Here is a 72089-nt window from a genome sequence, read left to right as displayed (position 1 = left end):
CATTGACCCATTATTGATTATGTCTTTCAAAACGTTATGCAGTAAACCTCTTAGACTCTGTACAGAATGTGACCTTTATGAAAGCTAATCATGCTCTAGAAAAGCTGTTTTAAATGAGAAATAATATAATTTTAGGTACCAGCGTAAGCAGAAAACCACCGAGTTGTCCAATATAGATGACTGCTCAAAATTTGAAATCATGACAAGAATGTAACTGCTGATAGCCGGATTATGTAGGTTATACTGCTTAGATATTTCCTAAGGATCACTAAAACCTCCATCAGATCTTAGCTGGGACAGTGGGCAAATGCGTTTCTGACAAGGTGGAATCTTTATGAGCTGCACTTTCCTGTTCATATGCTAGGATCCACGGGGCAAGTATCTCTTCGACAGTGGAAATGTACACAATGAGATTTCTTGAGACGGATCATTGGTCATCATATAAAATGTCTTGATGTAATTGGTAAATGGAAAGGGTAAGGATAGGCTACCATCTAGTGGATACACAGTAAAATTATTACATTTGTATTTAACCTTTTTTGTGACTTGAATGGCTAAATCAAAGAAAATCAATTCAACTCTTATACGCTGAAGTGCCACCTGAAAGCACTCTGATCATGTATGCATTCAGACTGATTTAAAAAAATATTGATGTGCTTTCTTCTGATACCTCAAAGCAGCAATGCTAGTCCCAAAACTAAAGGAGAAGAGGCAGATAATACCATACTTGACACGGTCTTTATTCCTCATTGACTTCTAGTATCAGGATACAAGCATACAACCATACATTAGTATCTATAAGACAATTTTTAGTGCAAAACACAGGTAACATAAGACATCTAACTCAAATATCATGGTGTGTATCCAAATGCGCAACTCTAAATACCCACTGTAGTAGTTACAACTCAACAATTGCTAAGGAAGGACAATTTTGGTTATATCTATATCTATTTCATCTATCTCTATCTCTGTATCTACCTATATCTATATATATATATACATATTGTACATATATATATATACACAAGTCCAATTTTGGTTATATCTCTGCTCTACCCAACTGGCATCAGCACAGTGATTTCTAACCTGAACTGCCATGCTTGCCTCTGGAGGAATGAGGCCTCAGAAGCATCTTGATATACCTGTGTACCTCTATGTACACTGTGTTATTTGTGTGATGTAAGAATAACAAGTGTAAATCATGCAAATTATGACTCCCGAGTCTAATCTAAGTGCGTGGAATGGTCACTGCAACTGGACAGACAGAAAGTAAATGGAGCTGATGGATACATTTGCATGACCTTGTTGCTTTGAGAGCTGTGGCTCAGCTATAAAGGACACGGTATTAAATGCAAAATGTATGATCAAGAGCTGGGAGCCGGATTCCTCAGATGAAGATTCTTGTTAGAGAAAGTACTTGCAGAAGAGAATGAGAGATAAACACACAAATAGAGCAGCCTGCTCTATCAGGCTTGTGGATTATGCCAATGATGCTCTGTTTTCATCAGATGATGTATCTCACTGTGACTGTGGCTTTGAAATTGTTCGTCATTGTTTAATGACAATGTGACATGGCATAGATCTACTTTATTAACTGAACCACAGGTATGCCTGAAAATCAGTTTCTTAAACAATGGAAAATTAGAATTTGCCTGTGTGCCAAACCTGTTTGTGCAGTCCTGCCCTGACCTTCTATACCTGCACAGAGAATGACGGGGTGTGCTGTGGGCTGAGTGAATGGTATGTGCCTCTCTCTAGAGATGTGCCATGAGCTGCAGGGAATGCTGGAAAGGATGCTGTGGTGGCTGGAGCCTTTCCCTCTCTCAGCACTGAGCTGATATTGGGGTAGGGGGGGACAGAAACTGCTGTTTGTATGGACCTGTAGTAGATTGCTGCCTCTCTGGGTCAAAGAAGAGGTTGGCCAAGGACACGACAAGCAAGATTATGAGATATATTCCAGCTAGCTTTAAGCTTGCTGTCTCCAGTGTTAGTAGAAATACAGCTATGGGAGCACACAGGTCAGTATGAGTATTTGTCAGCTATATTTTCACCCAGCTTTTTGGGCAAGCTATGCCACTTCTGCTGTTTTAATGTAACTGAAACGAGCCCAGGCAGCCAGCTCTATGCTACAAATTCTTTCCTAGACTGATGGTAAGTATAATAATGTGAAAAATACAAGGTTCATATCTACCTCATTGTCGTGGTTTAAACTCAGTCAGGCAACTTGTTCACTCACTCCCAGTGAGTGGTGCTACTGCTGAACCCAGGACACTCATTAAATGTCCTAACAGCTGCTTTCTTTAACTCATTATCCATGTAACTTTGGACCAGCCTGGCTCATGGTTTCTCAACCTACTGCAGCTGTTTTGATAACTCAATCTGTGTGCCTAAGCAGACATACAAAGCAACAGAATGAGAGGAGGTTGAAAAGGAAGCTTGCCCACAGTCAAATTCAGGTGGACAGCTAATTCTGCCAGGCTGGAGAAGTAGTTTCTCCCTAGAGGCAGCAGCTTCCTTTCTGGTCCATCAGTTTCCAGCTGGAAGCTGGAACTGGGAGGGAAGTCTTCTAGCTGCATGTTTCCTTCTTTCTCTTGGTGAGCAGGAAACAGAACAAAAAGCATTAGAAAAACAGGTAAAATTCAAATCAAGAGTCTTTCAAGTTAAACATCAGATGTAGCAAATGCCAGGTTTACTGTTAAAACCCATGGGACTTGATGACAGGGTATTCAGAATACAGAAAAAGAGAATGACAAAATAAGAGTTGTGGCAACTCCACCTCTGACAAGTTACACTCAACTTTTACAGATTTTTGTATTTCTGCTCCACAGAAAACAAAGAAATGATCTGGATTTTTCTAAAAGTCTTTGTCCAACTGATCTTATTCCACCAACATCATCCCCAAATAATGTTCCTAATTTTGATAAAGTCTTCCCAGGTTGTATATTTTCAGCTGGGTCTGCCTGAACTGATCTTCTGTAGAAGTCTGTTTTCAATGAGTCACCTGCTGCCAGTTACCTGTCACAGCACCAGCACTGTAGAACAGGCATTCCTGAACCAATACCTGTTTTATAGAGGAACAGGACATGATTACCTCTGGTGGTTTAGCTATCTCATTATCTGAAGAGTAAAAATTGTGCCAGTGTTACCAAAAGAGTTCCCAAATTGTAAGAGAGTCTCATTCCATCACCCAATTTTTGCAGAAAGAAGTATAAATTAAGAGCATAATAATATTCGTACATACGTGGGTTGTTTTTTTTTCTGAGTTGCCAATAATATCTGAGTGCTCGTCATGCTTTTCCAGAAAAATAAACTGTTGGTACCAGTGACCACAACCCCCTTGAATTCAATATAGAAAGGTGTAAACATGGAATAAGGTCTCAGAATTCAGCAAATCAAGGATAAAATATAACCAGAGGATACATTTTTGGTGAGTTGGGATGTTTTGCGATCAAGATGTGAACAGAGAAATTTACTAGCGTTCAAGGGAGCTGGAGATTCCCCAGGACATCAGAGTTAAGGCACAACAGCTCATACATCTTGGGGAACAGGAGGAAAGGACAAGGTGCTGAAGAGGCAAAAGGGAGGGGAAAGTATGAAGTGCTGAAGAGGCAAAAGGGAGAGGAGAGCAAGTGTCCTTATGCTGAAACATTGATAGTCAGCTTCTCAGGTTGGGGAGGTTTTCTTTTGACCCTTTTACTTAGCTTGGTTTCTGTCTGTGTTTATGAAGACTTACTTCTCCTGAATGGACATTTCTATCTGCTGCTATGTTTGAATTTTCACCCCACAGCTGCAGCAGCTGACAGCCATGTGCTTATCTCTTATTTTGGAGAATGGAAACATTTTTAAAAGCCTTTCCCCATCCAGTCTGTGTGACCTTGCAGTGAGCAGAGCTCGGCAAACATTCAGAACAACATCCAAAAGTGAACCTGAGACCTGCCTTTGGGTTTTGTTATGAACCTGAAACTGAATTTTACCACAAGTTTTACGAGCCTAGGCTGAGTTGGAGGGACCGGGGCTGGTTAAAGGTTTTACAGGGAGCCATTTGATACTCAGAGGCTTGATGTGATTTTGGCTTGAAACAAAGCAATCCTTGGCTGACTTCGGTCGTTTGAATCCCATATCCAAGGTGAAATCCAAGGGCTGTGTAAACTTAGGGCAAATTGAAGCTGATGGGTGAGCGCGCTCATGTACGCGCAAGTTGTGTCTTAACACACATTGCCGAATTCTACACAGGATTGTGGCTCTGTTGAGAAGCGTCAGGACGTGTCTCCCGAAGTACCACACCAGAAGTGAGCAGGCTGGCGCAAGATGAGTTGTAGATAATTAAAGCTCAGACCCTGCCCTTCTATAAACAAACACCTCACTCTCCCTATCTTTGTGGAGTAATAGTGACATCCTGTGGCCAGTCCTGACTAGTCCCCAGCATGGACAGGCTGTTTATTTCTACTGGTACTAGCCATGAGGACCTGCTGGGAGGGAGGATGAAGGCAGAGCCAGAGAGGGAAAAAAAAAAATCCATCTTTTCTTAATCTAGATGTTAAATTTCAAAGGAGAAGAAAGCGTTACAGCACACTTGCTCTTTAGTCATAATCCAAACAGTACAGCCCTTAGCTAATTTAAATGTAAAGTGATTTTAAACATGCTTTCTGAAGCCGAGCTTAGAAATGAATACCCATGGGAGCAGCTGGTCATAGCAACTGGAAGGGGGAATAGGGAAACTGAACTTGGAGCCTAGCACAAGGAGAGGCCATCTGTGAGGTGGGAGGCAGGGATGTTTGAGACCATCCTCCAGAGCCTTCTGAGATGATCCAAATAAACCAAGTATAAAGAAAGGTACAAGCAGGAGGTAGTACTGAAATGGAAGAGCAGTTGCATTTCCCAAGCACGCTGTATTTTGATGTTAACAGGCATGGCCGCAGCACTGTGGCAGGTTCAGTGAGGGGCAGCTCTTTTTTTCCTTGCCGTTGACATGTTCTTGCTCAAGTACAGAGGAAATATACTGCCAGGTGAGCCAAGTAAAAGGCTTGCCCAGAAAAGAGAAAATTTAAGAGGAAAAAAAATAGGTGTAGGGCAGCCAATAAATTGTCAATGAAGAGAGAAAACAGGCAAAGAGAGCATCTGGCTAGAGCCCAGCAGAAGAAACTCAGTGCCTGGGAGACCAGCTTTCTGTGCTACATTATTTCAAAAGCCAAGGAGCCACTGGAGTTCAAGGAGAGAGGGAGCTGGACAGCCAAGGTGACTTTCCTTACTGGTACTCTGAATTTTATTGCCTAAATTATGGTAAATCCTGTGATGTGGCAGAGGTGCTGCTCCTGTCCTGTGTGGTCCAAGGCTAGCCAGGCTCAGAGAAGCAGATTGACACAAGAAGGACAGCGTGCTGTGGGATTATGGCTCAGCTGAGTGGCAGAACCAAAATATATGTTGGGATGGACTGTCAGAGAGATGAAATGGTTTCCCATTGTACAAAGGAAAGAAGGAATAGGGAAGAGGTGAAGTTTTCATGTTTTTTGGGGACCACAGCTTCCTTGTCCAAATTGTTCAGAGATATTTCCTGACCTGCGCAGGTTTGTTATAAGGGATAGAGCTCATGTTGCATCTGGTCTTTCACTCTTGCAAATTTTTGGTTTGCATTTTGAGCCTACAAAGTAGTGGTGGATATAAAGTCATCCCTTGTGTCATGGTTTAAACCCAGTGAGGTAACTCGTTCACTCACTTCCCCTCCCTTCTTTCCCTCCCCCTACTCCTGGAGGGACAGAGAGGAGAATCGAAAAGAATGCAACTCCCACGGGCTGAGATAAGAACAGTTTAGTAACTAAGGTATAACACAGATCACTACTGCTACCACCAATTATAATAATGATAAAGGAAATAACAAGGGAAGAGAATACAACACCTCACCACCAGCCGACCGATAACTCGGCCCCCAAGCGCGACCAAGCACTGACCCATACCTCCTCCAACCCTGCAGTTCCCCAGCCCTTCCGGCTAACTCCCAGTTACCTCCTGGGCATGACGTGCTGTGGTATGGAATACCTCTTTGGTCAGTTTGGGTCAGGTGTCCTGTCTCTGCTTTCTCCTGGCTTCCCCTCCTCCCTGGCAGAGCATGAGGCTCACAAAGTCCTTGGCCAAACCAAAACATCAGTGTTATCAGTGCTGTTCCCAGGCCGAAAGTCAAAACACTGCACTGCACCAGCTACCAAGAAGGAGAAAAAATGACTGCTACTGCTGAACCCAGGACACCTTGACAGTATCCTGAGGTTCAAGTACATGTTCCCTACTGGGGTAAGAGACCTGTTTCATTGAACAGCTGGAAAAGAAACAAATGATTAAGTGAATGTGCAGCAGTTTAAACAACTCTCATGACATGGACTGCATTTCAAGTGATGGAACTAGTCTTCCACCTTCTTTTCAGATAGCTGTGGAAAGCCACGAGTGTCCTGTTGTGACATCAGGGATCTAACAGAGAAGGGCCACTCCCCAAAACAGAAAATAAGAAAAATTTACACAAAGGCACATTACTTACAAACCAGTCAATGTCCTTGGTGTCTGGCACAGCAAACTGTGGCCTCATACACAGGTCTGTAATTCAGTGTGTCTGAGAAACAGCAGAAAGACCAGAGCAACTGTGGGAAGAGACAGTAAGGTAAACCAAGACAGATGCAAGAACACTAGTAATGTGGTCCAGAAACAAAACAGCTACCTGGAGAGAGAGACTGGGGACTGAATGCTGACTAAAAGAAGCCAGGAGCTGTAAAAAGTGAAACAGGCTCCTGTTGTCTGGTTCTCTGCACATGTTCTGGGAAGCAAAGTTTCATGCATTACTGTGAAATAAAAGGAACTATACCCAAATAGTAGATCGTCACAGTTTTCTCACCCTAATGGGGGAAATACACGGGGCTCTGGTTTTGAGGTAGCTACTTGTGCACCAGCAGCTTTGGTCCGATAGATCAGCAAAACCTCTGTAGTGAGTTTGCCATTGCTGCTGGTGCACTGCCCTCCAAATACCTGCATCTCATCACTGTAGAGCACAATTCCTGAATTAGGTTGTGGTGCCAAATATCACACTCTCCCACTTGCTATGCTCTGATTGAGTTTGTAGGCCTTACTAACACAGAGGTAATGCTATTAGCTTTCAAGAGTGGGATTCTTCTATCTGATCATTAACTTTCTCCACTGCTGCTTGCTCCCTTTGCTGTAACTCTTTCCTGCTGCATACACAAGCTGCTGCTTCGGCTGGAATAGTAAGAGATAGGAGTCTCTTAGCCAGTCGCTGGAGCTCCCTCCACCTTCCCAAAGCCTGAGGTTTACCAAAGCAGCTTTTAGGATCTCCCATGCTAGAATAAAGTAACATGCTAAGGCTTAGCCTTCCTATGACTAAGATTTTGCTTTTGTTTGATAGGGGATCTAGTACCTCCCAGATTTGCTTACAAGGGACAAATGTATGCAGCTGGACCATGACTGCTTGTAAATCTGACCTGTGATAAAAATTGTTGCTAAACAGATCCCATGACAGCAAAATTCTATGGATGTCTTCAAAATATATAAGCATAGCTGATCACTAACATATCAAAGATGTATAGGAGGGGACAAGAGTTAAGGAGAAGTCCTAGAGGATCAGCTCTTCTATCCTCTGACATCCTCACATTGGTGAAATTGCTGAAAGATCCTTGGGGTTTAATTTCCATTTTTCTCCCTCCCTTTTCGCCTTCATTTCCAGATTTCAAGATCCTTTATTCTGTTGTGAAAAAGAATGGGATGGTTACTGCCTCTGTAAGCATATAGGCAAAGGAGAAATTCTCATCTTTCATAAGTTTGGAGGTTTTCTGTAAAGAGGCTGCATTTCACCTGTTTGCCTTGTTCTGCAGCTCATTTTCTCTGAGGCTCTGAGTTCTCAGCACACAGCTGCCTCCCTGCCAGTAACTTCTCCTTCCGGAGCAATACCAGGTAAGTGCATCTGTGACCTATTTGTCCATATATGCTATGGCCCACCCTGCACATGTTCTGTGCTAATCTGTGTGCCTCAGGCTGTAATGATGCACCTATGATGGGCCATCCATGCTAAAATCCTTGGAAGTCCATAACTGATACGTCTGCTGGGGAAGAAGCCTTTTCCTCAAACTGTCTCTTCCCTTTTACACCACTCAGTGCTCCTAAACTGTTCTGTGTCCCTTGTAGACAAAGGGACTATGTGGTCTAGGACCCTTCACTGTTTTGGAGGAATGGGAAGGGGCAGGGGCAGTGTGAGTGCTAGGGCAAGTGGGCATGGACAGTCAGGCTGGCAGTGCCCATTAAATTTAATAACCAATTATTTCAAGTAGTTACAAGTTTTAGCCAGTACTTTATTCAAGTAACTAATTACTAGCATGCCCCCCAATCAGCTTTAGCAATACGAGGTGCTAGGATTGCCACCCATGGAAACTCATGGAGCTAGACAAGCAGGAGCTTGTTCCCAGGCACAGTACATTTCTGGACTCCATGAAAGGCACAGGAAGAACAGCAAGAGCTAGCCTGGTGCATGTCTTCATTAGGGGTTTCATGAAGAACAGACACAGTGTAAGTAACACACATCTGACATCGTTCTCTGCCTCAGACGATTCATTGCTTCCTGTACGATAACTGGAGCACTAGAAAAGTACGTTTTAGAGCAAGATGTGACATCTAGCAATTCTGTTAAGGTTAGAAAAATTCTAGCTGAGCTGCAGCAAAAAAAAAAAAAAAACAGGTTGTTAAATGCCAGCTGAGGCAGAAGGTTTTGTCTCGTTGGAGCTCTACTTATTCCATGCTTGAAAGCTCTTGCAGCAGCACGAACCTGAGTAAACCTATGTATGCAAAAGACAGACTTAGTAGATGTTAAGCTGGCATTCATTTATTGGAATTAATTTTGGCTACTTTTCCTATTTCTGTCCAGGAAGCCTTGTTGGTGGCAGGTGGGAGCTAAGATAGCTGCGTTTTTGATACCTGCATCACTTACCTATAGTCTAATATGAACAATTAAGAGAGACACTTATTCACTAGCACTAAAAAAGATGGGCATTTCTGGAGAAATTTGGGCTCCTTTTTACTGTTATTATTTTTACACCCTGAAATAATGCTGTGTTTGATTCCTATTTCACAGAGGAAAATGAAACCCTGGGACGAATATATTGGTCCCTGGAAGGCAATTCCTGTAAACAAATTAATACAACTCAGGTCTGCCTCTTCTACATTTTGTTCCTTTTCTTGTGCAGCCTATTGATTGATTTACCTCAGGGAAGAGATTCCTCTGACTCAGATACTAAGCAAGTTCTTAAGGAAAATATCAGCTTTAAAAAGGGAGCAGAAGAAAGAGCAGCAGTTGCAAAAATTGCTAATCTTTCATTTGCAGGAGCCACTGAACATCTGGATAGTATGAAGCTCCTTTAACCCCCTGAGTGCAGAAAGAATTAGCACCAAAGGGCAGCCCATGCTAATTCAGTGCCATTAAACTTGTATAAGCTAGAAGAATGTGATGTTATACTTCCATAGGGCCATATGGATACCACTTCGCACTTTGTATCCATCAGAGGGACTAGCAAAACTAGTTCAGTACTATACAGTACGGCTTTCAGAAAGATAAAATAGCCCCTGTGCAATATTATACAATATTACACACGTCTGTCATATCACATCTTGGAATCAACCTACCCTTTTAATTGTAAGTGGAGAGCTTGTCTGCTGACACAGAACTGAGTTTCCATGTTCAGAAGAGCAGAAGACTAAATACTGAAATAAAAACAGGCTTCGTTATTTTTTTTTTCATGATTGAGAACTCATTTGTAAAGGAAACTTTTTTTTTTTTTGAAGGAACCTGGCATTTTATTCATCCTGCTGACTACAGACTTTGTTTTCAGACGAGTCTTTATCTTATGTCTCCAGCTTTAAAATATGACTTCCTGCTAATCGTGCTGCTCCCTTCATTCACCTTTGTCCATAACAGAGGGGAAAGCACAGCACTTCCCTCGGAGCCCCCTTCATAGCTTTCATGTTACCTTCAGTTAAGCCCTATTTTAGTTCTCTCTCAATATCATCTTTCTGAACAGTGAAAAGCTTTCAAAGTCAACATTATCTGTACTCAACAGTAATATATTTTACATTTTATAGTGACTTTCATATGTAGATGTAAAACTGCTTTAACAAAGACAGAGAAATTATTTTTAGGCCATTGACACAAAGGGTAGACATGCACAGAAGTTAAGGCTCAGATTTCCAAACTTAGCTGTCCCAGGGAGGGCCTGACAGCCAAGACACACAACCCCCAGTAGCTCCTTTGCTATGAGTTAGTATCAAGTCATCCACTGCCATCATTCCACCCTTATATAGGTGTAACTTAAATATGAATAATTCCTAGTATCTTACCTTTTAAATCACCTGTAAGATCAGTCAGCATACATCACACTTCCTCCAATGTATGCTTTAATGAGTTAGGAAAATTAAAAAGGATTATAAAACAGAACTGTGCTTTAAACACAACGAACCAGAAGGGGAACACTCTGCTTACTAAAAACCCTACTTCAGACTAGATGTAATTATGCAAAACCCCAGTAATCCTTATCTTCCCATATTGCTATAGGAAGCCTCCTCACAGAAACACTGACTGCATGGGAAGGAGTCTCTGGATAACTCTTCAGAGATTCACAGATTGCCAAACCCCAGCTTTTGGAGTTCCCTGGGGCTGGGGGTTTAGGTAAGGACTCCACACTTGGATCGAGCCTCAGGATGTACTTGTTTTCTCTCCTACAGTGGTGAGTCAGATCAGATCCGATTCGCAGGCTCAGCCTCCTGCTGGGCAGTAAAAACACCGCACTCCTTTTGGGTATAGTTTTCAGCTCCAAAATAAACACTGAGAGCAGCCAAACTGTGGTCAAAAAACATCTAGAATGAGCACACTGGGTTGCAAGGGGATGTCAGGAGGCTGTCGCTTCAGACAGTGCACCCTGCCGAAATTTCTCACATGACCTTCAGCATACAGACAGGTCTCTGCTCCCGTCAAACCCAGGAGAAATGTTTGTACATTCCAGTTAATTGCGAAGCTTGGCAGCAATGACTGCAAAGCACAAAACCATCACAGGGCTGTAGAGTGGCCTGAAAACTGCACAGGCGTAGTAGGGCTGAATTCAACACATCCAGGCCCAGTTCAGAAGAAACACCCCACATTATACCAACCACCCACCCTGAATTATACCCCCAAAAATCCCAGAGTGTGATACTATTTTTTATTAGGGATAATAAGCCTAAAGAACACAGCCCTGTTTATTCCTCTGTGCATTGTCAGACTTGCCACACAACCCTGCCCTCCAAGGCTGTTTAAAATAACACACCTTATTGTTGTAGCATGAAAGGCAATTCACAGATCCCAGGGGAAAGATGTGTGACTCCTTTGGTGGAGGGGCTCTTGAAAATCATCCATCACTTTGAAGCTTCTAGTCTATGCTTCCCACCCTGGAAGGCTCCAAAAGCAGGCTATGTTGTGTTCATGATTGTATGAAGGTGATTGCATTGCAAAGGCCAAATGTCTTGTTTTGAGCTGTGTTTCTCTGAGGTGAGTATTGAGCTGAGATACTCAGTCCCACAAGAGTTCATTCCCAGCATTGCTTACAGACTTCACTGGAAGCACAGTCTTTGGTCCTGGTACACAGAGCAGACACCTTTTTGTGTCCACAGACCACAGAGAACTTTGTAATTTCTTTAACAGTGAAGGAGAGTTGACATGTAAACCACAAAGGGCTGCTTTTTTTTGAGTGAATGCTCCATGGACTTAATCAGACTCTGGGTTTGTCCATAACAAGTTCAATAGCTTCTATTTGCTCTCAGCTTCATTAAATGCAAAAGTTTCAGCTTTTGCCAGCAGTTAGCTGTATCTAGATCTATAAAGGCTGTTCTGTCTCTCTAAGATGAGACATAAAACTGAGGTCTCGACCATCTGTGGTCATTAAGGATCCCATGGCATGCTTCGAAAGGTGAAGGTGGTAGCTTTCATCTCAACCAAATTCTAGTAACTAACGAGTAACTAATTCTTTCCACCTTGAAATTCACCCTGAGCTTTTAATATGAGACACAGTGTTTTTCTTCAGTGTTCATAATACAGTGGTGGACTGCTAGCTGGTTGCCACATCTATCCCAGAAATTATAACATTATAGCAGTGGATTAAATGAAGTGTTCAAGTACGCGTTTGTCCTGTTGGTCACAACGTGACGGAGGCTGAGCCTGTCTCTTCACAATAGCATACACACACACCCCTCACACACAAAAGCACATATCCCACTCAGACTTCCAAGGTTTTAACTTTTACTTGCTTATGAAATTATAAATCCAGTATCTTACAGATCCTGAGCCTTTGCTGGTCAGCCGAGAAGCAAACCCCACTGGAAAAGAGATAACGTTGGCTGCAAAGGGAGAGCCATTCCTCCCATGTCTGGAAGCTAAAAACAGTGTGCAAAAGCAGAATAAATTATCTACCATTACCTCAGTGAAGTGTTTTTAATTTACTGCCCTGCTGGATGCAGAACATATACATGACAAAAATAAGAAGGACTGTATTTATCTTGAATGTGCTTTGTGTCCCATAATGCAATACACTGAACATTTAACATCCTGACATAATGTTTTGCTTGACTTTTTCTGTAATTCTGCTAAATAGGGAATACATTTAACCCCAAGGTACCTGCTATTCCAAATGAGTGAACCCGTCTGTCTGGATTGCGTGTCACTGCTGAGGTTCTATTTTGAACAGAGCTGAAAGATGGTATTGTCTGTTTATTTCAGTACATGCTGCAAGTGTTCAGGCCCTCTCTATGAGTTCTTAATCTATAGGGAACTTTGGGCTCTACGTATCATTTATCTGAGCATGGAGCAAATACCTGAAATAGAAGGGAAGCCCATGGAAAAATGCCATGGAAATATCAATAGATTGAAAAGGACTTGGAGAATCTACCCATTTAAATATGATAGTTATTTGCAGTTACATTTCTTTCACAGTCTGAGTCTAGAATAGAATATGGACTACTTGTAGCAGAGCATGGACAATGCCCAGAGTACAGACCTCTCAATAAAAACCTACTGAAGCTGAGAGGTAGCTGCCTACTTTTCCATCTGCTTTTGTGGAGAGTGGAACCATAGGTCTAACCACTGGAAACAATTTTTCTATAAACTTCAGTTATTCGTAATACAATAATTCTTCATATGGGCAATAAACTTTTGTTCCCCACTCCTCCAAGTTGCAAGATTGAAGTGAAACTTGGCAATATTCTGTTTGTTGAAATGAAAGCCCCCTAGGTCAGATTCTGATCTCCCATTGGCCTTACACCTGTGAACTGACTTTGATGGAGTCATTTTTGACTTACTCCAGCATAAGCAATAACAGAATCAGACCCTGCATATGCTTTTTATCTAAAGCTGCGTTCCAGATGTGTTTATGTAGGCTGTTTTCAATAAAACGTGTGCATTTTAAAATGTAAATGGATTTTTCTTTAATTATAACCATATGGACTGTTATTAAATTTTCATTTTTAACAGTGCAGATATAGCTAGCTCAGCCATACTGAAGCATCACAACGGGTTCGCTTGACCAGTGCAGCATTCATACAGCACCCAGGCAAATACAAGACTCTCAAAAAAGCTACGAAATGCAGGAGAAAATGTGAGATGGCATCCTCAGGCTTCAAAGTATAGGAGTCCGTCCCTTGGAAAACACCACCTTCTTGATTTCCCTCATACAACAATGCCTTATTCCGTTATTTGCCTTGCCCTTTTTCAAGAAGAGGCAAAATTAAGTGCAAAGCTGCTTCAGAATATTCCTGTAAACTGGGTGACTGCTACAACTGGGTCCTGTTTTTCTGTCTTTGCTATGGATTAGCAGCAGTGCTCAGCACTTCTTCATAGACTGAGCCTGTGACTGGATACCTTGAACAGAATAAGGCCTCAGAATCAGAGTTACATGTCTGGATTGTTCTCTTATGAGAATCTGTGCATATCTGCAGGGCAGGTCTGAAACAACCATATTCCTCTGCCTGCTTTCCACCTCTATGCTGCGATACCACACGCTGAGGATCTGGGAAGGAAAGGTCAGCCTGCTGCTGCCCCCAGCCCAGCAAATGGCTTTGTGCACAATATCAGCAGTGGTGCCTGAGGGGACGAAGACCTCCCTGACTCTGCTGCTTGATGGTGCTTGCTCCTGGGGGTCCCTGTACCCCACACAGCCTTTTGTGCATCTCTGCACCAAGGGGGCTGGTTCCCAGCCCAGACTGCAGGACTGACTTCTTTTAACAACAGGAAAGTAGGGGCAAGTAAAAAAGTTTTGATTGATGGATTTTCCATTTAAAAAAGAAGACAGGTTTGTTAATGAATAAATGTTTAATAGAGAGATGTCAGCTTTGATAGAGTTTTTCATGTGATCTATCTGGAAATGAGGCATTTCAGCAAGGTAAAAGAAAATTCACTCCAATAACTTCTTTAAATTTCACATCCATGAGAGGTGTGCCTGGTATAATCAACACTACTCTTACATTTTTTCTTAGCACATTTTGATGTTACAAAATGGAAGGTTTTCCACTAATGTTCCACAAGAATTTTTTAAGGTGTTAATTAACATACATTATTTATGTGTGTGTTCCATCTGTCCATTGGGAGCAACTATATCCAAATGCAGAGATATCCTCTAAATGTGAATTTAATCAGCCGAACCCTTAAACAATTTGAAGATCAGTCATGATTCCGTTCTGTAAGGATGCTTTCTTCCTTGGACAACTGGAGAACACAGACCATGTTTCTCTCTTATCATTACGTCTATTATTATCATTATTATTTCGTTACCTCTTAATTTCCATTGGATTATGTTTGACCTGTGTCTTTTTCATAATACATCTGCCAAGCAGTGGAGAAGTTCAGTCATCTCGACTTGGACAAGTTAAGAATGCTTTTTTCCTGGACTCACCTACTGAGGGCTCCTGGATCATATTCAGTTGTGTCCCAGTAATGTGTATCAAAGGAAGGATGCTCACACAGAACAACAGTGCTGGCCAGAGTGCTCATGTGCTCTCTTGAGAAGGGAAGTGTTTGTTAAATGGAGAAAATATCTATTCCTGGCAACGGAGAATGGCCTCCTCCACCATGGGGCTCAGGCTTTCTCCGGAGCTTCCCAGGGCTGCAGTCATGAATGCTTGGTTTGGCTGCACTGTGGTGTGTTATGAAGATGTGAAAAGTGAGCTAGATGGCTGAGCTGCCCCATCTGCAATTTTTTTTCATTTTAAAATTTAATAAAACCCCATGTGGTTACAATTGAAAAAAAAAATCTATTAATGTTCCCAAAATGATTCATATCTAAACCAAAATGTATATTAACCTCCCATCCCCCATCTCTAGTGAACAATGAGATATATTTTCCATTGAATCAGTGAAACCCATTAAATAATATATTACATCATCAACCCAGACCATGTACTTTTACTTATTTTTCTAATGACTAACAAATGAAGTTTACATATCAGTGTCTTTATATACATCAGGAAAGAAAGGGTGGGGCATGTGAGTGAGGGATCTAAGTGGAGATTCTTTCATATTCTTATATATTTAAAATAGAGGTAGGTGTTTCTGTCTGGAGACCATATGTTAGGTTATTTTTTTAACAACCTGTATGTATGTAATAAATAATATATATACGTGGTATGGAGTGCGGGCTTCTCTGGAGTTCTGGTGGGGTGATCTAGGTATGAAGAGATGTCCAGATGAAAAATCCTTTTCCTTCTGGCACATTTCATTATTTTAATCTTAACTGGACAACACCAGTGCCACAAAGTCCTGGACATGCTTTTTGGGGAGCAGTGGCAGAGTGGAATTACCATCAGAGGTGGTAATGGATGGTGGTACGGGGTGAAAGGCTCATGGGCAACTTACTGGCATCACTGCTCTGCATGCAGAGATGCTGAAGCTTTGTGCAGCAGACAGGATCATTCCTTCAGCTCCAGAAATGTGAGGGCTGAGTGCAGGAGGCGTTCTCTGCATCTGCTGCACTACCAGGGTTTAACACACACAGCAAGACAGTTTTAACTTTGTCCAGTCCAGACAGTGATCGGTTTGCTACAGAAACAATATCCTTAGAACAAAATGGCAGTCCCGGCTGCAGAAAATATGAGGCAGCCACCTTTGAAGTCATCCTCAAGCCCTCCCTGTAAAAGTCTGTCTGTATAGGCACAGCATGTCATCAGGTTCATCCTCCACCCCCTGGGGAGTTGTGTGTCATCACCTCTGCAGTGCGCCTAAACCCCAGCGAGCGCTCCGGAGTCTGAGTGTGCCATGCTGCAATGTGTGGTGCTGCTGCCAAAACATGAGACCAGCTGGTTTATTCATTCTACACAGTGCAAAAATGTTATTAAACTGCACCATACAGATAAGTACTAGAAAAATTGCCAGGTTATTTTTTTTTTTCCACATAAAATTAGCCAATTTGCTGGTGTATGTAATTGTAAAGAATGCGAAGCATCCCATTCAAGTGATTAACCTCTTAGTTAATAAAAGCAACAATTGCATGTGTATAAATAATATAATAAAATGAACATTCATACCAAAGTAATGTAGCTCATACTATCCTGTTTCTCTCCTTAATTAGTAAATAATTCATCAAATTCTGCAATGAATTGTGCTCCCACCCACATTTCTTCATCCAATTATCATGAAATAGGAAAGCAGGGGTCTTCCTTCTTTGAAAAGGATATGATAATGAAACTGTTCAATAGCTCTTCTTAGCCCTCTGCTAGTCTAAATTAGTACTTCCTTGGGCATATTGTTTCTTTTGTTCATTTCTTCCCTGATTCAGTACTTCTTTTTTAATTGAAGAGATCTGTGCTAAATGTCATTTTACACTGGCATGCTTTGAAAGAAATATGTGCATCATAGCTTCTTTTCAGCAGACACAAATGAAATTAAATCTATAGTACAGATGAATGGCAGTGCCCGATTGCCAAAGTGATCTTTCGTGCTTTGGATTGTATCACACAGACAAAACTAAAAGAATGTTATAAAATACAAGATTCAAAACAAGATGCATAAGCAAGCACTCATAAGATCTCAAATCCAGAATTCAGACTGACCTTGAATCAACATCATGTTTAAATAAGATTCTTCATTAGTTGATCAAATTCTGCTTCTTCCATGGGATTCTTGGACTCAGTGCCTGAAACAATGAGCAACTATGCAGTGTTGTCTTTTAGCTATACGGTGTGTGGCCGCATTTTATATACCTCACAACATTCAAACCCTGCTCAGAAGACAGAATTCCTCATCTCCTTGTGGACTCATTTATGATATCTCTCACTGGATGGCCTCACACAGTAAGGAACTTATTTTCATAACACTGACATAAAATAAGGAAAGATTGCTGTCTGTGTTTTATGAATGGTGAACAAAGGCACACAGAAACAAAGATCCAAAGAATTCAAGAATTTCCAGTCTTTGTGTGTATGAATACATATGCCCATTCTATATACGGCGTGTGCATATGTGAATATGTACACAAATATTCCACAAAGCACTGCATCTGTTGGAAGGACTGCTGTTATTGGTGTCCTCAACAGCTCTGAGTGCTCTGGTATTCCCAAGAGGACAAAAAACCAAACGTGCCATAAGAACAACCGTAGCGGAGGCAGCCTGCCAGTGCCTTGGTGGGAGTTCACTGTGAACACAAGAAACAGATCCTAGGAGCTTGCATCGAGCCTTTATCCAGACACAACCCATCCTTGCCAGAAATTTGCAGACTTTGAGAAAGTCCTGGTTGATCTTCCATGCCTAGTGGGGACCAGACCTTGAGACACAAAACTGTTAAAATCTAACACTTCAAAAGTTTGGTGCTTCACCGTGTTTTGAAGGGTTTGCATGGTAAACCACCTCCCATTGAACAGGTCACATCCTGCCAAATAACAGGTCCCTGTTTTGGAGCATAAGGCCTTCAAAACTCTCAAAGATCAAACTACCAGAATTTTAAATTTGGGAAGAACAATAGCCTCGCTGGTTTGCTAATGTAGTTTAGGAAATAGCTGAAAATATTTGGCAAAGATTTTTAAACCCAGCCAGCTTGGGTAAACACCTGGCACTGAGAACTTCAGCAGAAATGTCTGGGTATGACAACTTAATAAGCAGGCACTTACTTTTTTTAATAGAACTGTATAACACGTGAGGCCACCAGCTTTGCTTATTATAAGGTCATTATGGAAAGTATATTTAGGGAGCTATATTACTATTTGCTTTATTTTTCCACGTGGGGAAGTAAATTTCACTATAGAAATAAAACAATGAAAAAGTGTTAGCTAGTGTGTGTTGTGGCTGCTTTTTTTACTTTTGTGTGCTAGCACTCTAACACTTAGTGCACTGAAAACCAGAATTTTTTTCCCAGAATCTATTTCAATTTACCTAGTAGTGATAAACTCACTAGTGGATATTGATACTCAAATCTGTTCCTGAAGATTCTGAATTCACCATGTTGCAGGATTTGAACTCAAGAGCGCCCACAGGATTAGAAGAGACTGATTGTCCCTTCTCTCTCTGTGGAGTGTCAGCTTTATTTTCCCTTGGTTTAAAAAGAAACCTCTTGGTGTTATGATAGCAAAGCAAATCTGAAAAATATGACCCCCAAGTGTCAATGGTGTCCACCTGAAAAAATATCTATGCACTGTGAACTTCTACGCTCAGGCTGATGAGTTCAAAGGCTGCTAAATCAGATGCTGGTCGTGCTTTTTTTTAATGAAGCTTTTATTACTCCTTAAAGCGAAGGTCTCCTCTTACAAATATCCATGCTATCTACTTTGATAGACTCTTCTTTTGGGTAATATTTTTACCATAGCACAGAGGTGCTGAAGTGAGGAAATAAAAAGAGTCAGATGTCCATGGCTGATGACAGGAGTCCAGAAGCTAGCACTCTGAGAAGGATACTCAAGCGTGCTTTGAGAAAATCAGAGGTGTGGTCAATAGTAAGGATGCCTGTGAGAAAAACCTGGTGTAGTTTTCCTCTGTAACTATGGTGGTGTGGAGCTCTGGTTTGAAGGCATCAGCTTCAATGCATTATTTCTGTGAAGACTGTATTTTTTCTAGTATGAAGACCAGGTCTCAAATTCTTCAGCAATTCTGGTGTCACAAGATGTGGTAGGTGGTACGGGATTCTATCGTGTTTTGTTTTGTTTTCCTGTAGGCTTCATGCAAAGATCATTTTTACAGGGTAGATTTAAATTAGATACAAGAAAGAAGCTCTTTACAGTGAGGGTGGTGAGGCACTGGAAGAGGCTGCCCAGAGAAGCTGTGGCTGTCCCATCCCTGGCAGTGTTCAAGGCCAGGTTGGACGGGACTATGAGCAACTTGGTCTAGTGGGAGGTGTCCTTGCACATGGCAGGGGGGTTGTCACTAGTTGATCTTTAAGGTCCCTTCCAACCCAAACCACTCTATGATTCTATGATCACTTTCATCACAAATCGGTGCTCAGTCTCCTGGGACAAAGGCAACATCAGTTTTCATGGTTCTGTGTATTACTTGTAAGCAGAATCAGGTTTGGAGTGAAGATGTAGCCCTCTGAACCACCAACTCTGACAAAATTAGTTATCCCTGTTTCCCCACATAAAGTGAAATGGCACTATTAAAATGAAAGCACAGATAAAACTGCAGCTTTTAAAAATGACATAGTGGAAGACTTGCTGCATTGCCTTACTACAAGAGGACAGAATATTAAAGATTATTTGTTAATGAACATATGACTCCTCCCCCAAATTATTGGATCTAAAAGCTTGATAAATCAAAGTATTGCTCACCAGACAATGAAAATCTTTATTCAAAGGAATTTAAAGATGTGGTAATTAGTAAAAAAAGAGAGTCCATACAGTGTTGTAAACACTATAGGAGAAACCTATTAAAACCAGTGAACAGATATTAATTGAAAATGTTGTGGAGGAGCTACAGAGTTCACACAAAGTGCATCTCACTTGAAATTAAAGCCTGTATATATGCAAATTCAGTAGCTACCAGATTATCTTAAGCTCTGTTTTGATGCCTAGCTGGGAATAACTGAAAAATGTCCTTACATGTTGGCTGAATATCTACCAGCAAAGCTGTTAGATGCATGGCTATGAAGTGTAAAATAACAGATGAGGAGCTGCCAGGCTTCAGCAGCAGCATAAAGAAGCTCCACTAAACACCAAGAAAATGCCGTCTGAGACAGGTTTCCTTCCCTCCATCTTTCCTGGGGAAGAGGATGTGTCAAGATGCTGAGACCTTGTGCCAGAATTTAGCTCCTTTCTAGCTTTAGGTTCACACACTCCCAGATTTCTTTCCTGTGGGAGCTGGAGCATGATGTGTCCCATGGGCACAGCTGGGGCAAGCACCTGGCTGTGGGAGTTTAGGAGCACTCCTGGGGTCTCCTCAGATTAGATGTTAGCAGCTACAAAAGAAATCATACACTTAACCATGCTTGTTTCACAAATGGCATCTCTAGGGAGCTGAAGGTAACCCCTCAGGCATCTTCCCCCATATGCAAAGCATCTGCCTTCCTTGTTTCTGTTCTGAATGACAGCTTCGAAACAGAGTCTGCAATTAAGGAGTAGGAATAAACAAATAGTCAATCCCAATCTTTAACCCATCTCTGGCCCACCCTGTGGCCCTGTGCCATCCTTGCCTCCCCTTGCTTCTGCTTTCTTGCCCCTAAACGGCAGGTACTAGCCCTTACTTGTCCTTAAAGGGACTTCCATGGGCTTGTGTAACAGCAGGCAGCTCCAAGAGGGATGAGTACCAGAGGGATGAGCACTAGCAGTACACAGGGAGACATCTGGGTGCCTTTCTGAAGCATAAATTCACCAAGTTTATTTTCTAATAGTCCCCTGTTGCTCTGCAGAAACTTGCTAACGTGTCTCAGCTCAAAGGTCTGCATTCACTCAAATTGCCCAAATCACTAGTGTGGTGCCTCTGGGGTCTCCATGAACCCAGGGCAGAAAGACAAACCCTTCACATCTCAGTGGTCTTGAAAGGGCTCCTGGAGGAGCCACTCTCCTTATTTCTTGGCTGTAGGAAGACCAAGATGCATGCACACCTAGTTTTGTGGCCTCATATGAGCTAGGCTTAATTCCAATTCCCTCCTTCTCCTCCTCATTCAGCCCAGCCCTCCAGCGGTGTCCGTGCTTTCTCAACTCAGGTATGACCAAACATTAGTTTCCCTATGTTTTTACAGCAGCAATAGTAGTCTTAATTCACTGTTTTTTTTATTTACCTCCCACTCTTCCTACGAAGGCAGAGGCTTCTGCTCCCTGATGTGTCCCCCAATATGTGCCTCTGCAGCACAAAGTTTGTTGGTGCCTGGAGCCACTCACACCTCCTGTTGTGTCAATGGCCATGCTGTGACTGTCATGTCCACATGCACAAATACGTTCCTGGAAGCCCTTTGGAAGCTCCTTTCTTGTCAGACTAAAGCAAGTGGGTGAAGAGGGAGGGTGATGTCACAGCTTTTCTACTCCAGTGACTTCAGTGTTAAATTGTATTTCCTCTGTTTTCCCCACTGCTGAGATATGCATACCAGGTCTCTAGACAAATCAAATGGTTGAATGGCAGTTAAAATCCTAGCTTAACTGCTGGTGCAGTGTCAGATTTCCCCATTTTTACTGGCTGGATGTGTCTCATGAGCCAGGAGAATCAGAGAGGCTGTGTCTCGGCTGTGCTCCTCACAGATCTTGGCCTGGATTGGGGCCAGTATCATCTCTGGTGTAAATTATAGCAAGTCCAAAACAAACTGCAGCCACTCAAACACCAGGTTCTTGTGGAGTCATGACCAGCCAAAGTCCTGGTAGTCCACTCATGTACCATCCCACTTCCTAAGCCTCAGGAAAGGTCTGCCTAGGCTGTTATATGCGATTTATTCCATCCAGGGATATACCCAGTAGAGGGGTAAGTAGGGAGGCATTCCGTTTTGATGATGCCATATGGTAAGAAAGTTCTTCCATGGCAGGAGTGTTTCTAATTCAGGACCTATCTGATCTATGCTGTCCAGCTTGTGGTGCCTTTTTTTTTACTGTGCATGGCTCCAGTGCAAGCTCTGTATGGTTTGGAGGAAGCTCATGTCTGAGCTAGAGAGCAGGTTGCAGAAGCACTGCTTTGCAGCTCCAGGTTGCTCCCCTGTTATCAGCCTTAAACTGGACCTTGACCTTCACAGGGAGCTTGTAACAGTATTTTCTAAATCCACAAATACTGTTATATGAAATCTCTTTCTTCCTCCAAAGATTCTCTTTTGTGAACATGTCCCTGTCAGCCTGCTTCGAACATCAGTCCTTTGCTTCCCATCAGACGTGCTGCAAGTGTGAGTGTATGACTGAGCATTCATGCATTTCTTTCAAATTTCCAAAGTCCAGAATAGGGACTACTCAAGCAGCTGAATCCAGGGAGTGTTGACAGCACAACTTAGTTACCCTGGAACTAATTCAAACTTCTGGATATGTACTGCACGGGGTTACCTCAGATCCAGAGCTGGTTTGGTGATCACCATCCTCCTTACTCTATTTATCCATCAGAAAATAGAAATAGGTGTTGCAGTTCAGTACAGTCATAAACACGTCATTACCAATGGAAAATTGTGTTGGAAGTTTCTTTTATACCCAGCCAAATTTAGACAAATGGAAAGGTCAGCTATGCGGGCACTGGTTTTACATATGTGCATTAATTACAACACAGTTGCCTTTTGCTATTCATTTCATCTGCTAAATATGTATGAATTTGAATGAGAAGAAAGAGGAACCATAGAAAGACAAACAGAAAAGGGAAGCCAGGGCAAACTATGAGTGGGACTGGTCCTCCCTTTCTGGACCACACACTGGAAAAGATTCAAAACTAGCCAGGTATAGGGAATGGGAAAAATAAAGGGAAACATATCCATGTCAGTTACAGCTTTCTTTTAAAAGCTTTCAAAGGAGAGTGGGTCTAGAATTGCTTCATGGGCTCAGCTCCTTGGAGAGCCCCTATGCTGGTTTTTTTCTATAAGGTCTATGGGTTTAGGCACTCTGGTATGTTAGCTTGTTCATAACTGTAGAGCGGTGCTCTTGGGCCAAACTCACATTTTAGTTAGTCCAACAAATTTGTCATTAAGAACCATGACTTACACACACACATGCACAAACACCCTTACTGGGGTATCTGGCCTCCGTTAACACTGGAAACTGGGAGGAAAAGAATCCTAAACAATGCCATCATGAAATTCAGTACATGAATCTGGATTCATGTTTGGATTGAACACTTTTGGATACGACAGTGTCTGCAAATCAAACATTAAGTAAGTTGTGATTAAAAAACTGAAAACAACTTTAATTAATGTAACCTGCACACTACTCTGCTCACAGCTATATGCTAACTGTGTACTCATCTGACAACACAGTGCCCAGATACCAGAGGCGATAGGACTTCCACTGTGAGATATGTACCACGAAAGTTGTCAAAACCTGTCCATTCCTTTCCAGAACAAGAAAGATGAATGTTACAAAAGAACCACAGAAAAGAACAGGACTTCTTTGGGGAACACAAGGTAATGAGCATGTGCATTACAACCAGACTCTCTGAAACTGAGTTACTGCAGTCTCCCAGCTATGCCAACCTACTTCTTCAGCTTCACGTGTGGATACAACAATACAGAGACCCTCACCTCTTCTGAACTTCCCCTTCCTGGTTTTTTAGTGTGAATTATCCAACCGTATGGCTTTACTGACTTCTTAGGTAGTCCTTTCATAGGAAGGCTCTATTATTTGCAATATATTGGCTACTGTTATTGACTTCTAGGGAACATAAAAAAGCAATGTGCTAGAGGCTCTTTGGCAGTTAGATAGTTCAACAAATCTTCTTCCTGAAACTGTTCTTGTCTCTTTCCAGGTATCCTGCAAGAATCTCAGATAATACATCAAGTCCACAGCGAATACAAATTGGGCTGTGCATTTGTAGCATTCTAGTTCAGATCAAATTAGCACAGATTTTCTCTAATCCATTTATCTATGTGTTCACATGGGGAGAAGGTGTGTGAGATGGGAGGGGAGGCATTTACCCCAAGTAAGGTGACATATCATACTAATGCTTTCTCTGTGCTCTACATGGGTGTAGTAGCTTAATTCCTTGCAGAGCCCCACAAGAATTGTGCTGATAAAATACTAACAGGAGGTGCTTAGTGAGCTACAATTTAGGGTTTCCTGATGTTTGATTCCTGCTGTCCCAAGAATAATACTCACCATGCATATGTAAGGAATAGCATGATGCCTCTACCCTGTTCTGTGTCTGCTACAATTATCTACATGCTCTACATCTTGCTAGTCTTGTTTTAGTTAGTTTATTTAGTATGCTTGTAAGGGATGGGCTGAATCCTAATCACCTACTTCCTTCTGTGTTATCACAAGCAGGTGGGTGGGGTGTTTCAAGAAAGGTAGTTAGGAGTTTCTTGGAGTAGCTGATTATTAATTTGATACAAAGGTAAGTAACTATACAAGAAGATACTGACCAGCTGCAAAAGCATGACTTAATAACAAGGAAAGATTTGGACCTTTGCCTCCCTTACCTGCTGCTAACACACCAGTGAGTCAGAAGCAGGTTAGTAGCTCTGTGATGCCAGCTCATCTTTATATGCTGTTCACATACCATTGCAACATGTCACATTTGATATGGCATAATGCAATGTGACTAATTTAATCAGATGTGAAGTGCACTACAACAACACATCAAGTCTAAAAATGAAAAAAAAAAAAAGAAAAAAAGAAAAGAAAAAGAAGTTGGGGAAAAATAAATCTTTTGCCAATCCATGGTTGGATTATTTTTCTCAGCTGGAGGGCTTCATTTTCTGAGCTTGGTCTTTTTTATTCTGACCTTCCAGCCAAGGGCATGTGTCAGGAGGCTTGTATTTCCCAAAGGCAGTGACACAGTCTATTAGGTCATATGAGCTGGATCATCAAGCCTTCGCCCACCTCAACTTCTGGGCCACCATTCCTTGCCCACCCCCACCTCCCCCAGCAGTAACTTACGATACAATGCCCTTGCCTTTGACAGATCACGAGGGAAAGAAGCATTTTATTGCTGAACACGTACATAGCAGAGCCCAGAAACTAAGAGAGATTACTGTGGTCTGGTGCTAGTCATTTAGTAAGTCTGCATTCAATTAGCTGCTTCTGAAATATGACAAGGAGAAAACACAAGATTTACCAACGCAGTTGTGTTTCTAACCCAGGGCTTAGCATTGTTTTGTTTTAAGGTGATGATTAGAATCATAATTACCAAAACAGCCCATGTCCACAAAAAATTCATCAAGCTTTCAGTGCTTGTAGAACTTGTACCCACATGCATCCACTTTGGACTATCTCTTAGTCTGTGGGTCTGCAGACAGACAAGCTGCCATTCACAGACATTAGCAATCCTGTTTTTTCAAACACAAAGTGACATTTGCTTAGGAAAATCATACAAGTCTTTCTTTGGTTTAGTCCTTTCTTTCAGAGCTGCCTTTTCTGAAGGGAAAAGCACCTAGGACACAGAATGCAGTGCAAAAAAACATTTGCCTCCTCTCCACTGTAGGCCTGGGGTTTTTTTTTTTGATTATGAGTCATGGTCCTCAAGGAATTGTGAAAGAGTCTCAGTAGAATTTTACAAAGTGCTAGAAGAAGCTTAACACTTAAGCTAGTGAAAATCTACAAGCTAGTTGGACCTGAGGGGGGCTGTACAAGGGTCAGATAATCTAGAAGAAAGACTGTATTTTCACCAGATCTGGAATATAGGGCTATTTGGAAGAGAAGAAAAAGCAGCTACTCCAGTTACTGCGGCAGACGCTTGCACAGAGTGAGACTGAAAGAAAACCTTAGAAAACAATATCATAAAATATATTACAAAGAAGCAAAACTATTTATCCTGCCACCCTCTTACTACAGTGCTGAACATATCTCAGCAAAGACAAAGATTTACCCTTCCTTCTCCTTTGCCTCTTTGAGGACCAAAGAGGCTTTGCTATGATGCACTACACTAAGACTCAAACACCATACACAGCTTTTGTGGATTCTCTTCTCAACTTCATTAGGCCTGGAAAGGCTTTGCTGATTACAAACAGGAAGATGCTGTGTTAGCTCCTCCTCCAGTGGTTCATTTACTTCTTATACTGCTAGTCTTTTCTACCTCCCCATGTTAGTGGAGTTATCTTTGTATTCTTACTTAGGAATAAGGAAAGGATACTCTTTTATGAGGGAGTAGAGCTAAGCTGTAAGGTAAATTCTTGTCATGCCTAGGAAGAATCGTTGGTGTTAATTTACCCTTGCGTGGCTTCCCTTTTGCTCCATAGGATACGAGGCAAACCTGACTTTTATAGTTCTTAGAACCTGTGTTCTATTGTTTTCTAAGACCAATAGCTTCCTGACTTTTCCTCTGTTCATTAACTTTTACTCTTAGGTTTTAGGTGGATCCTCATAAAATGGTTCACTGGGACAAACTAAGAGCTTTCCATTCCCGTGGGGAAGAGGATACTGCAGCAGCCAGCCAAAACCAGCAGCGTGGTAGACCGCAGCTAACTAGATACCAGAGAAGAAGGTGTAAACAGGCAACTTCAGAGCTGCCAAGAGGAGGCCAAACCAGGGTCTTGCAAGGTGATCAACAAGAACGGGGCAGTAGTATTGGGTCAGGAGGAAAGTGGGTTTAACTTCATTTTGGTTGCAGATGGGGACTACTGAAACTGAACTTCTTATGTATTTTGTTCACATGTGCATATGCAATATCCTTGAAATAAGGGCTCAAAAGTAAAAGACCTGCAGGTGACACTTCTACAGCTGCTTTGTTACCTTGTTTTCAGAGCTGCTGTTCTCTGACTCCTATAGAATGTTATCTTGTATCTTTACATTTCTTGTTGTGGATCTTTCTTCAGGGCCTAAAGATTCCTATTTGTGAAGCAAACAGAAAAATATGATCTTAGACTACTTGTTTTAGAATTCCTTCTTTTTTTTTTTTTTTTGTAAAGTATGTCTGGCTTCAAAACTTGAGTCAAGGCACTCTTTACATAACATCACTGCTTGGAGTTAAAGCTGTCTGCCTGCACTCTTAGTTGAGTTACTTCCCAGCCTCTCACTGTGCAGATTAGCTCTACAGCTCACTAAGACCAAATGGAGTGCAGGACGTATTGGGTTTGCACCTACCCCCTGTGAAGTGGAGTTATAGAAGCAGCAGCACAGTGGTTTCCTAGTGGTCTGATATTTCTTGTCCTGAAGAGACTAAAGGCTTCTCTGTAGCAGAACTGCAAGTCAAAGTTGCTTCAAATGCCTTTGTTATAACTGGTAGGCAGTTTGCTTCTAGAGCTTGCAGCCAGTTTGTATATGCAAGAAGTCCTCCTGAAGTGCAGATGTATCATATAGGCATGGAGCTCTCACAAGGTAATAATCATTTTGGCTGACTTATGAAGGACTCCCAACTACCTTTCTATGCCTGGAGCAGGCTTCACTGTGTAACACAAATGCCTTTCAAACGGCACAGCTGGGAATTTTGTAAGGAGTAGGTAAAGATTGTCTAGGAATATTTCAAGGTCAGAAATAGCGAAAGGGAGTATCTCTGAGAGAAAGGCCATAAAGAAACAGAAAACAAGAATTGCTGTATTGGGCAGAGGGGTTGGAAAGCATCAGGAATAAATTAAATAATTTGAGCTATTGAATTTAAAGCAAAATCATAGAATGGTTAGGGTTGGAAAGGAACTTATGATCATCTAGTTCCAACCCCCTGCCATGGAACTTTCACAGCTTCCTTGGGCAGCCTGTGCCAGTGCCTCACCACTCTTGCAGTGAAGAATTTCTTCCCTATATCTAGCTTATATCTGCCCTGTTTAAGTTTGAACCCATTACCACTTGTCCTATCATTACAGTCCCTGATGAAGAGTCCTCTAGTATGCTTGAGCGAGTTGTAGCTAGGTTTTACCTTCCTCCAAGATTTTGTTGGGTTTTTTTTGTGTTTTTTTTTTTTTTAATGGCTCTAGTCTTCTGGTTTAAGGCTTGGTTGAAGTTAGCAAGCAAAGTGGATTGCAGGACTGTTGTGATGGTTTGGATAGAATTGGGGAACATTGAAATCCTAAGAGCGTTATGACCATGGTCCATACGTTTAGTTCTAGGTCTAGCTTATCGGAGATTTCTCTGCCCTTACTAGAAAGACAGGAAAGGTTGGTTTCATGAAGGTAGAAACCACTGGAATGGACTGCAATATGCCATTTAGTTTCTCAAGATTTGACTCTCTGACTTTGGACAAATGACATTAGACTTGTGGTAACCAATCTACCTACTCAAAGGTAAGGGGGGTGGGAATGGTATGAGGGACCTATAAAGTAGTTAGTGATTAAGTGTTGTAGAAAACAGTGGGACAAAAGTTTTTTCTTGGCTTTGGATCTTTAATTGGTTTGTTCTGCTTGATTTGTTTTTGTTTTCATCTGCAGTTTACAGATTTAGGAGTCGTGCCCCATTTACCAGTGTGCGCTGCAATGGTAAAGGCTCTTTGGGGCTCCCTAGGACTCCTGAACTGACAGAAGATGGAGACATTATGGGAATGCTGGCTAGGTCTGCCAGCTACTGGCAGCAGCAAGAACCTGCTCGATGCTGGATCAGAGACTGTACTGCGCTGACCTGCTCAGCAGCAGGTCATCCTTCTAGAAAACATCTGTTGCAACACCACCTTCTAGGTGAGGAAGATGGCTTGATCTACTGGATGAGAAACGAATTAATCTCAATGGATGAAGGCAATGATGGCACCATCAGGGACACTGGGACATCCAGCTCCCAGGGAAGCGTTACAAATGATGATGTTCCCAGGAGTTTTGCAGAGGAGTATTCATTGGTTCCCTTAAATACACTAAAGAAATATTCTGCTCAGGGTTTTGATCAGCAAGTAGAAAACTATTTTGCAAAACTCTGAGCTTCAGGATAGATGTTAGGAATTTAGGAAGCAAATCTGTTGAAGGTGCAAATGCCAGTCTTCATGTGCACAGTTTATAACAATGCAGGCTTAAGCATACAGTAAAGCCACAAAGGTTCATGCAAGGTAAGGCCCAGTATTTGCTCTTGGATTGACAGAGAGCTAGAAAGATAAAACTGAAATGCAAGCAGCTTCTTCATACGTGTTGCGGTCTTCTTTGGGAGTTTAAAAACCTGTAATAATCATAAGGCACTAAAAATGGAAAAATATCTGAGTCTAAGCTAATGTAATGACTAACCCTTTTGCAATTGTAAGGGATATACCAAGAAATATGGTTGTGTTTTGTCTTTTTCTCAGCAGTGCTGTCTCTTCTTAATAACTTTTTGTAGGATATTTGAAATTCAAAGACCTCATATGCCGGTATTTCCTTTCACTAAGTGCTTTAATTTACTCTATAGAGGTCTAGAAGGTTTAGTACTTTTTGTGTTGCCTTTTTTTTTTCCCTTGGTCTACATCTAAAAATTCTACTCCACTGCATATATTTGATTATCATACATAGCTGTTTATATGTGAATAATGTGGCACAGCTAGAGCATATCCTGCTTCAAAAAAAAATAAACCACCCAGGATACCTACACCCTCTAGCTGTGGATAACTTGTAATATGAATTAATAAATTATTTTTTCTTTGTTCTGAGTACCTTGTAAATTTTTCTAGTCACTTTCTGTTTTTTTTCAGCTTAGAAATGTGCTGAGAGATTTCAACTTAAAAATTATTACTTTATTTAGTCAATGAGTAGGCTTCAGATATACAGCTTAGTCATATCAGTAAAACTAGAGTGCATGGTTGCTGGAAAACAAATATACTTCAGAACCTGATTGATCTTGTTATTTGGAAATACATCTGTTGATAAGGTTTCGCTGTGTCTCAAAGGTGACTCTATTTACAATGGACAGGCTTGAAATATTTGATATAATTAAAACATATTATTTTGAAGCAAGATTTCAGCAGTGGATTTTCTTTCTGTACCTTAGTAGGTAGAGAACCATTTAAGTAATCTCTCTATTGTTGCTCCTTTGGTTTGTGTAGCTTCAGCTATAACCCTTTCAATGTCACATATTTGCAGTGTATTGCTTTTTGCATCATTAAGCTTCTGCAAGCAAAAAGTGAGTCCTCTGTTTTAGATAATAGGAGCAGGATGAAATGGATGGTGGCTGTCTCTGTTCTCTCCATGATACATGCAACAGCACAGCTCACATGTATATGGAAAAAGACCTTGTAATGAAGATACTGCAAATGCTTGCACCCTAGTCCAACATACCAAGAAATTATATGCTTAACCTGTGAAGAAGTCTTGATGACTTGCTTAACCTTCCTAGGAGCTTAAAACTAATTTTTTGCTTAATTATAATTTTTATAAATTGTGTGCTTAATTTTTTGCTGAGTCAGCCTTCTCCTTGCACAACAGAGTCCCTCCATATGAGGTTAACTTTACATGCTGTGTGATGTTACACTGGAGTGGATCAGGCAACTTCTGCTTTAATTTAAGCAAGTGTCCAAGTTGAGTATGGGCTGATGCTTTAGACAGGTCTTATGAAGTCTGCAAATTAAAGGTTTTTGTTTTCTTGTTTTCCAAACATTTGTCAAAATACTTGGAGACAAATGTTAATTCTATTTGCTCATGGGACTAGTGAATTCCTCTTCCCCACACCCCAAACCACAAATTAAGTCTCATTCCTTTGAGTGATGGTTGCCTGGCTTTCCAGAGCATTCACATAAAACTGGGACTACCTTGTGTAGCAGCAGTGGCTTAATCCTTCCTACTATTTGTGGTGTTTGATAATTAGCAATTTCCAGCAGTGCTTGGAGCTTCTGCCCACAAGTGCCTTAGGGTTTATGAGTCTAGACCAAAACAAAGGAAGCTTTTTCTCAGCTGACACTGTCTTCTTTTTGCTCTGTATTACATCAGAACAGTACAATAAGCATACATTGCTCAACTTACCTGACAAGTTTGCTATGTGAAGGTGCCACAGGGTATGATGCAGAACTAAAACTGTTATCTAGTAGTTATGGCTGGAATACTGTGACATGTCTATGAACACCTCTAAAATTATGCCCTTGATTATATACATTTTGGAAAGCGATGTTTGTGAAAGTCAGGCTGGCAGTGCTTCATGCGGTCTTGAAGCATCTTTTTCTTTCTAAAACACCCCCCTACAAATGTCACCAGTAGGTAGTAAGATACCAAGTGTTGTAGAGGTGTCATCTTTTTGACAGCATAGATTCAGTATTGTGTGTTTTCAGCTAGACAATTATATAGTTTTTCCTTGTGAACCTGAGATCCTGTGAGCATTTTTGTGCATGCTTGTCTTCTTTTTCACAAATGATCCCACCACTGGGATTTTTATCACATGTTGAGTTAAACACAGGTATAAAGGTCTGAAAGATCAAGACCTGTGAGACAAAAATCTCAGAGTAAATTCCTAGGAAAGAAAAGCCTGCGAGTCATTAACTTGAAGTATCTTCTTAGAAAAACAAATCAAGCAAAGCTGAGGAACAATTAGGGAAAACAAATTAGCCATCTCTAGAAAAAAGTGGTTCAGATGAGATATATTTTTTCTTTGAGAATTTGATTCCTGTCCTCCTTTCCAGTTCAATTCACAGTTATGTGCCTTTTTACATGTATGAGCAAAGTCAAGGACTCCAGGCCTGAAGTCTAGGGCTGGAATAGCAGCTCCCATGAGTCTAGGGTTTCTCACATCGCTGAGCTCTAAACTATCAGTTTCTTCTAGTATAAGGGTTGCATTCTTCTGAACTCATTATTTGTTCACAGCAATGAAATTACAAGTTTGCTTTACCTATTGATTATGACAAGAAACAAAATAGCACAAAGCAGGCTAGACCTTGCTACAATGAATGCATTGGGGTCCTATGTATATGCTCTGGTTACTGGTACGTGGTAGCTTTTACATCCCTGCATCTTTACTACTGGAGAAGCCCTTTCTTGGTCCAACCAAGAGGTTTTAAGTATCTGGACACCAGAGAGGGGTGTTGACTCTCTGCAAAGATTTTATTTATTTATTTATTTTTCCCTCCATTTGGGTTTAGAGGGCTTCCTTCTCTTGGTCTGACTGAGGGTCTTTGAGAGCAGCTGTTGCCATGGTATTCTTTTACCCCTTGCTTACATTTGCAGGCGTATCTATATATTTCGTTCAAGAGCTGGCAGGAATTAAGAAGGCTTGAGAGAGGAAAGAAAAGTCAGTGAGACCAGACTAAGACCTCCTGAGTGCAGGAGCTGTCTTTGTTCTGTCTTTCCACCATAATTAATGTGGTGATGCCCTGATCCATGATTAGGGCTCTAATATGAATGATCATTAGTTATTTCATTACGGCAGCCTCCTTTCCCTTCCCTGTGTCCGGCTGCCATGTGGAAAGACACTTCATAATATTAAAAACTAGTGCTGTTTTTTTGGGCCCAGCTCTAAGGTCAGTAGACAGTTTGGTCTGAGAAAAGATTCAAAGCAAACTTTGGTAAAGGATCAAGAGTTGTGTTTTGTGGTTTTTTTTTATTTAAACCAGTCTGTCCATACCTACTGAGAAAGATCCAAAGTACCTGTGACAAAGTGTTAGCTGAAGTGCTACAAATAGCATTTTATTCTTTTCTCCCCACCTCCTCTCCCAAATAACTCTATTGTTCTTACAAATCCACAGCATTCTAGCTGTGACTTGACAAGAGCCCTGACAGTCACAAAAGCCGAATCACAGGAGCAGTGCTCTTGTTCCCTGAATTATTCTACACAGCTAAATTTAATACCTTCCCCCAGCTTCCCCACCTTTCACTCTGGCAGATATTTAAACTGCAAATTAGAGATGTGCTGAATTAGCCTTCAAACCTCGCAAATGCTGTCAAAAAGCTGACTCCATAATGATGTGACTTTGATATCAAACAGATTATTGCTTATGTACAGCGGCACTTACAAACATGTGCGTACTTGTAACTCCTGGCCTCTGTACTGTGAGGCAGCCAGCAGGTCATTAATGTACAGTACAAACAGGACAGAGCCCCGTGGACCTCGCAACCGGCGCACCCGGAGAGGAAGAGTCAGAGTTTCCAACAACCACTTTCAGTTGGCAGAATTGTGATTGGAACCATGTGACAGTTTGAGGCAATGTACCACAGGCAGCCAATTTATTACATATGGCAATATGATTAATGGTATCAAATGTTTTTATAAAAAAAACCGTCCAAGAATATTACAGCAGCCAATTGCACGGGGTCCAAGGCAGTACGAATCTGTTCCATGAATTTAGAGGCAGGCAGATGAGATTAAATGAGAGGGCCAGAGCCATGATAATGATTACAAAGTAATTTTTCAAAAAATCAAAGTGTTTAGAATGTGTTCATGAGCAACAGTCCCTTTTCTCTCTTATGGCCATAATGGATACAGTCTGGAAGAAGTCTCTGAAACTAAATTGCTTTCTGCTCTTAGCCTCTCTTTCTGTAATCCAAAGACTCATAATGGTATCCAACAAAACTTACCAGATAAACAGCAGCAAGTTAAGAAGCAGAATGTTTGCTTATGATAGTGACTTTTCTTCTAATCAGATGTTATGGTTTAGCAAACAGTGGTTGGTTGTAGTGTCTGCCAAAACAAAAGAGAATAGTGCTAAAAGTACTACTATTGAGGAAGAAATTTCAGGAAATGCAAGTATTGACAGGAGGTCTGCACATCACATGTCTCTTACTGTCCATCCTGTTGAGTCAGGGAGGTCTGGCATAGTTATGGCCTGTGTCGGGTTCCCAAACAGTAGCTGGGCATAGTTTAGGACTTGGCATGGTAGAGGCAGTTCTTCAGTGTTAGTTTGCAGAAGTCCACGTTGCTCTGGAGGGTGAGAGTAGACACAGGCTGGCTTGTGCTCCATGGTGTGCCTCCACGCCACAGAGCAGTAGTTTTGGTTACCAGTGGTGACATACTCAAGATTGATAGCAATACATTACACAAAGACAGTAATTTCATTTTTTTAATATCTCATGGTTTGTGCAAAGCATAAATACCAATATTGCACTTAAATGAAATAGAAGGCAGAAGCATGAATTATTGCCCATCTGAAAAATGCTCATCTAAAAAGTCTCACTCATGCTTCTCTGGCCAGCTCTTTACACACCTGGGGTTTTGTGTTAGTAGGGCTATCCCCTTCTAATCCTCTTTTATGTGATGAATGCAACTGGGCATCCTATGCGCAACTGGTACCTTACCTGGATTATGGAGCAAGTGAGACATGGAGCTGCAGCTAGAGACTGAGAGTTGCTGCCCCCTCAGCAACAGCTCATACCTGCTAGAGCAGTGCTGGAAGACACCTACAGGCACATGTTTTGTGATTTCACATAGCCGGGCCTGTGCTAGCCCTGTAGTCATTCAATCTGCACGCAGATTGCCTGACCATCCCTTGCAGTATTTAGTCAGTGCTCACTTCACTTTCACACGGTTGCATAACTATGTGTGTTGAGACTTGTGTGTTGGGATGCTGGGTGGTTGATGGGATTGCTATTAAAGACTGCACATGTGTTCAGACTCAGTGTCCCATGGAAGAAAAACCCTACGCCCCAATGCCTTCTGCTTAATAACTACAGCAATTGCAAACTGCTGCTTTCCCCAGGGTAGCTTTGAAGGTGCAGAGGTGCTAGTCCTGAGTGAGTGCAACTGCAATTATTTGGCATCCAAGTTTGATTTCTTTTGTCTACTCTTTTTCCTCTTTTCTCGCTCTGCTGCTATCATTGATGGTAGCACAACCCTTTTGTTAATACCCAAGACTCCTTTGCCAGCGTGCTGTAATACACTGCATGAACACCAAGGTATTTATACCTTTCCTGCCTCAATATAGAGCATACAGCAGGAGGTCTGATATGGCCTACTGCTTCACTTCGTATGGCTTGTGGCCACATGGTCTCTCTTTTATGTGTGTGTGTCTGTGTGTTTATTATTGTTGGATAATGCTAAAGCTTGTAGTAATGTGGCCTGCCAAGGGGATTTTGAAAGGCTTGTTCAGTCTTCAGTCAAGGAAAGTATTTCCTGTACTTTGTGCTGAAGAAATTGTTGCCTTTCCTAGCTTTGGGCATCTGATGTAGATGATATGATTTGCCCTTCAGAGATGCCCATCTCTCTATACTGACTGTGAAGGGAGCTGACAGCCCTGACTGCAGTAGCTCAGAGCAGCACCCACCCTAAAGCCCAGAAGTGGGTGATATGAATTCCCCCTCCCCACAGACGCACCCATCTGCACCTCGTGTCCCTCTGAGCTGCTGCTTGCGAGTGGCAGCCTGGCCGTACGTGCGTTAGCATTTTAACAAGATGAGGAAACCTTTGAACAAATTGCCAGAAAACTTTTAGCAGGGCCAGTGCACGCGAGCGCTGCCTGCACCAAGTGACCCTCTTACCGTCAGAGAGGGAGAGACAAAGTGCTGCACAAAGAACAACCAAATGAAAGAGCTGGCTTGCAACTCTGATCCTTACGGACTTTTCTTGAGCTCCAGCAACAAAAAGTGTAACTCTTGTGATGAATGCAGTCCTACTGCTGTATTCCTACCTTCCAACAATAATTTCAATTGAACCCTACAGCATGCGGAGTCCCTTTGCTTTTTAGGTCATAAAAGTAATATGTGGAGTAGGGACTTAAAAAATGGACTTTTAAAAGACTCCAATGCCTCAATCTCTCCAAGAACTCGACTGATAAATCTCCTGTGTAAAATGATCACATTTTATAGAGAAGAATCTTTGTTAGACATTCATTAGCAATAACATGTGAGCCAATTTAGGGAATGAAACCTTTCTTCTATATAAAACCCACTGTGGTCACTAAAACTAATGACTTTTTTGGCCTACCACCTTTTAATTCAGTAGCGAAGCACATGAATTTCCTGTATTGCTTAGTTCTCCAACAATTTGTTTATCTTTGAAGAGCAGGTCCCTGACTGTGTGAACTCAGGCACATCCAAAAGGTTAAGTAATAATACAAAAGTAGATCAGGGCCACAAATGTGTTATTTAAAATCATGACAAAGTTCTGACTGTATTGGGGAGGTCTGGAAGAAGAACAGTTAATGGGCTTACTTCTATTTCAGCTCATCTCCACATGAGAAGCAGCCTGGGCAGGAGAGAATTGAAAATACAACGTGAATTTAAGTGCTCTGAGGCCGATCTGAACCCATCAAAGTTGATGCAAAAGAATTCACAGACTTCAGTAGTTTCTGGAGCACTTGATATATGTTCTCTTAATTGCAAAAAAAAAAAAAAAAGAAAACAGAGGAAAATTAGTTTGTCAGCTGCCATGCACTGAAAGCAGGAACACTTCAGGTTCAGATAGGAATTCTTTGTGTGTGTTTTTCTTTTGATATGATTTTTTTGAACAATGAGATGTACAGATGGTAGAATTAACAAAGAACAGAACAGCTGAAAAACATGGAAAGATTTTTTTGCTGTTTTTAAAACATAGCTGGCAATGGGGAGATTTACTCTCTAGGTTCGAATCAGATATGTTGTAAAGAGGATAAAGATGTAATTGGACTAATAATTGTAAAATAACTTCGGTCCTGCATTTGTCAAAGCTCTATCTATTATTCTGAGGGAATGTTAGCTGTAATGTGCCTTTCTTGGAGGGCTGACAAGAGCATTTCAAGTCTCTTTTTCAGCCTGAGTGCCAGGCTCTCCTTACCATTAAAAGGAAGAAAGGAAAACTGCCTATGAGTATCTTGTTCAGTTGTGTAGCCAAGGCATGCACTGGTGCCTAGCAAGTACTCTAAGATCCTAGAACTTGGAAAGAGACAATGGGTTTCTTAGATGATGTCTCACAGATTTATTTTTCCTAGAGGAATACAGAATTTGAAGCCTGTTTTGTTTTTACATAGTCTCCATAAGATCGTAAGCATCTCTATAAAGCACAATTCCTTAATGCCTAATTTTCTTCTATTATATTCCAGGCAAATTAAGAACAAAACCCTGTAGGAATGAATGGAAAAGTGTCAAAGTGACTGAGAGTAAATTTCATGGGACTTTAGCTGAAATTTTAATTCCCCAGTTGCTTTTAAAACACAAATTAAGTTCCTGAGTCGCCCAGGAACTAATGAAAATGTTCCTTTGAAATGTGACGAGGAGCTCAGACGGAGCAGAGTGACACACAGTCCTTGGGGCAGGATTGCCCAGAGACAGTGACAGTAAAGCACATTTCATGTTAGCTGTAACATTTTTAATGTAACTTATTAAAAAATAAAATTCATGCATTGTGCAAAGAAGTGATAGACCTGGCTGGATGAAGAGGTTTTAAGGGTAAAGAGGGCACATAGCGCATGTAGGGCTTGGGAGTGGTGAGATGTCAGAAGTGCTGGAGTGCACTTTGATCCCTTAGAAAGGTCCAGTCCAGCCTCTTCAGAGTGGTGGCATGTTGTAAGGAAAGCGCTGGATGTCAGTGCTAATAGTTGTAGGATGCTCTCCAAGTTGCCCTGGTATGAGTATCCTCTTTTGTTGATTTCTCCAGGAATAGAGAGTTTCGTGATCTCTTGATGCCAGTGTACTGTCAATTTGTGGACCTCCCAGTAAAAGCCATCTGCTGAGCGGCATGTTCCTGCGGCCTCCCTTGCACTGGCAGGAGATAGGTGAAGGAACCAACTGGGTGCAAGTTTATCCAGCACAAGTCGGCCAGGGATAAAAAATGATTTTCAGCCAGATCGGTTTATCAATCTGGCTCATGTAATGGCAGCGTGGGGGTAGGGCTGGTGTGAAGAAAGGGGCTGACCTTTCCTAGGGTACCTGCCCCTCCACCAGCTTAAATCTGTTGCAAAACTGCAGTTTAGCTAAAACCCAGCAGATGATTTTGGAACACTTTTTTCTCTGTTATAGCAGAAAGACTTTTAATTTACCCACATATTACGACTTCATCATTAATAAGAAGGAAAGTAAGTAATGAGACAATGTGTACAAAATGAATGATTTTGTACGATAGCAAGTTGTCTGGTGAATTCTTTCATGAATGCTCTCTGTGTGATATTTCTATACTATAATAGATTCTGGCTGTTCCCTCTAATAATTCTGAGCTTCAGGGTAAGATTTTATTTCTCTTTTGAAAGTAATATGATCAGTGGTGCTAGCACAAAATTCTCTGTGTGTTTTTGTGCATCCTTAACACTTCTTGGGATGAAAGTGAAACTTATATTATTTAGAGCTGTTCAAAGAGCTAAGTTCCTTCTGTAATGGTGGTTCCTGCTAGAATTTCTTATGAAAAAACATTAACCAAGCTAACGGTACTACAAAGCATAGTAGGTATTCTATGTTTGCAGAAGGAATGGGTCCAAAAAGCTTTAGAAAATGTTGGTTTCTTTGCACAAAAGGCGAATTTTAAAAGTCACCCAAGGACAATGTAGATATTTGTCTATCCAGGAATTTTATTTATACGCTATCTGTGTGAACAAAGCTCCTGGAGATGAGGGTAAAGGCTTTTTGGCAAAGCATGAGGTAGCTTAGGACAATAATGATGCAGACACCAGCACGTGCTTTGATTGAATTTCTTTGCTTGTTAGTTTAGATTCACTGCTCTGTCAAGAGGATCACAGAGCTTCCCTGCCTTCCCTTGCTTTCCTCCACTTGCCAGGGGGAGAGGACCACTCCTGCTGCATCCATTGAACTTTCAAGCTCCTGCCCCTTTTCTTATTTCCTGTGAAGCTTCCCATTTTATTTTTTTTCCATGGGAAAGTTTATCATGTCCTCTCCCTGCAGAGCCAGAGCTGTGTCTGTGGTGCAGTTGGAGAATTTGCTCAGGCAGTTCTTCCCAAGGCACAGGGAGGAATGAGTTTCTCGTCTGCTGGCGCAAATGTGTAGCTACTAAGTGGTTCTCAATATTATAGGGTCTGAGTTTTCCCCTCAAATTGTGCAGTTTCTCATGCAAGAAGAATAACTCCAAAACCAGAATGTGGTCTTCCTTGCCAGACATATCCTTCCACTGCCTGTCCACAGTTGTTTCAATCTCTCTAGTGGCAACTATCCTATTTGCTTCAAGATTGAGAAGAGCTTTCCTGCTGCCTCCTGGGCAGCAAGGGCCTTTCCTTATGCTCGAATAGGCAGATCTCCTTCCCCTCCTCTCCTCACTACTGTGCTAGGCTATTCGTGTATGTCCCCAGGGCCTTCTTGGGACTCTGCTGGGGAAAACTAAGATCAGTCTGGAATCACTGTTGTGTTTTAGCATGTGGTTGCTGTCCTAAGAATTGGATTTCTTAAAAAATATTCACAAACCAGAGTAACGTCTGTGCCTGGGTTTTGTTTTGTTTTTTCTATCAAGGCCCTAAGTCATTATTAACTGTCTCACGTCTGTGAGTTCATTAATATGTAGTAACATCACCTTATGATTTTTATTCATTGACACAAACTTGGTTTTATCTGTTTGTAGCAATTAATTTTTTTTCAGACATACCTTTTTATGTCTGAAAAAGAAAAGGAGCATCAAGCCCTGCTATTGCAAGGACTCATTCATTAATAAACAAAACACTCTTTGTTATAAATCATGCCAGGCGTTTTAAGGAAAAGATGATTACCTGCTTCGACAGCAATAAAACTACCAGTAGAAATTCTCCCATCACCTACACACGCACATGATCCCCTAAACCAAACATATGTAAATACTTAACAGATGGACAAGTGAACCTTGGGATGAATGTATTAGAAAAACAGAACAATCACTGTTTTTCACCAGAAATTATATTAACATCTAAGGACCAGGTTAGAAATATTTTGATCAGCTAGAAGTATAAGCTCAGTTCATTTCAAGATCAATTTATGTCTACATCTCTGTTACACAGATAATATATGATTTGTGTTGCTTGCTGTGAGATTTTTAGATGGATTTGCTGTTGGATGAATTTTTTGCTTTGTCTTAAACCAGTAGCAGCCTGGTTATCATTTTTTTCTCACTCTCCGCACACTGAGGTCCTACAGTAGTTTGAGAGCTGAGGTTGCCCTGATGCCCTTGAGGAGTACTTTTTGCTACTCAGCTGTGCAAAATGCCATGTGTTTCTTCCCATCACTGCTCTGCAGAGATGACTAATAGACTGATAGACTCCTATCAGTTCACTGTGAAGCCTGTTGTAAGTGTCTTTTTGATGGCCTGAAAGAGTCCACAGAACATTGTTAAAAGCTGAAGAGACCTACAATGAAAGCTAAATTAATGGCCAAAACAGACCTCTAATCTAGCCAAGTACTTCAGATGAGGGACTTTGTTTTCGGAGGCTGCCTTAGCAAATTTTGTATTGTACTCTGGGATGGATTGCATTTCAGAAAAATGAGATATGAGTGATAGCTACTATTTCACCCCTCTGGTTTAGCTTGTCCTTGGATCTCTGTCTTTGTGTCCTTCTCATCTGAAGAAAGGCACTGAGATCCTCTTCATTAGTGTATTGTGCAGCAGTATAAATTATATGAAGGAACAGCAACTGAAAAATGAAACCTCCGCCTAAGGTGCAAGTTGTGAGCCAGGGTTTTTGCACTAGTGAGACTTCATTGAACTTCCATCAGGATGAAAAGTGCTCTCCTCATCCTATTTCCAGTCTCTCAGTGGATTGATTAGCTTTCCAGCTTGGTGGTTTTACCATTGCAGTCAAGGGATAACAGCAGGCACCATGGTTTGTTGGAGATTTTGGTGGAGGGATTATTTCATCTCAGTGTATTTTCCCATTTCACTTGGACAAAGAAGCTTCTAAGGCTTCTAAATTTTAATTCTGCCCATCAGGACAAACCTATTCAAATTCCCAAAAGTCAGTCTGTGACAGTAAGGTTTCCTGCCTTATATTTAAAGAATGAGGTGATCAGATAAGTTTTATCTTCTCTACAGTTCAGATGTTTCCCTTCAAGCAACTAAGGTTTTTAAGGTTTGGAGAGTTTCTGTGCCAAATCCACCTGTAAGCTAGGAAGTTATTTGGGATTTTTTTGGCAGTAGTCTCCTCTTTAACTAACTGATAAACAACCTGAACTGGGTACCAGTTACTATCTGAAAATTATTTTTATGTTTATGGGAGCTTTTTTGTTTTCTGTGACTTAGTTTTCACTTGTGACATAATTTTATGATAACGAAATACGGGTTATTATGATGAGTTTCCTTTCCACTAGATCGAGATAGATGGGGTTTGGATAAGTTCTCCCAGTTTTACATCAGTTTGTGATTCTGTGACTGAAATAATAATTTTCTAACATTAATGAAGTTCCATAAATTTGATTCAGAGGCCATTAAGGTCAAGGGTAAGACCACCTGTGCCAACTTCAGAGTCTTCTGGGAAGTCTCCTGTGCTTTAATTGACTGCAGCAGTATGAGAGTCACAAGGTGAGATTATGACTGGCGCTCTACAGTGCTGGGAAGCTCTTTGCTCTTTTTCCAGAAGATCAGGTTTCTCCACATTGATGCCCTGGCACGAACCTTTGGAGGTCACCTTGCTGCTATATTATGATTACATTTCCAGATCATTCCCTTTCCAAAAGGCTTTTGTTCCCCAGGAATTACCACCTGAATAAAATGGTATTAAAAGACAAGAAAAGCCACCAGCAATGAAAATTATTCTCTGCAAATTTAGTAACTGCTAAAGCATCTTCTTTCCTCTCAATTCTATTTCATTGACATTGGCAATAAAAAATAACTACTTAGAGACAATGTCCTTGGAGTCTGGCAGTAAGTCTAAATGGCAACATCTAAAAAGACCCAGAGAAGAACATTTAAGATACATCTATTATTGCTTTGGCTTTTCAAAATATGTCAAAAAGAGAGTCCCTTTGCTCAGCATTTGTGTATGCTCAGTGAGGATGGGAGGAGATAGAAAATACTGGGATAATCTTTATCCTGTTTTCATTAGTTGCTAGACAGAGTGATGACTATATAGAAGGCAGCACACACTGAGTTTGTGCTTAGAACAAAAGAACTGAAACCAAACAAAGCTTTATTTTGTGACAATCACAGCACTTTTGGTAAAGACCTCACTGTGTCTCTCCCAGGGATAATGCTCTATCTCCTCTTGAAAGCTGAAGAGAGGTATTGAGGGGTCAGGGTATCACTTCCCACCACATTTCGTTTTCTGTGACCAAAAATTGGTTTTGTACTTTTCTTTCCTTCATGTTTCCTAGCACTTTTCTTTATGAACAGAAACACTGCATAATAAATAGTCTATCTGTTGAGATGACCCATTGTGGCAGATCCCTTAAGAAAGCTGCAGCTGGGTTGACATTTTTGTTTCATCACTGCTCTAAAGAATTGTGTTGTTTGTGGATTTTGAGAATGACTCACAGAATGACCAACTATATGTTCATTTCATAAATACCATAGATTAACAGTAACTGCATGGTTGGCTCATGATCCTCTGCCAGTTCATGTTTGCGTAGACTTCAACGATAAACAAATACTCCAGCAAAATCTGGGCATTAGGATGGTTCAGCCAGGCTTACCAGCTGAGTGTCTTTTTGCTTATGTGAAAACATTTATATATACATATATATATATATACATATATAGATTTTGGCATGTGATATGTGACACCAACACTGGGGAGGAGCACATGAGGACTGCAGATTCCTAGGGACAGTTAGAGCTGCTGTACCGTGAGAAGAGAGACCCAGATGGGCTGACTGGGTCCTCCCTGGACTGCTGCTCTCACCTGCATGACTCTGTGGGCACAGGGGTTTCCCTGAGCAGCTCTGGCTGCAGGTCTGGAGCTGAGACAGCTGGGGAAAGAAGCCAACCTGCTGAAAGCCAGACATATTTCCTCCCACCCACCACACATGTGGGTGTTTTGTATAACTACAAAGCTGTTTCTGATTACCTATCTAAATGATGATGGACTAACTTGTCCTGTGTCCCCCCCTCCATCTATACAACTCTCTTATTCCATCTTTTGTGCTAGAAATACAGAATACCAAATGCGGTGTAGCACTCTGTGTATCTGACTTTCAGCACTGCTTGGAAAACCCTAAGGCCAGGACTGAAAGAAGAGCTGAAATCCAAACAGTGTGTGACTGAACACAAAACAAATCATGGCTTTGCAAGAATATGTTGTGACAGCTCTGCCTTCTCCCATAACTGCTAGTCAATTTTTCCCACTTACATTTAAAAAACATAGTATACATATTGAAACAATAATTAGGTATGATGGAATATGCATAGAGATGCTAAAAAACTGCTGAGATGTAAGATCTCCTAAAAACCTTCTGCAGCTGCTGGGTGATATTCTCTCTTTCTTCCCCTCAACTCCCCTTTCTTTTTTGCTTGTGTTTGCTTCAAGATAACAAGCAACAAAGGCCATTTCAAATCACAATGAAGAAAAAAAGTGTGTAACTTGAACAGAAAGAATGGAACACACATCATAACTGGGCAGTGTCTGCATGTATTCAGGAGAAACCTCAGACTTGCTAAGGAGCCTTGGCAATAAAGTTAGGAATCATCCCTCCTCACGCCATGAAAACATCTAATAAAACAGCATGCTCCTGCGACATACCCCCCTCTCTTCCTCTGCTGCACTCCCCCATCCCTGCTTGTGCAGACCACCCCGGGGTGGTGAAGACCAGAGTTCAGTCAGGTTGTTCACATCTTCCTAAAAGAATGGTGCTCAGAGGACTCAGTTGTGATAGTGACAGGGTGAGGCACTCCTCTGAATCTGTCTCTCTGCTAAATCAGGGTCCTCAAGCAACCAGCTGCTGGTGTTAGGAGAGTTGGTTGAGCCCTTGCTTTGCCCTGGCTTGTGTTGCCTTTCCATGCTCCATCAGGGAATAAGGATGCTCAGGGTGGCCCGTGAGCATATGAGTGCAGCTCTCAGGTCCAGCTGAGGGCATGTTGGTTAAGCAACTCCCATTTTCAGCTGGGTTTTGTCAGGAAGGCTTCAAGTGTTTCACATAATGGAAGTGCAAATGAGGCGTTTCCCATTTCTCCTTGCTCACAGCGCTCTGATGGCAGAGATCCTTCCCTCCTGGGGATCCCTTCAAGGCCTTTAGGGTCAGGTGTCTGTGGTAGGCACCCTGAGCCACTGGACATGGTTGCTTCTCCATGGGAGTTCCAGTGTTATTAAGATTCCTGAGTAGGCAGCTAAAGAAAAGGCAGATGAGGGAAGAGCACAATGAAGAGATAGTGGGTGGCTCCAACTTTCCTTGTTTTTCCCCTTTGAAATAATTCTTTCTGTTTAATTTTGAGCAGTTTTTAGGGTACTCATTAATCTGGAAAACAAGAACAACTTCCAGACCATTAGTGCCATGGCAAATTGGAACACTAGCCAGGCTGGGCTTACAGTGCCAGGGTCATAAGAATTACCAGTCAGCACATGCTATTAAGTGCCAGAGTGATTTGAGAGAGCAGCTTGTCCAAGATGTGAATGCCAAAGTAATTGGAAATACTTCCTCACAAGTCAATGTATAAATCAGCAAACTGTTTTAATTTAACAAAGTATGTGTGATTATCTTTCACCAGGCGAAGGAGCGGTGTAGGCACTGAGCAGGGAACTGCTGATAGTTTTAGTGTCTCTGAGTACTATATTTCCTCATTCTCATGGCATTATGGGTAAAATTTCATTACAAGAGATCACAAAAGCAAGGTTGCCAATCCCTGAAAGCTGCATACTGTGTGCTCTGATATGCTTTGAGGAGTGGGGAATACTTGCAGATTCCAGAGACCTGTCAGTATGGGAAGTGGAAACATAATTTAGCGCTTATGTCCTACAGATGATTTTGGCTTGAAGAGTATTATTCAGCACTCTCCTCTAGAGCTCTAAAAAGCCCATGTTAGCTTCCTTAAGTATCTTATTGTCTAGCCACTGTTCTGGCCTGTCACCTGGCTCTGGAGTGTCACCCTATCTGAAAAATCAATTCATGTAACTGTGCACTAATGGCAGATGGGATTCGGGGTAGACTTCCAGCTCAGAAAACATGACATCCCCCCTCCCCATGCACACTCAGAAAGTCTCTACTTTGTTAAGGGACGCTATAGACTCCACAGCTTCTAGGCTCCATGGTCCAGAAACCCCAGTTGGATCAACGGTGATGAGCAGTCAGAGTATTGTCCTTCGTAATAAAATGGTGGGAAAGGTGACTGAGAAAGGTTAATCTTCTTAATGTTTCTAAAACTCCTGTGAGTTTTCTAGTTCTATAACAAATAGCCATGAGAGTTACAAAACTCAAAAAGGACTGGTTGGTTGTTTTTTTTTTTTTTGTTTTGTTTTTTTTCTATAAGGCTTGCTCAAAGAAAGCAATACGACTGTGCTAAGATTTGTCATCTTTGGATTTCAGACTCAGTTTTTTCAGGTTGAAAGAATATAGGGAAGGTTGACTACAAGTAATCTAAATTTCTGACACACCTGGGCTTCGGTCATCATGGTCTTTGAGAGGCCTTGCAAAAGAGAGCCTAAATACATCGCAGAGGTTTAAGAAGTCTTAATGCTACAGGAAGAAGTCCAAGACACTTAGAGTGAGAAATGTGGAAGCACAGACATATCACAGATGTGATGGAAATGGGAACAGTAATCGATGGGGATGTGACTGGGATGAATGGATCATGTAATACACTTTGAGCAGTAGTGATGATGATAACTTCTTAACTTCTTTCTTGCACAGCAGATTGAAATTTATTAGAAGTGTTCGTAACATGATCATGTAACTCACTGATTCCTAAGGTGTATAAATCCCATCACTCAGACATGACAGGCAGCTTTCTCACATTAAAGAAAGCCACACCAATCAACAGCTGAGTAATCTTGTGTGTCCTGTGCAAGAGAAACTTCAGCTCTTCCAGTCATCTGCAGCAGTACAATGCTAGACAGAGTTGCTGGGCAACTTTGGGCGACGATGAATTCATTGTTTGCAAAAGAGGTCACACAGTATTTCAGGGGGTATTATCAAGTCATTTATACTGAACTACAGTTATCTTACTCAAATGTGGATGCTATAGTTTGCAGGATGTTATGCTTGCTAGTGTGTTGAAGCCCTAATTTGCCAAGCCCATTTATGTTTGATAGTCCTTCCATTTATTACCATGGGACTCTGCATGCCAAAACCTTCTTTCCACCACCTCAATATAAGAAATAGAGATTTCCCAAAATCTAAACTTCCCACTTCAAAAATAACAGTGGAGAACATCTCCAGCAGTGTCTTTCAGGGAAAAAAATCTCAGGTGTCTGCACAGGAAATGCAACATATGCACCCCAAAGAAGAAATAATATCCCCACACCAGTATATATGTCCACACATGATGTGCAAAACCAATGTCTAATTCCTCTCAGAAATATATTTGAGAAGTTCACCACTTTGTGGTTCTTTCATGGTTGTAAACCTTCCTGACGGGCTGAACACGCATAGTCCATAACCCACAGAGTTGAGACCTAATTCAAGAGGAGGTGGAGGTAAGTACTAAGTATATTTAAAGCTAGCGATTTATGATTAAATCCTCTTCCAGTATTTTTTGCAGTACACAAAACAGGTTTTCCATGAGTCTTTTATGAGGCTTAGATATGCCAGTATATTTCTTTTAGTATTCATGAGAATTTTCTAGGACTACGCGGTCAGTTACTAGCAGGTGATTGAATGAAGATGGAAGAAAGAAGTCAGAAAACAAAACTGTCAGGTTTTCTGTTTTCTGTTTCATGCAACTAGTTTTCTTGAGGCTTTTGGGGAAATAAAATTAGTTGCATTTAGTATTTTTTAGGATAAAGCAGACAGATCTTGCTCAGGTTGAAGTATTATAGAGGCTTGCAAATGTTAACAAACCTTGGTTGTATTTTTACGTCTCCTGAGACACTTTTCATCTTATAGTGAGATACTTACCAACTGTTGACACAAGTGAAAACAGCGCAAAGTATTTTGTCTGCTGCAAAAAAAAAAAAAAAAGGAAAAAAAATCAATAGACTATATTTTATTTTAGTCTGCAGTACTGAAAATAAAATATGTATTTCAAGGAATAAACTCCACACATGTATTGAAGGGCAGAATATGGCCCTTAGTTTGAAGAGAATTTCAGACCTAACTAAGACGAATCCCTGCAGCAAAGAACAGAATACCAAGCAGGGTCTGCAGAAAAAAGGTGGAGATACTTTTCCTTACCCTTCTATGCATAGAAAAGGCTTCTCACAACTTTGTTGGAATTTCAACTCCTATACACAAAGGACCAGAATTTCTGCAGTCCTCAACTGTGTCTTTATTCAGGACTGATTACAAAACACCTACCAAAGACTCCTGAAAGTGCAGGTTAAGTCATGTCTGAAGGATGTGGCTCCCTATAAGCAAACCCACCTTTTTAAGAGCATAATGGAGTCAGAGAGAACATTCGTTTCAGAAGCGAGCGTTTCTAATTGTCTGATTTATTTTTTGACCGAGAGAAACAGACTTCACTTTCACAAAAACCTTTAATTTCATATAGGAAACCACCTTTAAGACTCATCATTTGGCAACATGCTCTACCATTCCCCTGGCTCTTTTCCCGCATCCATTGCTAGTGGCTCGGTGTGCTCTTTATCCCTTGGGCCAGCTCATTAGCTGGATGCATGGCTGCTCGTGTCTATCATCAGAGCCTGCTAACAAATCCTGTAGGACGACTCCAGGCCCAGTAAGAGATATATTTGTTTTGTGGTTTGTGTTTTGCAGAAAACACTATGTACTTCTTAAAGCCTAAAATACAGCTCTTTTTTTTTCAAAAAAAAAAAAGAGAAAAAAAGTGGCAATTTTCATACAGTGCTAAATAAAATAAATTACAGGCCCCAAATGATCTAATAATTCCTAAGGCAGAGTTCAGATGTGGTAATTAATTATCCCAACATGGAATTCATAATGATCAACTATTAATATGTGCATGGGGGACTGGATGTCTCAGGATTTGGTACAGAGACTTTCACCTCTAGGATGCTGATTTGAATCTGACCCAGATCTCCAGTGACTTCTGAAAGGTGCGAGTATGTGCTGTTTGTTCTGCAGTGTATATAAAATGAAATGATCTAAGCAGCTTCCTAGCAGTCCTTACCACTAGTGCTGAAGCACAAATAACCTTCCATTTGGCTGTGTTAGCTGGGAGGTCAGGGGCTCCACATGTAATAATAGAACAGTCTGTCCCCAGGAGTGACTTCCATCAGGGTATGCCTCTGTGGGAAGCATCCCCCACATACCCTATGGAGAAGATAAAGTGTGGAAGCTTGAGCCATGACTGCTTTTGGCTATCCATGCCCTTAGCTGCAGTAGGTGCTGTGGAGATCATGCAAAGCCCTACATGCTCCCTACCTGCAAGGGGCAGCTTCTCTCTTCCCTCCCTGCCTATATAACTCAGATGGGACCAGCTATCAGTCTTTGGGGCTGCCAGTCTGGGGCTTATATCAAGGTGTAAATCCAAAGAGGAACAGAATAAGCACATCTCCTAGAAAAAGGAAAGCAGAAGAGGAGCTGAGGTTTGGGTTTGTAGTGTTTGCTGGAACCACATCTTTTGGGGTTAAATCCTTACCAAACTTTGGCCAAGTCTGGCTGAATCAAATTTGCCTAGACCCAAACATTATCAGGTTTTCATTACTCACAGCAGTTAAAAAATCTGAAATATTAGATAGCTGTAGCATAAGAGAGAGAGCAAATCTCAGGAGCAGATAATACTAGGGCATGACATGGGAGAGTGTGTGCTTGGGAAAGTGGTCAAGGTAAGGTCTTTTTCCACCTCTATCTTATTTGATTTTATGAATTATATTCTGTGGCACCTGTTTCTGTTTTGGCAAGGAGTAAGATCCTCATAGCTGCCAAAGAATGTAATATTTTCTTCCATTTCTTCCATTTCCTTGAGTGCTTGTATATAGGTTAAGGTACTGAGTAACTGAGAATAGGAACTGTGCAGGAAAACACTGCTGCAATCTGAAGAACATGTAAAACTCTGCACCCTTCTGAAACCAACATATCAAAGAACAGCTGTGTTAAAAGCAAACAGTTGAAAAGTATTTAAAACAATTTAAGCAGAAAGTTTAATCCAAGTTCCATGCTTGGAAGAAGCAACCTAATTTCTGAGAAATAGGTGCTCTGGGCCAGTTCAGTAATGGATATTGGTCTTTTCCAGATTTTATCAGGGTTTGTAACAGCCATTAAGTCCATCTGAGCACTGTAGTGAGAATTTAGCTCCTCTTTGTGAATCTTACTAAATGTTTCTATAACAAAAATGTACATCATCTCTTTCTGTATAGAGGTTTTAGCCACAGTTAGGCACTTTGTGTGTTAGTGGGGTATTCCTTCTTAATGGTATTTCCAAGTTCGATGCAAGCATTCTTAGAGAAGAAAATAAAACTGAGTGGTAGGTCATAGCTTACAGAAAAAATTACAGCAAATAGCCAAAATGGGCAAAACTGCAACTATTTCCAGTTACTTCTTAAAAAAGTCTGGATCACAAAATCCCTATGGTAAAAATTTTGTAGGAAAAATGGAAAGTGTGTTAAGAACAGAAAATATTTAATTTTAGTTTACCTTTTAATTGTAAATAAAATTAGCTGGGCAGTAACTACTGCTAATTATGTCTTTCTGTCCAGTCATAAGAGACAAAAACCTTTTTTGAAATCCACATGATCTTTCATTTCTACTAATACAAATGCTTTGTGCACTAATACAGGCTTCTGGACTCCTGTTGAAGGTAATTTGGATTCATCTTCACTACATTGCACCACTAGGCACAGGTTACTTGTCAGATTTTAGAGTTCTTTTGCCTTTTTCCAACTATTTTTTGAGCAGATGGCAGTAAGATTTGTCCCTGTACAGCCCTTTTCATTGATAAGGAACTCAGATGTGATACACTTTTCTAAATGCAGCCATGTCTTTGATGGAACAGGGCAGACTTTTAGCTCAAGACACCGTCTGGCATTATACCACTGAAAGCGAAGGGGGGGGATATGAATGTGGAAAAGTAGTTTTGGAAAGAATGTGAATAATCAGAATGCAATTTACTCAGTTGGAAATAGAAGCAAGGCCAATACGTTGTCCTTGTGGAAAAGCTAACTGGATCCTTACAGTCTGTGTGGTTTCAGGAGGGTCTTGTATGAGAGTGGAAATGTCTTTTTAGGACATTTTAAAAAAGCAGTCGTGCACATGGCAGATATGTCTAAGGGAACCCCAACAGTGGGCTAGACAAGACATCACAACAGAATAGTTTTTACCCTCTTCTAATTCCTGTGACTTGGGAACATTGGCTTTTTATTTCTCTGAAAGATCTCACCCACAACAGTGTGGTACCTCTAGTGGTTTTATATCGATCATGAAGATTTCCACTTCTGGAAGCAGTTGCTTTGCTTGGCAGGCTGCTGCAGGGATCAGACAAGACTTGGCTTACTTCTTAATCCCTAATAAGGTTGTGCACCTACAGACAATAAGAATTGAGTCCGGTACCACTATGTCAGATTACATCTCAAGATTTCTTGGGCTTTGCTTGGTACTCTCTTGTATATTTCTTTTCCCGTTGTGTAAAGAAAGCACATTACTTCCTCCACATCTTTCTCTTGTGTTGCTATAATGAATTCCTTGGTATTCCCTCAGGGGGCTGACTCACACTCTTGCATTTGAAGTGAAGCAAACTGGAATTTGTATCATTGTGAAGGTCAGTCACAGTGCATATGAACAGGAAAGAGGGGTCAGAATGGTAATGCAGATCAGAGATACACTGGCAGTACAAATGCAAATGCTGACCATCAGAATATTTCAAGGCTGTCAGCATGCCGCAGCATTTGTTGGGCTAGGCAATGTGCTGCTAGCTGATGCCCATTTAAAAGGTTCCAGTCAGCCAGCAGGAAGCTTGCCCATGCAGCAGAAAACTCCTCACATCTGTCAGAGAAGGCAGGAGATAGCTATTAAAAAACAAAACCAAACCAACTTTGCTTCCTATCTCTCAGAAAATTCCTTCTTACCTCTCAAGATTCCTAATCCACAGTGGCCCTAGTGCTGGGGAAGCAAGAGAAGTGTTGAAGTCACTTTTGTCATGCATGCCCCAGTCTGGGTTGGGTAGGTTCACACACAGAAAGTTTCTCCCTCTTCCTCTTTTTCAGCTCAAGGTCTGAGCAATCTGGTGAACCTGGCCCTGTTGCTGAGGTTCGTTCTGGATCTGAGCAAAAGGTGTGGAGGGATGACTTGGTGGCAGGTTCCAGTTCCAACAATTAATTTGCGAGCCATGGAAAATGGCTTAGTGCCTAATTGAATAGCCTGGCCTCTCACTTTGGGTAGCTCTGAAAGATCAGATCTTTAAAATAATCATTTAAACACCATCTCTCTTTCCTCTCTGCTTGAATTCTCAGTGTTGTTAAGCAAGTGGTCTTTGAAACAGGAGTTGTAGAAAACAATGCTCTTTTTACACTGCAAAACAGTATTCTCTGCTGTGGCATTTCAGCAGCTAAAATTAAAAACTGGAAGGAAAAAGAGAAAGTCAGATAATGATCAAAGTCAACATGGAGCAGCTTTTCAGAATTAGTTGGCCAATACAAAGTACTTGAAGATAAAATGGTGAAAAGAAATGAAAGGAAACCCAACAAAATGTAGCCAACAAACAAACAAAAAAGATCAGCAGCAACAGACAGAAGAAGGGGAAAAAAAACCCAAAGCAACAAAACAACAACTGACATTCACTAACTTCAGGCGGATTTTGCCTTCGTTTTCCTTTGCCCCAGTGTCCCAGCTGGTGCACCATTGCACCTCACTAGGTAATTCCTTCCCCATTGACATCCATTTAGATAGATTTTGGTTGATGTTACTTCGTTCATTCATGAACACTTTCTTTTTTTCAATTTCTTTCAATTTTTCCTCATTTTTTGGTAAAGAGATATTTTAACACACCATATACTTCAACCTGGTTATTTTTCTTGAACCCTTCCTTTATCACTCACAAGTGAAAAACTTATATGCTGGCACAAAGCTGTTCTGCTTTTACTTGGCTCACTGAACTCACCAAAGAAAACAGTATCTTCAAATCTTCATGGCAAGCAGGCATAAAGACTGATTCTGCAGCCCTAACTACTCCCACAGGGTGGGGGTATGTACAGCATGGGTGCCTGAGCCTCTGAGGAGCAGGGACAGCTTCTGCAGCCTCTGATTGCACCCAAAGTCAGCTATTGCTATACGATTTAGAGTGATTCTCCGTGTGCTGTCCTGCACAGGACCAATGTGAGTTAGTGCAGTGAAGCCAGGAGTGTTGTCTTCTGCTTGGGTTTGTTTATTTTTTTTTTACACTGTCCAAATAATGACTTTTTCTTCAAAACACTATTTTAACCAGGGACAAAACCACAATTACATGGGTCCTAACTTCTTTCAGAGCGTAAAAGATTCAATGTGTCCAGAGGTTGCCTATCCTCTCTTGTCTTTCCTTGATGACTGTGCTACTTCACTTGTGCAGACATCTTCTAAAACTGAAGGAAAATCATTCCACTCATGAAAAAAAGCAGAAGTATAAACAGACCACTTCATGTTTTATAAAACTATGGGAAGAAAAGAGTAACATAGGTAAATACCAAGCTACTTATTTTATGATTTTTAAATGTCATTCTTTTGTCCAATATTGACTTTTTTTATATGGAAGTTGAATTATAGATCTTACAGCACTAGGGAGCCTATGGCGTCCTTGCTTTGACACAGCTGGTCAAGCCAAGAATTGAAGTCCCAGTAATTAGTTACGAGTTTCTCTGCACTGGGGATCCAGGCCAGGATGAGAAAACAGTGTGAGGTTACTCCTCCCTCCAGGTAAAGCCAAAGCTACTGGGAGAGAGCCAGACTGTCCTCTGAAGGAGTCCACATCTTGTTGCTGCAAATTGATATTTCTTCAGGCAGTGAATCTGTGGACAGAAATGCAGTGTGCAGCCTTTCGCTACTCTGACTTTTGTCTTCAACAACTTGTTTCACAGCACTTGTATGCATAATGGAAATCACAGAGTGTGAGAAGAACTGAAAGTAGAGACTGAATCTAAACTTCAGACGTTGTTTGTTGAGTAAGAACCACCCCGGGCTGATGCTGAAGAACAATGATGGAGGAAATTAGAGATAAAAGCAGGTGACAAAAGAGAATTCACTGCAAAAATTCGGACAAAGGAAATGAAAAGGGGAAGGAAATGAAAAGGGGAAGCGAAGGGAAGGGAAGGGAAAAAGGAAGACTAGCTGGCTGGCTGGCTGTTTTGGAAACCAATTTTATGCCAGACATGTGGATCCACAGCAGTGTAATGACCTGATTGCTCTGAGAATCTGGAATTTTCCTATCCGTACCCAGGGTGGCAATTCCTGGGACACGAACGTCTCTTGTCTTCTTCTTTAAATGCCTTTAATTGAAGTTTTAATATTATCCTGCACATAGAAGCAGGAAATCAACATTTCACAAATAATTAAAACGGACAATGTAGTCTCTCTGAATGCTGGACAAAAACTCAGAAGATTCAGGATTTCAGAGCTGTCGCTGTCGTAGACAAATCCTTCTCTCTTTCTGTGTCACCAGGGGGTCATTAGGAGCTCTCACAACGCAAATAAATCATGGAAAAACAATACATTATGCTACCCACGGAAGGGAAGGTTCTGAAATCCAGATCTTCTGCTTCTTGGTCTGGTATTCTTAACTCAGGACTATGCTGGCTGTCTTATTTTAATTAACCTTTAACAATGAATGAATCAATTTCTGACAGGCTTGAAGAGGCACCCAGACTTTAGCTTGTTTTTCAGGTATAATCTGCGATATTAATGTCTTGTGGACATAAAACACCATGCAGGAATTCTTGCAAAGAATTCATTGTTTCTACTGTTTTTTAACCATCAAATAATGTCTGATTCATTCTCAATCTTGATCAGGTTTTAATTTTTTTTTTTTAAATATGGAAATAATTTATTTCTATTAAAAAAAACAAACAAACTAAACAAACAAAACCGAAAAAAAAGCCCCAAACCAGAAAAAGGCAAAATAATTATTTCACAGACCTCCTTTTTGTTTTCACATGCAATGAAATACTGTCTCCCTTTCTCATAACATCCACATAAAGCATCAGAAAGCTGATAGAAAAGATTAGTACTATTTCTAAGATGTTATTCCTATTAATGATATTTTCCATGAAAATGTTAAAAAATGAAATTATCGGCATTTTTTGAAAAGGTTTGGTAACTGTGTACATGGATTTATTTTTGTGAGACTGTTTTCAAAATGAAACCATTTTCCTATGACTTTTTTTAGTTTCTTTTTTGTCTTTTTAAATAAATAATTTAATTTTCATATTCTTTCATTTTGCCCTCTTTTTTGTTTTCTGTGTTACTACAGAGAAGAAAGGGAAAGGGAAAATAGAGCAAAGCAAAACAAAACCAAACCATAAAAAACTGTTAGATGATCATTTTCTTATTTTTGAAAAAAACAAACATACATATCATGGAAAATTTCAGCAAACTAATAAAGCATTTCAAGGAAACTGACAATTTTGTGACTGGTCACTTTTCAAAACGACTGTTATGCTCTTTTATGAGATTCAAAGACATATCATGATGAACGGAAAATATTTTAAGCATGATTTTTGACTAGACTGTCCTTTTAATTAACTAGAGCTAGCAGTTTAATTGGAAGTTAAATATTCTTTGCAGATTTAAGATTTCCAAAGGCACTGACCTAATAATTCCAACTGGTGTCAATGGAAGAAGTGAATGTACTGCAAATCTGTGCTGTATGGTTTTCATAAAAAAGGAATTAGCCATACACTGCTTATGAATTTTGTGTGTATTTTATTTTCATCTCCAAATTCAATATGTTTTTCTTTGTTAATAAGTTAATACTTTAGGAGAAGAATTTTATTATTATTATTATTATTATTATTATTATAGATTCTTACTTACAAGCTGTGCATCTACAGGGTAAGTTCTTGTGCAGACCTTCCTGTACCTAGAGTAAGACAAATATGGCATGTAAAATGTTACCCTTGAAAACTGCAACTTCTCATTATGACAGAGGCCCAGCAGGTGACAGAGGGAAAGCCACTGGCCCATGAACTAGGAGCCCAGAGCATCATCAACCTTCACTGCTACCCTCGAGGAAATAAAAAGAAAAGGATGAAGAGTGAATCTACAGGACCCACATTGTTGGACGACAGATTTTTTGTCCCTTCTCTTTGCTGCTTTGCCAGTTGCCTGTTGAAGGGCAAGTGTTGGAGGCTGGAAATGAATGCATCTTAAGAGCACAGGAAGGGACACTATCTATGTCTCTGCTATTTATTTCTAAGAGGGATATTCAGCTGTGTGGTTTTTGTTTTGGTTTGTTTTTTTCCAGACCTTTAACTTTGCTTAAGTTATCCCTGGGAGAAAAATGGAATGATAAAAAGAGCAAAGCCTGCAGCCACTCTGATGTGTGTTTTCACACATAAACCAGACTGCTAAGGTGTGCACGCTTCAGTTGCTGTATCAGTATGAGGACAGGTTCGTTACAATATCAAAATCAGAGAGGAGACATTAAATGTCTCTTTGATTGTATGGAACAGATACTGTGTGAGGTGTATACAGGTCTAGGTTGCCTGCTTAGATGACATACTCTATTCAAATAAAGCCTGCTTTTTGGAAAACTAGTAGGATTCCATGGCTGCATCATGTATTTGAGACTGGAGATAGAGATACCATGTGGTTTAGATTTGTTTGAAAGGACTTAATTGCTTTTTCTGCTTATCGTCTTAACTGGATGACACACAGCCACATCCACTGAAGCACTTCAGCATCCTGCAGCACCCTTAGGATTTTATCAAAATCATGTCTTACCTTCCAGAAAGCTTCTCCTGAACAGCATGATATTCCCAACTTGTCACTGTCTGGAGCATTGTTTATTTTCTCTTTTGTATGGCTGTGCAACTCATTGGTCTTGTGGCAGCGTGTTGCAATGTCTAAACAGATCTGAGAACGCTGAAAGGAACAAAAGTAGATGATCCAATGCCTGCCATATTATGTTTGTACCTCTCAGTGGATCTGCATATGTACCACATGGTTGATGTGTCACACACACAACAGATTTATTCTGTATAAGGTCAGACCCCAGCATACACTATTATGCGTTAAGGCTAGTGTACAGGAAGTGATGAAGGCCAGGTGAAGTCTCACCATGGCTCTTGCCAAGCACTATTTGGGTGATTTCACTGGAGTGATGTATGCCAGTGGTGTCAAACCCAAGAAGGTAGCTACACTAGAAACGGGAACCCTGAAGACAGAGCTATTGCTCTGTATTTGCCATGGGAGTGTGAATGTAAATAGTATTGCTGTTCTCATTTCTTGCTGCCAATGTCCACACTGTTCTTCTGAACTTGGTATTGCATTTTGTGTTTTGTTACATGACAGGCCTTATATCCCACCTATTATACTCTGGTTATAACTTGGCCCCAGAAGTACAATAAAGGCCAACTTCTGACACATTTTTTTACTGAATGCAAGGCTTTGCTACATGCTAAAATTTTTCACTCATTCATTAATGGATTTATTCCCAGAAACTGAGGGTGTGGTGCTGCTCTGAGTTGGAGACAAGTGTTCAAATGAGCTAGGAAAGGTTTCTAATCATATTCCTGTTATTTCTTCATTTGTGGAGTCAACACAGGACATGAGATTCTTTTTCCTTTCTATTATTAGAAACATTTATCAAAGCTGCCAATGTAAGACCTATTCTAGTACATAAATCCACAAGTATATTTATCATTTCAATATTTTACTAATTACAAAGTAGGTACCAAATGTTCTGTGAAATCCCCTTTGCTGACAATCACAATCATTGTCTTAATTGAATGGAATGCAGAACACATCCCATATTTAGTGTAGGGTTATTTTAGATCAAACCTTCATCCAGAAAGGAACCTGTTTATGAAACAGCCTATGCAGGGTGCCTTGAAAGTCACCAGCCCCTTGTGCTGATAAATGAGCAAGTTCAGTCATCATAATAGCTTTTCATCAGGGTTTCAGCTCACTTATTCTTGATCTCAACTTCTGAGATGATAGCATCATAATGATAAGCAGTGTATGCACTTGTCAAGAACATGGAGACAGTGGTTTTCAGCCCATCACCCAAAGACCCTCAGGGGCTACATCTAATGGGTTCTTCAAATGGAAGCAAGGAAAGCAACCTGTTATCAGGAGTCCACATCTCTACCAGAACAATTTTAGGAATACAGCAGTCAAATGAGATCAGGCATTAACAGATATAAATAAACTTCTTGAAATGAACTCAGGAGCATGTAGAATGCCAGAGCAACAGAGAAAAGATGTACGTTTGACATGGATACCTTTGCTAAATGAAAAAAAGGCCATTATCTGCATTAGCTGAAGACTTTGGGAAGCTTCCAGGCACAGTGCATCACCGAGGTATTCAAGACTGAAATGACTGAAGCATTTGTCTCGAGAGCCAGTAGAAACAGTTATCTCTTGACAGATTTGTGTGGGGTACGTGACCTTGGTTTTGAAAATCTGTATGTTGGTTGCTATAGTTTAGTGCAAGCTGTTATTTGTATGGCTAAGTGAGGCACACCTCCAGAACCATCATATGCTTAAAGATTTATTTTCATTTGTGAGGATTACTAAGTGACAGTACCATATTTGTCAAGGCTGGCCTGATAATATCTCCATAAGTCATTAAGTCTGGATGACAAACCTTGTTTGTCAAAACAAAACAATGGCACAAACTGCAGTATTTTAGAAGTACAGCTCACTTTTGACCCATGAAGAATTGGCTACCCAATGATGGGTAAGTTATGGTGTTTATCTAGCTACCCCAAATCAGCTATGTCCTGCCAACTGCCCTCATTAATTATCTGCTAAAGTAAAATACTTCAGCTATAATACTGAAAATGTGAAGAGGTCTCAGAAAAAAAATCTTTGGGAATGATGGAAAATGCAGAATACACTTTATAGTGAAAGATTGAAGATGTTCAAGCCTTTTGGCTTGCCAAAGAAGAGAGAAGCAGAAACGTCATACTTACAGAACAGACACACAATAATAGGTAGCTTTGCAGTCTGGCAGATAAAGAAATAGCAAGAATGTAAGTCTAGAAAACAGAAAACACCAAGTTGGAAATAAGGTGAACTTTTTAAACTGCAACAGTAATTGGTCATTAAACCAGTTTATTGTTATTTCAGTGGAATTTCTGTTGCTGGATGTTTTCAAATGTAGACTGAATTAAAAAAAAAAACCAATGTAATTAACATCAAGAGCATCTGTTGATCTCAAAGTAGAAATTAACACTTGTGAGTCATCTGGTCAAAGTAATGCAGACTATCAGATGATTAGTGGTCTTTTTCCAGCCTTAAAATTTGTATGTCTAACGCAATATAGAAAATGTTCCCATTAAGAGATGCAACTTAAAACAAAATCTTTCAAACCCTAACACTCTTCGAAAAGTGAATTTGCATTCTGCCTCTGATTATTTGGGTCAGCATTAGCTTCTGAAGACAGAGAGGTGACAATCCCATCCAGCCTCCTTTTCTCTTGTTAGTGTCTCTATTACCAGGTTTAGTAATGGGCTTCTGCTCTTGTTATGCCTCTGTCTAGTGGACTGAAAATGTCTTATCAGCTCTGTGTTTTTCCATGAAATAAAAATAGCATTTGATCAAGTTACCTCTTAACCTTCTTTTTGATAAACTAAGTCACTGAAGCCTCCTAGGTCTTCTGACTTGGAGGCATACGGGGTAGGGGGGGGGGGGGGGGGGCGGTGCAGAGGGAAGCTGAATTTTCTTAGCTAATGTAAGCCTAAAGCTTGTTTTCTTAGGAGTGTTTTATGAAATTGAATTAGTTGATTTTGCTAATAATTAGAAGAGGCCAACAGGCCAAAAATATTCAAAACAATTTTTATCTCTGCTCTGGAATATATTTTGATTGTTTCATCTAGCTGCTTCCTTTCACTTTTTGGAAATGGCTAAGGAACAATGACTTCCAACAAATGTCTGGGTTTTCATGTATGAATGCAAGTCTCTTCTTTGCCTTACTCTTTCAATAGTGAGATCTTTTCGCCTCTGCGTTTAGATGTGCAAAGAAGATGCTCTGCGTGCAGTAAAAGCAGAACAATCAAAATCCACCCAGAGAAATCCCAAAGCAGTGATTTGGAAGGGAAACGGAAAGCTCCTTTTCAGATGGTCCAGCCCCACCCCCTTGTCATCAGGATTAAGACAGTAAGGGTGCTGGTTGCATATTTGCAAGTGAATCAACTGCTTTCCAAAAGACTGTTATTTTTCGGTAAAAGAAATGCAGTATCATTGTTAACTTCCTATTTAAGGGAAAAGACTGTTTTGAGGAGGTGTCTTTCTGAGAAGCAACTAAATGGATCTTTTTATATACTGAAATATCACAGTCTTTGCTTTGGCTTGACCTAAAAGGATTGTGCTTTACTTTTTTAACAATATGCACAAAGTATGGAGAACTTACCAAATTAAAAGGAAAAATAAAAATTCCCCATTGTCTTTATAGCCTCCTTCTTCCCACACATGGCTCTCCCAGCATATATGAGTCTAAATGGACAAGTGGTTTTGGGTACATCCATTTTACCCTTCTCATTTTCAGTATTATATGAAAAAAAACTAAACCAGGTCCCTGAAAGATTTGTAAAGGTCGACGAATGTGCAAGATAGCACAAATCACAGACCTTCTGTGTATGTATCTTCTGATAAGTGTAATAGCCTCCTTTCCCAATGACTCTTCTTCCCCTAGGTGCAAACTTATACTTTACAGCAGTTAAGTATTATTTATCTTCATTAAAAAAATACATATATCTTTTATCTGCCAAAATTTGAGAATCCGAAAGCAGTTGTTTCTGTATTTATCTGCAAAATTTCCTGGACAAAACCATACGATGAATTCGCAGCATCTAGGACTCATCAGACTTACTGTGTATGTGCTGTACAATCAATCAGTGCTTACACAGCAAGTTCAATGAGTTACTAGATTTACTGGGTGCATGCACACTGGTGTTGTGGTGTCCCACATGTATGGGATTTGGTGTGCCAATTGTATAGAGACAGCTGTCTGTGCGGGTTCTCCGCAAGTCCGGCACTCCATGCAGAGCTCCATTAACCTGAAACACTGCCTCAAAACAAAACAAGAAAAGGAAAAAAAGAAAAAAAAACAAATCTTACTCTTGTGCAAATATAAAAACTTCTTCCCTACATGATACTGCCCAGATGACCAGAGAGTACACAGGGCAGTAGGTAGTGGATAAATGTGCTGGCAGTGGCAGATACCTCCGAAGGATTTATTGAGTTTAATATGTCATTTTTCCCCATCACCGAGACAATTTTCGGCGTCAGTAACAATACCAGCACTGACGTATGGACCAGCAGATGTCAGTGTAGTTCTGTTCATTCATCTTCCCTTTTGACGGAATTCCAGTTATTTTCCCTTGGTCCCTGCCGCACAGCTTTCTTATTTAACCATTGTCTTTTCACAGCTTAATGCATCATAATATTTGTAATTCATGTCTTCTGTCAATGTGTTTGGAAATGGACATACATCTTACCAAACAAAGTCTAACCCAAGGTCTAACGCTGAAATACTGGCGCTGCCACGCGGACCACAAGACAACAGGAAGAGAGGGCAGGGAGACAAAGCGCTGGGTGCTGAGTAGGGCATGGCTGTGAAAAACACGGGAGTCCACCACGGCACCCAGCCTTCCCCAGAGCTTGGGTGTATTGTAATGTAGATTCAGTTCTTGGGATCACTTTTCCTGTGTTTTCAAAGGAGAAGAAAATACAGCATGTGCAAGAGGAGAATGTGCTCCCTTGTCCCACTCTCTGAAATTGTTTATTCCTCCCTGGATAGTGCCAGCCAGGGTGCTCTTTGCAGGCTGGATGAATCTCCAGTGGAAGTTCACTGAGTTACAGTGTAGTAACAGAGCTACCTGTTTTCTAAACCAGGTAATAATCTTTAAGACCTGAGCAGGAGAAGGGAGTATTTGATTAACCACCTGGTTCCAAGACTTTTTGCAGGGACTGAATGCATGAGATAAAGAAAAGAAATTCCTGAAAAGTTCATTTAGAATATTTTTCAGCTGTAGTCATACGGGTGAAGGGAAAAAACTATGTTCGAATGCCAAAGATGATAACCACAAGAAAAAAGAGCTGTAACCACAAAAGAAGAACTATATTTTCATGTGTGGTGATATTATATTTTTTGGGTGCCCTAACATCTTGACTACATGAGAAGTCTGTCTTTCTTTGTGTTGGGCTGATGGCTCTTGGATGCAAAAGTAGATGCTCTGTCAGTAAAGCTAAGTCAGATTTGTTGACAGAATGAGCAGTGGTGCTTGTTGTAGTGGGATAGCCTATTCAAACCTCCAACCATGAGCAGCCCAGACCCTGAGCCTAAAACCTTTTCCCATCCTTCAAAGGACTATAACCAGTAGTGTGCAAGCATGCAGAACTTGCGTTACAGCTCAGTTTTGGCGGACCTGTGGATGGGAGCGTCAGTCAGACTCACCACAAGGACTGGGGCTGCTTTCACAGCGCTGGCCATGAGAGACAAAGACCAAATCCAAGAGAGCATTGCACATCACTTATGTGCAGAGAATGGGTTGCTGCAGGTCTGTGCTAGGAGCTTCAGTCTGCAGAGCTCTCCTGGAAACAAAGACAGAACCCCATTTTGAACAAGTTTTGGATCTCAATGGATATGATCCCAAAATAGATAGGCTTCTGATCCAGAATTTTGGCACAGGCTGTTACAGAGTAATTGAATTTGCAAAGAGTTAGACTGGGAGCCAAGTCTTGGAGGCTGGGATTGTTTTGGAGTTTGTTTTGGGTCCATTTTTAGTGTAAAAGATATTCCATGATATGCTATGCTAAACTTGTGACATGGCACCACTATCGAGTTATAGCATGATGATATTAATGCATCATACTCTCTGCAAGTTTCTGTGACCACAACCCTAATTGTTTCTTGAAGCTCACAGTAATGTGGCCTCTGGCTCATAATAAGATTACATGCAGAATCTCATGAGATGCAAAAGAAAAAGGAATGAAAATCTCTCTGGGGAACTTTCTGAGTTGTGCAAGTCATGGCTTTTGACAGGGAAAAATATTCCAATAACAGAGATTGGCAAATATTAGAAAGTTTGGCTATAGATACCTGGAAATTTCTCAGAAGCTTTTCCAAACCTCATTTTAAGATTATCCAAGACACTATGCAGATCTGTTGGGTTACAATTTCTGGTCTTTGCTGACTCCAGCAAGCCGAGACTTATGTTAAAACTGAAATATAAAATAAACAACTACCTAACCGAGGAAAGCAGAACTCTCCCCTTTCTTAAATCTTGACTGACTAAATCTTTTGAGCTTCAGAAAAGTGTATGCATATGTTCACTTGGATAGAAGATTTGGGTCATACCCTAATATTTAGCTGAACCAATTTGAACAGCCATTCCGATCCAGTAATTTGCTTTTAATGAATACAACATGAAGAGCCAGAGATTTTATTGCATTTAGCCTTCCCTGAGAAACTTAGTCCCTCTTTTTCCTCCTGTACATCCCCCCAGCTGATCCCACAACACCAACATAACACTGCAATCTATGCCAGATGACAATGGCTCTTAGGACGGTAGAGAAGGACCATGTTGTGCCCTAGTTTCCACATCACTGTGCTAGTAGCAGATGACCCACATGGTGCTTATCAGCAGCTCTGCCCATCAGGGGAACCTGCCAGAGTGAGTCTCCCTGCAGCCACCGCTCCCTTCCTTTGTCTCTCCCAGTGTTTTTACCCTGATCTTATCCAGTAAGAACTTAAGGCATCAGGGTGCCTTCAGGATTTCAGCCTCCCGCGTGCAGATTTCCTACAGCCAGAGCAAAAGTGTCCCTGTGCCCTGTGCTAAAATCCTTGCATGAAATGGTGCTCGCTTCTTGAGAAGACAACAGCAGGAAATGAATTTGGTGCGCAGATCAGAGGCACTAAAAACTGGTTTGGATAGTCTCATAAGCATCTCCAGGTTTTCAATGCATTAAAATAGCTGTAAAATAAAATGGAGGAAAAGCCTGTCAGTCATCTTAAACAACATTGTGGGCACTTCTGATAGTCAATGCTATCTCATACAGAGAGAGCTCCTTTTACTTTGTGCTCCTAAGAAAGGTTTTGTTGGGTCTATTAGTCTTTGGGTAACTCAGAGAAGGGATGTGACATGAATTTAATGTGCCCCTTCTTAAATCCTCACTGTTCTGATAATCACAAAGAGTTAAAGTAACGCAGCAGAAGGTTTCTCTGGGCCTCTAGGAGGTTCAGCAGATTACTAATACACTGTAGGCAGTTTTAATGACAGAGCTTCCAGCTCAAATCTGGCCTTTTTATTATGATGAAGGGCCTGGCCCCAAGTGGTACAGAACACCTGCAGCTCTCATTGAATACAATGGGATCTGATGCTGATGAAAGGGACCATTTTCAAACTTTCTTAGAAGTAGGCGCTCCCCAGATGTTATGCAAAAAGCCCTGTAGAACAGGCATCAAGTGCTGTGATACTAGGCAGGCCAGCCACTATTTTCCTCAGCAGGATAAACCCAGGAGTTTGTGCAAATGTTTTATGTGATCAGATGTCCTATCCAGGAGCAAGCAAATTAAGGTCAGTGCTGACTGAATTAATGGAAGTATTAGCCGTTCCTTGAGAAGAGCTGGACATTTGAACAAAGAGGATTTTCTCTTGCTGGGAAGGTGCGTGATAACATCTGAGTTTTGTCACTGACAATAGTCATAGCGGGACTTTGAAAATAATCCAGAAGAAAACTTAAGAGAAACCGGGAAAGACAAAGGGAGGCACACAACTTCTTATGTGTAATTTCAAGTTGTGTGGCAGAGCTTCAGGAGAGACTTATTTTATCTGAACTGGTTCATGTCTCTAAACTTCACAGTTCACCCCCAGTCAAGAGAAAAAAAAGTGCTTTCCATTCTATGCTATCATGCTTTTGCAATTCCCCATTAACCCCTTGGTTAATGAAGAAGGGGATCTTCAGCCCTAGGTGGTACTGATGCCTCGGAGACAGATCACTGCTATCGGCATGGGTGGGATTAGTGCTGGCAATTATGGGTGAAGTGCTGTAAAATTGTCGGTGAAGTGCAAGGCTGCACCATCCTCTTGGTTTCTTTGCTGGATTTTATTTTGTCTCATTCTCTATCCCTTTTAGCCATTGCTCCCTCTCTGCCACATTTTATATGTCTACTTATTATATAGAGAGCTGGTTCTAATTAAAGTTAATCAAAAATAAAACAATACACAAAAATCAGAATATATTGTATACTTGATTAGGCATGGCTAGGCAATAATATACAAGGAAAAGATCTACATTCCTACTCCTCTCAGCTGGGGATAAAATCCAGAATCATATTACCAATATAAACAGCATAAAGCAGTCTGCTTTATTAATACCTAATATATCAGGTATCACACATTCATTGCAAAAGGCAAAAGAATAAAAGCATGCCTGCATTCTGACATTGACACAGATATTAAATAACACATGTCCTGTTCTGGATTTTCCTTTCTTTGTTACAGGGTGGCAGGGGAAGAAAGGAATAAATACAATAATAGTAAAAAAACAAAAGTTCTGTGACAGTTATGTGGTGATGGCAACATTGGCCCATTGTATGCAGTGAGTCAACATAAAAATGCAGCAAACCCCTCAAATAATATCCACATATCGGGCCAAATCCCAGCCATCACCAGCTGTCCAAGCACTGTGGATTTGTTGCAGCGGTGCTGCATAGCAGGGAGGAGGAAGGCAATATGTGAGGACATGGGCAAGTGATTTGTACATCTCAGGAATGCCACAGAAGTGCTGGGTGTTGTCAGTTTATTTTTCTGCTCTTGGGTTCTCACAGGGGCCAGTTTATCCTTTTCATAGGGCTGCTGAAGCTTTTATCCCCAGTGCTGAGGGACTACTGTCAGGCAGAGAAAAGCTGAAGTCTTACTATTCCCCAGTGATGTTTCCTTTCTGGTCTTCTCCTTCTATTCCCTGATCCTTTCCTCCACCATCATCCTGGGGGTGGAGGAGGAGGGGAGGTCCTGAAAAGGGAATGCAGAGACAGTGCTAGATAAATGCTGCCAGATAAACCCCTCTCTGTCAAAGTTATTTCCCTGGATAGTTTCTTTGTGTCTGTGTAGCTGGCATAAAGTGGCCAAAGCATACGACTGCTTCTCATCACAGTGATTGTGTGTACACTCTGTGTATGTCAGTATCAAAATGAATAAGGTTGGATTCCGTATCTCTTACTGTGATTCAGGTTTTCTTCACATGTGAAACCCAGTAGCTGTCTTCTACTGGATAGAAATAAAACCATGCACTTTAAAAAGCAGTGGAGTAAAACTTACACAGAAGCTTTGATATCGCTGGCTCTTTTTTAAGCCACTTGGACTTGGCATTGCTTCCTGCCAGCCTGCCAGCCTGGGATGCTGTTGTTTTTATCCATGCTGGAGAATCAGACAGCTTGCTGACGGCTTGCATGGATACCTGGCATTATCCTGGACTCAAGGAAATTGCGGTTCTCATCTTTTCACATGTGTGTAGCAGTAGTACAAGGCTGAGCCATGCACAAGCATGTGAAAGCCTTACTTCCTTTTCTACTGAATATTCCCTCAGATTGAGATTACCCTACTACCTACTTCATCCCCTCCCCACCACTGCTCTCCAAAGCCGGTGACCCAGGGCCATACTGCACCCATTTCTCTCACTCCACAGATGATTCAACCTCATAACTTGGCCATCTACCTCTGCCCTTCGTGCCCCTGCCTTGACACTTTTGCCATTCACCCCCTGACTCACAGCAAGACTCTGGGAGCTGACAAAGCTACCACCAGTCAACTGATTACCTGCTAATCTGCAGTTTGGCAGCAGCTGGTTGTGTGAAAGCTCTTATCCTACAGCTCAACTTTTTCACAGAGGGTGGTATGGCTGAACACGAACTCCTGTACAGAGGCAATTACACAAGCTACAGGGTTACTGCCTTGACATAGGCAGCTGAAGCCTGCACCTCCGAGTATCATTTGAAGTATTTCACACACCAGCAGTGGTGCACACATCTCAGCCTGGTTTGGTAGACTGGGTGTTCATGAGCCTGTCAAGTTGGCTGAGGTCTGTTCTGTGCTGATGTGTGTGTGTGCATGCATGGTCAAATTGTTTTGCTTCCTGTTTGCAAAGCTTGTTGAGGGAGAGGCTGCCTCCTGCAGCATTTATAGGGGTCTTGCAAAGTGGGATGCTTGTCTTGGTGAAGCTTTGAGGTGCTACCAATACTGGCAGTCCATTGCATGCATTCAGAGAAAATCAAGACATTTCCTTGATTGCATTTGCTTGACTGATGCTCTGGAGCGTGGCACATGGCATTGGATTTGTTGATTAAGTATTATGGTGAGCCAGAAAGTGATTCGCTGTGACTTAATAAGATGTGACTGATGTGTCCTGATGTGATACAAACCGAAGTGCTGCAGAAAGATGCACAATCAGACCCACATGGGGGTAAAACCTAAAGCACTTTTTCTAACACCCGGTTGTCAGATATTTGACTTGGACAATTACAGATTTGCCACCAACGCTCTGCTGTCCTCAGTCACCACACTAAATCTTCCTAATTGGCAAATACATTAGCGAGAACTGACATCACCATGTTAGTCATTGCGCAAACATGGAGGTTGGCGGAGAGGTACAATCATTTGGAGTTGTCCATAATTAATCACAGACAGGTAGTTCAGAAAGGGCTATGGGAACAGTCTCCACATTCACTTACTAACACTTTATGATCCAAAACAGAATCCAGAAGTTATTCCAAGGCAGGTGGTCATAAAATCTTGAAAACTAGTACTGAGAGCTGCTTTTGTGGTGCCCTACATAAATCTGCCCTATTTTGGCTAAATTATATACTGTTTAAGATCAGCACTTCAAGTAAAAATGACCTGTGCTGTGTTTAAAAGAACCTTTGCTTCTGAAACCTCCAAATATTTGCAGTATGCTGTGTGCTGCAGAAGATGAAGCCTTGGTGAAGTTGAGCTTCCCCTGTGAGGAAGTCCAGATGGGGCATTGCAGAAGGCTTTGTGGCCATATGCAGCCACCTAGGGTCAAACAACACACACCAAAAAAGCCCTATCAGCAAATGCATGTCCACTCTGTACCTGAGGTAAACAGAAAGCACCAAAACAGCCCTGCTCCATGTAAGTTAGCCTGTGTCTCCTGAAGTGCCTGATTCACAGCCATGGACTGTGCGGTAAGGGCAGAGTGGCCACTCAAAGCCATATGACGCCAGGAGTCAAAAGCAACAAGGAAAATAACTGTGAAAAAAAAAAAAAGAAAAGGAGCAGTGGCAAGTCCTTTAAGAGTTAAAATGTTTTGAGAATATGAAGTACAATTGGAGGAGGTTTGAAGAGTGCTTCTTTACGTGTCTGCAAGTGGTGGGGGCAATCACAAAGCAGCCTTATTTCTAGTAGTAACTGGTTGTGTCTGCCAGACTGCCGTTACGTTACAGAGCAAAGGCTGATTGTGAAGTTATATTTTAGCAATTTGAGGAGTTTCCGTACTTCATGTAAGAATGAAACACAGGAGAGGAATGTTATTAAACAAAATGAAAAGGAAGGGAAAAAAATTGCAGGGGTGTTTGTGCCTGGGCTCAAGCTGAAGACTAGGTCTTGCAGTTCTGGAGGCTACCTGAGACCTGATAAGACTGTGACTATGATCAAAACAACCTGTAGGTGATTACTGGCAGATATTAAATTAATCCTTTAAGAAAACATTAGCATTCATCACAGCACAGCTTATAGAGGATGGACTCTTTTATGGAAAACTAGGCATGATACAAAAAAAACCCCAAAATTATAATAAAACTGAAGCTGGAGGTCATAAACGTCCAGCAAAGAAGCACAGGAAGCTGCCCATGCTGGGCTAATGGCACATGCCCAACTAGGGGCCAGCAGGTGGGAGAAGGTGCAAGAAATCACTTGAAATTATGTCAGTTTGTCAGCTTTACAGGAATAAGGGCAATAATTGCAGTGCAGAAGAGGAAGCAGAGTGACTCAGGCAAATGAACACCTCCTAGGAGCAGGAGATAGTGTTGCGTTAGGCCATTGGACTATTGGTTGGAAAGCCAATGTGTCCTTAACTTTACGTAAGCTGAAGAGCATTAAATCCATGTTACCACAAAGAGGTTTCTTCATATTGCAGGAAAAGCTAAGGCAATGGAGGAAGCCAAGACCCAACAATCTTCATGGTGAACTTACCCTGGGTGTTTCTGAAATAAGATCTCACTGGAGAAAACCAGAGAAAGGGCACTATCGAGAGGTTGGTCTCATGAAAGAACCTCTTCATTCAGAGAAACCTGCCCTGCCTCAGATCTGAAGCTCCTTTGGCACGAGCCTGTTTACTGGTCCCACAATGTGGGTGCATTTTGTTTCTACATTTTCCCCAAGTCTTTATTTCTCAGAAATATTTCTTGAAGTCTATTAGACAGACAAACTTATTTTAATTATCTATTCCTTATTATCTCTTTTTAAACTAGCTTTAAAAATGTCCATCTTGGAGCAGAGCCTGTAGGTAGCTGTTTCCTTTCCTATTCATCTCCCACCTCATTCAGCACTGGGTCGTTTGTTCCAGTGTTTCAGCTGTTATTTTCCTCAGTGTCCCTCTTACTGGTTTTCCGCAGTAGGGCAATAAGGCAGTGTTACATCCCCGTTCTCACCTTTACACCCCACAGACATCTTTGTGCACAGCTCCAGTTCTGGCTCTGTTCGTCTGTTCTCCTGTGGTTTCTTTGCTTGGAAACTCAGGCCTCCCAGTAGCTGGATTCCCCCCTGCAGAGCATCGTAGCTGTTTATTGGTGCTACTCTGTGTTCCTTACTCTCTCCAATTTACACCAGGGTTTACTTGACCGAACAGTGGGTCTCCAGAAGTACCTCCCAGCCATGGATCCTGTGCCTATGTACTTTCATTTTTAGCTGAGTATTTACAGAGGAAAGAAGCTAATGAAGAAAGCAGTTTCTGAAGAAAGGCAGGGAAAGGGAGGAAACATGAACCGCTGGAGAGAGAGCAAATGCTTTTTACGGGCATTGTGGGTAACAAGAACCACATGTGGATGGAGCTGGATGGAAGGAATCTAAGTTGGTGACTTTTCCCAGTTTTAAAGGAGAAACCAATGCCTGGCTACATGGAGGTGGGAGGCAACAGATATGGCAGGAGAATTGTCTTGGGACTGTCACTGTGGCTAGGGGCAAAAACAGTAAGACTACAACATTCCTGGAACTGTTAAAAAAGATCAAATCTGAAATAAGAGAGCTTCCTTTTGCTGTCCTCTCGAATTCCTTGTTTCATAGTGCAAATTCTCATGAGCACTAGATGAAGACAGGCTTAATCCTTTTATTTGCTGACTCTTCAGTGCTTGCTTTGCAACCTGAATATTCTTTTTTAATAGATGTTTTTGGATGTGGTATAAATACATGTAACATAAGCTACAGCTAGACACCATTCAATCAGTGACATTTACCACACCCATTTGTTCTTTTATCCACACATTGTCCACTAATTCGTATCACCCTGAGCCACACATAACAGCTTCAAACAACTTAATCTAAAAATTCAAGAGAAAATGCCTATGTCTTGCTCTTTCTGCACATGTTTGTATGTATAAAATGCAGTAGCAACTGCCTCTGAGAACAAAGGCAGTGAGATACTGGGTGGGGGGCAGGGGAAGAGCTCCCAAAAGTCAGAATGTGGTATTTCCTCAACTGTTATATATAATATTTATATTACAATTGTGCCAAGAGGCTCCAGTCAAGATCAGAGCTATGTGATTATATGAACTTCACAGAAACATACCAAGACACTACCCCTGCCCCAAGGAGAAGATAATCTAAAAGGAAAAAAATGCAGAATACACTAATATGAGGAGGGGTGCATGTGTGAGTGGCGCTGATGAGAGGGAGGGACAGCCATCTTAGAGCTGAAGCTGCATTTCTCTCACTGTTGATAGGCTGGCTATCCACAGAGCATCTAAAGCAGGGTCCCTTTTGTAAGCAGAATGATTAGCCCCACAGGGAATTCTCATAGTAAGTGGTTATTTATGAAGAAAGGTGCTTGAGGAGAAGGGATGAATGCTTATCGGTTTCAAGAAAAATTTCTTTGGGAAAAAGACTAATAGATTTGAAGATTGACCCTGGATTTTGATGGTAAAGAAGGGACTTTTTATCTGTTTGTTTCCTCCTGGATCATTCATTGGAGCTAAAAGCTGAGAAGCCACTATGGCTGTTGCTAGAATTAACTGAGGGAAATCAGTGAACTCCATACTTAGTCAAGAAGATACTGTATTTTATGTAACTGGCTGATTTCCCTGCTGCCTTACCACACTGGTTCAGTCAATCATCACACCAGCTCTTATTCTCTGAATTTAGTGACAGTCCTTGCAGGTTCTGTCCTTTCTGGCTGGACTGATTGCCCATCATCTCAGCTTCATGGAGACCATGCCAGAAAACTGCCAGGCACCTCACACAAGGCTTTCTGAGCAGAAGGTGCCTGAGTTGTGTCTACAGCAACCCTGAGTGAGGGGGAAATCTGCCCATTCCCAGGTGCCAGGATTATTGTTTGAGCCCTCTGACTCAGGAGTCATTCTGTGCAACTAGAAGCTTTTCTGGAGAGGAAAGGTTGCTACAGCACTGACTTCCTGTACTTCACTGGTGATATCCAAAGAAAAACTGAAGGCTTCTGTGGAAAAAGTTCTCATGAAAGTGGGAAAAATCATATAGGGGATATTGTTTCTGTTTGCACTGAACAGCTCTGAGGCAGGAAGGGGGACTGCTGTTCTTGGGAAAAGCCTCTCTGCCAAGAAGCAGGGCTGCTCACACCAGCAGCAATGAGCCTCATTTTCTGATTTGGTTGCAGAGGATATCTATAGCCTTGCCCACCATTGTCTCCAGTCTTGCAAGAAAGTCTGCTAACCTAGACACCTCCCACTCTGTGCTACTAAGATCAACTGTGTGGTTCTGGTTTTTAGTGCGTTGATGTGTATTTTGATAGTTTCTAAAGGCAGAACTCATGGTGTAGAGCCATACTAGTCCAGATGTTGATTAAGTATGTAATAAAAAGTACACATTTTATGCAGAGGAGTTATAAGTAAATCTGGTTTCAGGTCCCAACTGGCATCCAGGAAGAGCTGCATAAAAAGCGGCAGGCATCCATGGAGCATCTTTCAATGGCAAATGCAGACACTATGCTCTTGGCAAGTTCTGTGCAGTGGTGCAAGATCTCCCTGTCAGGGTCTGCAGAGGAATGGGACACAGTACACGGTGCTCATGGGAGGATTTCAGCCCTCTGAGCCCTCCAAAAATCCTGTCTATGAAATTCTCATACTGAAAGCAACATGGTGAAACAAAAACACAGAGAAGGCTATTGCATGGGGACATGAGGCTGAACTGAAAGCAGTTACCAGGTTAATTTATCCATAATACCTGTTGATAAAATGAGTAAGTACACACACATGTGTTCTCTTAGCTATGGAAATGAAAGACTGTCTGGATACGAGGTAACTGACTACATCTCAGTCTAGCTTAGTAAATGGCAATGACATACAATCTCTGCTTGGATGATCAAAAAAGATGATTTGATTCTGTCACAATTGCTGTCTGCAAATAGCAAAATTGTGTCTCAGTCAGGGAAATGTGGCTGCCCCATCCCTGGAAGTGTTCAAGGCCAGGTTGAATGGGGCTCGAAACCCCATTCAATCTGGCCTTGTGGAAGGTGTCCCTGCCCATGGCAGGCAGTTGGAACTGGATGAACTTTAAGGTCCATTCCAACCCAAACCTTTCTGTGATTCTGTGATTAATTTGGTGTGAGCTGGTCTGGAGAACTTGTAGGTGCTCCTTGCTTTTTCTGAAGAGATCTATGTACTACCATGTATTCTAGGCAGGGAAACAGTGAAGAAATGGGCCTGAGGAGGCTGATTTTGTTAAAGGCTGCGTACTTCTCCAATTGATGGTATTTAGGGGTGATGCCCACAGCCTGCTTCGGTAGGGATGATACACTGCAGGGACTAAAAAGAAACCTTTCGAACCTCAGTTGGTAGTGATTTGCCACACACTTCATCTATAAATGTCTCTAATCCTAGCCACTTTTCCTGTCTGTGGTGAAACATATTCACATTCATCCTAAACAAGTAGATGTGAAAGCAGATCTGGTGTTGCAAGCAGTAGATTCACCAAGCAATAACAAGGCATCAGAAATTGTGTGTGTCGATTACTT

At 41.2% G+C, this 72089-nt stretch overlaps 1 protein-coding gene across 1 annotated transcript; it reads left to right on the top strand.

The window, feature by feature from the left end:
- Window positions 1-26119: 26119 nt before the first annotated feature.
- Window positions 26120-29456, top strand: LOC134171156 (uncharacterized). Its single transcript, XM_062633139.1, has 3 exons — window positions 26120-26241; window positions 26423-26616; window positions 28437-29456. The coding sequence occupies exons 2-3, from the start codon at window positions 26445-26447 to the stop codon at window positions 28910-28912; spliced, it is 648 nt and encodes a 215-aa protein (XP_062489123.1). The 5' UTR covers window positions 26120-26241; window positions 26423-26444; the 3' UTR covers window positions 28913-29456.
- The last annotated feature ends 42633 nt before the right edge of the window (window positions 29457-72089 follow it).

This window comes from Pezoporus occidentalis, unplaced genomic scaffold (assembly GCF_034315485.1).
Source record: "Pezoporus occidentalis ecotype Australia unplaced genomic scaffold, CSIRO_AGI_Poc_V1 ctg4, whole genome shotgun sequence".
Classification (NCBI taxonomy): Eukaryota; Metazoa; Chordata; class Aves; order Psittaciformes; family Psittacidae; genus Pezoporus; species Pezoporus occidentalis.
This window is presented reverse-complemented; position numbering and strand designations above follow the sequence as displayed.

Excerpts from the sequence above, each read along its gene's own strand:
- LOC134171156 (XM_062633139.1), top strand. The coding sequence starts at position 26,445 with ATGGTTCACTGGGACAAACTAAGAGCTTTCCATTCCCGTGGGGAAGAG. Across the intron at positions 26,617-28,436 it reads CCAAACCAGGGTCTTGCAAG|TTTACAGATTTAGGAGTCGT; the intron begins GTGATCAACAAG and ends TTTCATCTGCAG.